The sequence below is a fragment of the Camelus ferus genome, chromosome 10 (genome assembly GCF_009834535.1).
Source record: "Camelus ferus isolate YT-003-E chromosome 10, BCGSAC_Cfer_1.0, whole genome shotgun sequence".
NCBI lineage: Eukaryota > Metazoa > Chordata > Mammalia > Artiodactyla > Camelidae > Camelus > Camelus ferus.
In genome coordinates this window covers 1,024,488-1,096,576 of record NC_045705.1, presented here as the reverse complement: position 1 = coordinate 1,096,576, position 72,089 = coordinate 1,024,488, and the positions used below count along the sequence as shown (strand labels likewise).

General features: G+C 34.8%; 1 long non-coding RNA gene across 1 annotated transcript; it reads left to right on the top strand.

Annotated features, from left to right (window-relative positions):
- The first annotated feature begins 54,820 nt into the window (after positions 1-54,820).
- On the top strand, positions 54,821-63,800 carry LOC116666285. Its single transcript, XR_004323047.1, has 3 exons — positions 54,821-54,831; positions 60,195-60,201; positions 63,525-63,800. It is a non-coding gene; the product is annotated as an uncharacterized LOC116666285 (long non-coding RNA).
- The last annotated feature ends 8,289 nt before the right edge of the window (positions 63,801-72,089 follow it).

Genomic DNA, 72,089 nt, shown 5'->3' with positions numbered 1-72,089 from the left:
TAACTTCTATTTATTCCACAAGTCCCAACTTAAAATCACAACTCCAAGGAGATTTTCCTGAACTCTCAAACCTGTATAGTTAGTTGCTTCACAGGGCTTACATCTTATCCTAATGCTTATTACACACGAATTCTCTATTTCTCTGAAGGCTGCTGAGGCTGTACCTGTCTTGTTCAATTTTACACCCACTGCATTTAGCACAGTGCTTGGCACACAGTAGAAGCAACAGCATAACAATTTATAAACCTGAAAACAGAATTTATAAAACTGAAAACAGAATTTATATACATTTTGATATTCCAAAAGCTATAAAACAGACATCATATAAAATTCATACATATTCTACATTGAAAATATACTTGAAATATTATTTTGACATTTCCAGATTCTGTTCACACTTAGTAAAAGTAATGAATAGTTTTGAAGTGTATATTTATTCAAAAGACCTGCTTGGTTAAGTAAGGAAAGCAGTATTGTCCTTAGAAATCCTGGTAAGAGAGTCCTCCTGCTGTGGACCTCATGTTTTGTATAGCTTGTTCTGGTCACGATATAGTCTCTCAATCCATGGGTTAGGAGTTTATGAGACCAATAGGTAGATGCATATGGATTCTACATTTCCCTTCGATACAACATTCTTGGTAACTGGAAGCTTGAATTCCTGTTTGAATGGCCCTCATCTCCTTCCAAACTGGTTTGGGTTATGTCCTGGTTTTGTCCTCCTAAAAATAGGCTATCTAGCCTCTGTATGCAACCCTAAGCTTACAGGGGGAGAGGATTTAAGGAAACTGATGGAACTGATACATCTGTGCATACATGTGGATTTAAGACCTGTTGTAATGAAGGATAAAGTCAGGAGTGGGAAAAGAAGTGGGGGATGCATAGCTGAACCAGGCGGTAGCAGCCAGCGGGTTGAGTAGCCAGGGTAGCTAGCTCCCCCTGTATCAGCAGGTTGCAGATCATAAGAAAGTCATGTTTGTCAGAACAGAAGGTTAAGACATTTTATTTAATGGATTTTTAAAGATATCTTATCAATTTGAAAAATTAATTTATACATTTTTTAATGTTTTAACATATGGTATGTGGGCTCCATTTATACTGTTGTCACAGGCTCTGGAAATGTCAGGGGTGGTGCTAACAGACAGTGACCAGACTTGTGTGCATGCGTATGTAATTTAGTGTAATTTTTGTCTGATATCTGATGAGATCTCCAACAAAGTTCTCCAGAACTAAGTTAATTTCATATCTTGTACCTCATTTACAGAAATGTGACTGTTTACTCTCTTCCAAACTTACGCTATGCCTTAAAATACATTTAACACTTCTTTGAGGCTGATGCTGTTCTTTGGGTTTTAAGATGTCAGATGTATTTGTACATTTAGCATTAGTGTCATCCATTTTATGATCTTTATAAATCTCTTTAATAATCTCAAAACTCACTTTTTTAATTAACAGAAGATAAAATATCCCTCTCAGGGAAGAAGAATTACCCCTTTGAAATAATTTTTCTTGAGCTCAGCAGATCAGAACTACTGCTCTGTATTACATATCTTAAATGATATCTTCAGCTATGGAAGCCTGCATGCTTCAGAAAAAAATATAGTTGATTTACATTTCAGTTAAATTGGCCAGCACTAAAGCATGACCTTGCCTTATTCATGTCTGAGTTACACACACTGAAGAGCATCGCCTCAGAAGAGTTACTGCATATGTAATGATTCGTGTTTCTAAATCATATAATAAAATCCTTCCCCAGGCACAAACCTGCCGAGACTTCACTTAACTTCTCTGTTTAATCAATTCTGCAAACACTTTACCTCATAATTTAGAGACAGAAAAAATGTAAAAATAAGAACAAAGTTTCATTTAAACATATATGCTCAGGTTCAACATATATCTTTAGTCTTTAGTCTTCATGAAGGCCACCTTTTTTAGTCTTCATGAAGGCCACCTTTTTTAAATTAACATAAATAGTAAAATCATTAATGAAAAGAGATACCCTGAAGTGGTGAAGTCCATTTGCAGAGCCCAAATGTAGATGAAACAAGGTAATTTTGGTGCTTCCTTTGCCTTTACATTTTTCATACATTTCCACCCTGTTCATGTCCTAAGAAGTACACATCTTCTGTGCTATTGTCACCTCAATATACAAATTTGTTTCACTACTTTACTCCCTTAAGAAATATAGGCATTTGAATAATTTTTTAAACATTTTGAGTTATAGTCATTTTACAATGTTGTGTCAAATTCCAATGTAGAGCACAATTTTTCAGTTATACGTGAACATACATTTATTCATTGTCACATCTATTTTTGCTGTGAGCTACCACAAGATCTTGTATATATTTCCCTGTGCTATACAGAATAATCTTCTTTATCCATCCTGCATATGCCTGTCAGTATCTACAAATTTTGAACTCCCAGTCTATCCCTTCCCACCCCCAACCCCCTTGGCAACCAAAAGATCAATAGGCACATGAAAAAATGCTCAGTATCACTAATTATCAGAGAAATGCAAATCAAAACTACAATGAGGTATCACCTCACACCAGTCAGAATGGCCATCATTCAAAAGTCCACAAATGACAAATGCTGGAGAGGCTGTGGAGAAAAGGGAACCCTCCTACACTGCTGGTGGGAATGCAGTTTGGTGCAGCCACTGGGGAAAACAGTATGGAGATTCCTCAAAAGACTAGGGTAACTGGTCTATATCAGTATGACCCAGGAATCATATGACCCAGGAAGTCCCACTCCTGGGCATATATCCAGAAGGAACCCTACTTCAGAAAGACATCTGCACCCCAGTATTCAGAGCAGCACTATTTACAATAGCCAAAACATGGAAACAGCCTAAATGTCCATGAACAGATGATTGGATAAAGAAGATGTGGTATATTTATACAATGGAATACTATTCAGCCATAAAATGACAACATAATGCCATTTGCAGCAACATGGATGTCCCTGGAGAATGTCATTCTAAGTGAAGTAAGCCAGAAAGAGAAAGAAAAATACCGTATGAGATCACTCATATGAGGAATCTAAAAAAAAAGAAAAACAAAAAAACAAAAAACATACTACAAAACAGAAACAGACTCATAGACATAGAATACAAACTTGAATAATTTTTAATAGCTTTGAAATAAAAGTATTATTTTCCTTCACGTTTTCCAAGGCCTGTATTTATACTTGTTCACATAATATCATTAGTTTGGCATCACGATTTTCTAAGTAGTACTTCTGTTAATTGAAACAACAGGAGACAGCCTTCTATGGATTTTTTAAATTGAAAAACAGTCAATTAAAATGTGTCAATCTCTGGTGTACAGTACAATGTCCCAGTCACACATATACTTACATATATTCATTTTCATATTTTTTAGCAAAGATTATTACAAGATATTGAACATAGTTACCTGTGCTATACAAAAGAAATTTGTTTTGAAAATCTATTTTTATATATAGTGGCTAACATTTGTAAGTCTCAAAGTTGCAAATTTATCCCCTCCCACCCTCTTTCCCCAGTAACCATAAAACCATAAGATTGTTTGCTAAGTCTGTGAGTCTGTTTCTGTTTTGTAGATGAGTTCAAACTGAACATTGGGGTGCATGTATCTTTAGCATTAGAATTCCCTTGGTATATATACCCAGAAGTGGGATTGCTGGATCAGATGTTAAGTCTATTTTTAATTTTTGGAGAAATATCCATACTGTTTTCCAGTAATGGCTGCACAAAACTGCATTCCCACCAGCAGTGTAGGAGGTTTCCCTTTTCTCCACAGCCTTTCCAGCATTTGTCATTTGTGGACTTTTGAATGATGGCCATTCTGACTGGTGTGAGGTGATACCTCATTGTAGTTTTGATCTGCATTTCTCTGATAAGTAGTGATACTTTTTTTTTCATATGTCTATTGGCCGTTCATACTGGAGAAATGTTGTTTAGGTCTTCTGCCATTTTTGGATTGGGTTGTTATTTTTTTTCTTAAGTTGTATGAGCTATTTATATATTCTGGAAATTAAGCCTTTGTCATCATTTGCAAATATTTTCTCCCATTCCGTAGGTTGTTATTTTGTTTTGCTTATGGTTTTCTTTGCTGTGCAAAATCTTATGACTTTAATTAGGTCTCATTTGTCTATTTTTGCTCTTATTTCCATTGTCTGGGTAGACTGCCCTAGGAGAACATTGCTAAGATTTATGTCTGAGAATGTTTTGCCTATGTTTTCTTCTAGGAGATTTATTGTGTCTTGTCTGATATTTAGTATTTAAGCTATTTTGAATTTATTTTTGTGTATGGTGTAAGGGAGTATTCTAACTTCACTGATTTCCATGTTGCTATCCAGTATTCCCAACACCACTTGCTGAAGAGACTGTCCTTTCTCCATTGTATATTCCTGTCTCCTTTGTCAAAGATTAATTGACCATAGTCTGTGGATTTATTTCTGGGCTCTCTATTCTGTTCCATTGATCCATATGTATGTTTGATGCCAATACCACACTGTTTTGATTACTGTAGCTCTATAATATTGTCTGAAGTCTTGAAGGGTTATTCCTCCAGCTTTGTTCTTTTTCTTTAATATTGCTTTGGCAATTCTGGGTTTTTGTGATTCCATATAAATCTTAGGATTGTTTGTTCCAGTTCTGTAAAAAATGTCCTGGGTAATTCGATAGGGATCACATTAAATCTGTATATTGCCTTGGGCAGTATGGCCATTTTAACAATACTGATTCTTCCAATTCAAGAACATGGAATATCTTTCCATTTCTTTAAGTCTTCTTTAATTTCCTTAATCAATGTTTTGTTGCTTTCCATATATGTCTTTCAACTCGTTGGTCAGATTTATTCCTAAGTATTTTATTGTTTTGCGTGCAATTTTAAAAGAGATTTTTTCTTTACTTTCGTTTCCTATTGTTTCATTGTTAGTGTAAAGAAATGCTACTGATTTTTCTACATTAATCTTGTATCCTGCTACCTTGCCAAATTCTTTTATTAGCTCTAGTAGTTTTTGTGTGGAGCTTTTAGGGTTTTCTATATATAGTATAATGTCATCTGCATATAGTGACAGTTTCACCTCTTCTCTTCCAATTTGGATCACTTTTATTTCTTTTTCTTGCCCAATTGCTGTGGGTAGGACTTCCAAGACTATGTTGAATAGAAGTGGTGAGAGTGGACAACTTTGTCTTGTCCCAGATTTTAGTGGGAAGATTTTCAGTTTTTCACCATTGAGCACTATGCTGGCTGTAGGTTTGTTATAAATAGCTTTTATTATATTGAGATATATTCCCTCTATATCCACTTTGGTAAGGGTTTTTATCATAAATGGGTGTTGAATTTTATCAAATGCTTTTTCTGCATTTATTGAGCTGATCATGTGGTTTTTGTCCTTTCTTTTGTGGATGTGGTGTAGCACATTGATTGATTTGCATATGTTAAACCATTCTTGTTTCTCTGGGATGAACCCCACTCGATCATGGTGTATGATCTTTTTTATGTGCTGCTGGATTCTGTTTGCTAATATTTTGTTGAGGATTTTTGCATCTATGTTCATTAGTGATATTGGCCTGTAATTTTCTTTTTTGGTAGTGTCTTTTTCTGGTTTTGGTATCAGGGTGATGGTGACTTCATAGAATGAGTTTGAGAGTACTCCCTCCTTTTCAATCTTTTGAAAGAATTTGATAAGGACAGGTATCAGGTATGAGTTCTTTGTATGTTTGGTAGAATTTCTGACTGAAGCCATCTGGTCCTGGACTTTTCTTTGTAGGGAGGGGGTTTTATTGCTAATTCTATATCCTTTCCTGTGATTGGTCTATTCAAGTGGTCAATTTCTTCTTGATTCAGTCCTGGTGGACTGTATGTTTCCAGAAGCTTTTCCATTTCTTCCAGGTTGTCCAATTTGTTTCCATATAGTTGTTCAAAGTACTCTTTTATGATATGTTATCTTTCTGTGATATTGGTTGTAATTTCTCCATTTTCCTTTCTTATTTAATTTGTGTTCTCTCTCTTTTCTTCTTGGTGAGTCTAGCCAGAGGTTTGTCAATTTTGTTTACTCTTTCAAAACACCAGCTCTTGATTTGATTGATTTTTTTTATTGTTTTTTAATCTCTATTTTATGTATTTCCTCCCTAATCTTCATTATTTCCCTCCTTCTCCTGACTTTTGGTTTTGTTTGTATTTCTTTATCTAATTCTTTTAGATAGTATGTTAGATTGTTTATTTGAGGTTGTTCTTCTTTGTGGAAGGCCTGTATCACTAAGAATTTCCCTCTTAGAGATGCTTTTGCTGCATCCCTTGGATTTTGTATGGTTGTGTTTTAATTGTCCTTTGTCTCAAAGTAGTTTTTAATTTCTTCTCTGATTTCTTCATTGACCCATTGAATTTTTAGTAGCATGTTGTTTAATCTCCATGTTGTCATTTTTTTCTCCTTTGCTTTTCTGTGGTTGATTTCTAGTTTCATGGCACTGTGGTTAGAAAATATGCTTGAAATAATTTCTATCTTCTTAAATTTGTTGAGACTTCTTTTGTGCCTGAGTACAGGATCTAAGCTAGAAAATGTTCTATGTGCACTTGAAAAAAAATGTATATTCTATTTTAGGGGATGTAATGGTCTGACCATATCAACCATGTTCAATTTTTCTACAGTTATTTAGTTTCTCCATTGCCTTTTTAATTTTCTGTCTGGAAGATCTGTCCAATGATGTTAACAGTGGTGTTAAACTCCCCTACTATGATTGTGTTCCCATCAATTTCTTTCTTTATATCTATTAGTATTTGCTTTATGTATTTAGGTGCTTCTGTATTGGGTGCATACATGTTAATGACTGTAATATCCATATCTTTTATTGCTCCATTTATCATTATATAGTGTTCTTCTTTATCTTTCTTTATGGCCTTTGTTTTAAAGTCTATTTTATCTGAAATCACTATTGCCACTACTGATTTTTTGTCATTTCCATTTGCAGGAAATACCTTTTTCCACCCTCTCACTTTCAATCTATGTATGCAGCCTATTGTAGGTTCTTGCTTTATTATCCCATCTGCTGTTCTATGTCTTTTGATTGGAGCATTTAGTCCATTGACATTTACAGTAATTATTGATAGGTGTGTGTTTATTGCCACTTTTGTACTTAGTTTTCCAGTTCATTTGGGATTTCCTCTTTGTTCCTTTCTTTTTCTTTTTGTGGTTCAATAATTTTCTTTTGTATTATCTTGGTTTCTCTTTGGTTTTTGTGCCTCTGTTGTAAGTTTCTGACTTGTGGTTACTCTGTTTTTTAAGTATATTAACCCACTGCTACATCTGTTTATTTTAAACTGATAGTCATATAAGCTTAAACCCTTCCTGAAAAGAATAAAAAAAACCAAAAAACTATATTCTCTTGCTCCCCTCTCCCAACTTTAATGATTTGAATGTTCTTTTTTACATCCTCTGGTTCATTCTGTTATAATTCATTGTAGTTATTGCTTTTCCAATTATGGTTTTCTCCTTTCTGTAGCATCCTACTTCTTTTCCATTTAGAGTAGATCTTTCAATATTTCTTTTAGCACAGGTTTAGTATTGCTGAATTCTTCTAGTTTTTGCTTGTCTGTGAAATTCTTTATCTCTCCTATTCTAAAGGATAGCCTTGCTGGATAAAGTATTCTAGATTGCATCTTTTTTTCATTCAGGACTTTGAATATATCTTGCCCTTTGATCTGGGAAGGTTTTCTAAGGTTAAAAATAGTAAAAGTGATTAAAAAGCAACATTATAAATAAAGTAATTACATAAAACTTATAATTTTACATATCAGAAAAAAGAATGGAACCCAACTTTCAAGTTAATAAAGTACATTTTGGAAAATAATGTTATTTACTTATCAGAAAGAAAAGATAACAAATTTTCCATGGCCTGGGAATTATTCAATAAATTATTTTTATTTAAAGACATTAAATGCCACTTGAATATTGCATACGAAATCTTTGTGATGGTATTAAAATGCTGGCATATTAATATTAAACGGCAAAGGCAAAATAAAAATTTAAAGGGATACTTATATGAAGCGCTATTAGAACAAAACAAACTAATGAAAAACATTAATTCTAAAAATGACTGTAGGAAACCTGTTACTCATTAATTCTCAGGAAGATAAAAATCAGTGATAATCTTATTTCTATTTTTCTATGTTTTGAAATTTTGAGTATTACTTAGTTTTGTAATTAAACTATATTAAGGGAAAAGTGGGAAAATAGGGATTCTACATAATGTGATGTAAAGAAGGTGTTCATCTCCTCACTTCTCAAAATTCTATTAAAATCATTGTGAAGGTTTTGTAAACATGCACAGATTCTTTATTGCTCCTCCCACTGAAAAGTGAGGATCTATGTCACTCCTCCCGAATGTGGGGGGAATTTAATGATTGGCTTATAAGAAATAGAATGCACCAGGAGTGATGCTGAGGGTTTCCAAGGTAGGTCATAATAGGCAATACAGATGCCTCCCCATGGCCCACCTCATCTCTGGGTGACCCAGGCTTTCATTCACTGAGTCTCTCAGTTGAGGTCCCAGATATTTTAGAGAAGAGAGAAGCCATTCTTGCTGTCCTGTATGAATTCTGGACCAAAGGACAGACACAAAAATTATTGTTAAAATATACTAAGTTTTGAAGTATTTTTTTCATGCAGCAATAGCAAAATGGAATAGAAAATCATACTTGTAAGTCAGGTACCACTATCACCAAAATCTCAAACACATAGCAGTGGCTTTTGAAATGGGCATGGGTAGAATCTAAGGGGCCTGAGAACCTCCATAAAACTCCCCTGTGATCTGTTGTCTCCTCATTAACAAATGTTAATGAATATCTGAAAACACAATGTTTCCAGTATGAATAAAAATTTAGTAAATATATATTTAGTGAAATATCATTAGGTCTAAAAAAGAAGAAAGTTCTGCTGCTTTTGATAATGTGGATGGAACTGATGAACATTATACAAAGGAAAATAAGCCAAATACAGAAAGACAAATACTGCATGATGTCACCTGTATGTAGAGTCTTAAAAAGAAAAAGAAAAAAAAAAAAAAAAAGACAAACTCATAGTAATAGAGAAGAATAGGGGTTACCAGTGGCTGGAGTGTGAGGAAAAAGGAATGATAGTGATCAAAAGGTACAGACCTTAAGTGATAAGAAGATAATGTAGATCTAATGTACGTCATGGTGACTAAAGTTAATAATGTACTGTGTACTTGAAATTCACTGAAAGAGTAGATTTCAGGTGTTCTCAATCCCACCCTAATGTCCCCATCAATAGTAATGATGTAAGGTGATGGACATGTTATTTAGCTTGATTACGGCAACCATTTTACAATGTGTATGTAAATCAAAAATCATGTATACCTTAAATATCTAAAATTGTATTTATTAATCAGATCTCAATAAAGCTGAAAAAAGGCCAAAAAAGGAACTAAGAAGTATACACATCGTACTAAAGAAATAAAACTGTCTTTAGTTGCAGATAACATAATTGTCTATGTAGACTATCCCAAAAATTTGACAAAAAATTTCTAGTGACTAGTAAGTGACTATAGTAAGTTTCCAGGACACAAGGTGAATTTATAGAAGTCAGTTGCTTTCCTATATACCAGTGATAAACAATTGGTATTTGAAATTTTTAAAAAAGTTATATAGAGAGTCATATACTTAGGTGTAAATAAAGAATGTGTGCAGAATATACATATATATTTTTATATTTTATCTATTTATAAATACCCATATATTTATATAGATATATAAAACTACAGAACTCTGAGGAAATGAATAAAAGACTGAAATAAATGAAGAGATATTTCATGTCATGTGTTAGGTGACTCAATATTTTTTAAAATGTCAGTTCTTTTTAACTTCATCTATAGTTTCAATTCAATTCCTATGATGATGCTACAAATACTAATTATAAATACATATAGGAAGGCAAAGTCCCAAGATAGTCAATATAATACTGAAGAAAATCAAAATTGGATGATTCGTCTATGTGTTTTCAAGAATTATGATAAAGCCCATAAACCTAAAAATAGACCTAAATGTAAAGGGCAAAACTATAAAACTTGAAGAAAACACAGGGGGCAACCTATGTGATCTTTGTTGATGACAAGTTTTTACAAACAAAACTGAAAGCATAATCCATGAAAGAAAATTGATAAGTTGGATTTATTAAAATTAAAAACTTTTGCAAAAGACACTTAAAAATGTGAAAAGATCAGCCACAGTCTGGGAGAAAATATCTGCAAAGCACAGAGCTGATAAAGAACTTGTATCCAAAATATGCAAAGAACACTTAGCATTCAAGAATAAGAAAAAACGGGCAAAAATCTGAACAGACACCTCCAAAAAGAAGACCTGTAGATGTCAAATATGCACATGACAGATGTTGAACACTATTTGTTATCAGGAAATTGCAAGTTAAAACAAAAAAGAGATACCACCAAACACATTTGAGTGGGTAAATTTTTTTAAAAAATTGACAGCACCAGTTGCTGGAGAGGATGAAGAGCAATGGCAATCCTCATTCACTGATGATGGGAATGCAAAATGCTATATTCACTTTGAAGACAGTTTGGCAGTTTCCTACAAAGCCAAATATAGTCATACCATAGAACCCAGCAACTGTGTTCTTTATCATTTGCCCAACTAATTTGAAAATTTCCGTCCACACAAAAATCTGTATATGAATGTTCATAGTAGCTTTATTTTTAATTGACAAATACTAGAAGCAACTAATTTGTCCTCAATAGATGAATGATAAGCACACTCTGGAACATCTGTTCAATAGAATATATTTAACTACAGAAAAATTTGAAGGAAATTTAAATGCAAACTGCTAAGTGAAAAAAGCTGGTTTAAAGGCTATATAATGTATAGTTATATGACACTGAAAAATTCAAAACTATAGAGATGGTAAAAGACCTGTGGTCATCAGGGGCCTGGAGGGATGTTGGTGAAGTTTAAATAGATAAAACACTGATTTATTTTTTAAAATAGTAATCTAATTATTCTGTATGATACTATAATGGTAGATACATGACAGAAAGCATTTGTTAAAACTCATAAAACTTTATTACACAAAGAATGAGCCTAAACATACAAATTCATAAAAATTGTATGGGCATTGTAGGATACTAAGATAGAATGCAGATTCTGCAAGAGAATCTGGCTTTATTTTTTTATTTTATTTTTTAACATTTTATTTTATTTTATTTTTTCAATTAAAGTATAGTCATTTTATGATGGTGTATCAATGTCTGATAGACAGCATCATGTTTCAGTCATACATATACACACACATATTCATTTTCATGTTCTTTTTCATTATAAGTTACTACAAGATATTGAATATAGCTCCCTGTGCTATACAGTAGAAACTTGTTTATCTATTTTATACATAGTAGTTAGTATCTGCAAATCTTGATCTCCCAATTTATCCCTTCCCACCCCTTTCTCCCCCTGGTAACCATAAGTTTGTGAAACAACTTCACTGAAGGACGTAGGATGAGAAGCTGCTGACCTAAGTAGCTTTGGAAATGACTGGAGCCTGTTAGACTAAAGACAGAGAAACAGTACACAGCACTGTGCTCTAGGGGATAAAGCTAGTTCTCATTGGGGGTACCAGTTAAAAATTCTGATAGTGTTGTACATGTATACTGGAATTAAATAAATGAATGACAAATGGTAGGAGCCAGATTTCTCACTGTTGGAGTTGGAGGTTACAGAAAAGCAAGCGGAGGAGACTACAACATACAGGTGATAGCAGATCAGAGTGGAAGACACCAGTACGAACTCATGTTTAGTTTAAGGCAGATACAAATGTTTACATATAGAAATATGTATAGGTATGGGATATATATATATATATTAGAACACACACATGTGAGATCTTGGTTTGTCAGCTAGGAGGTCCTAGAATCAGTAACAACCTGATCGCAATGAGCAAGCCCATCTTGTACCCTGATCTTGGTTTCCAATGTCATTCTTCCATAATAGGAACCAGGGCTTCTTGGAACAAATGGCTCATTCTAGGACTGAAATAGAAAATATAAAAGAAGATTTTAGAGCATGCAAGAAAGTGGGGAGATGCTAAAATAACAGCAACAAGGATAAGGCTATTTCAAAGGTACACAGGAGCCACACAAAGAGCCCAATAGTCTAAGCTGGACCATGTTGAGCAACAGAACAAATAATGTGTCATTGGATTATAATCTAAAGCAGAAAATACATCCATGAGTTTGTTCAGATAGAAATAAATGACTACATAAGTAAATTAAATTAATGAATGAGACTAGTAAAATCTTCCATGCAGAAAAATTCCAAATTACTTCTGTAGATACTCTGCCCCTAATGAGGTGGAACATAATTCCCCCCTCCTTAAGTGCAGACTGTGCATAGAGACTTTCTTCCAAGAAGTACAGTATGGAGAAGCAGAGCAGGGTTGGGGGGGAAATAACTTTAGAGGAGAAAACCTGATGAACTGGTTCACCCTCAGCTAAAAGATCAAGGTCAGCATTAATAGTTGTAAGTGCTGTTGACAGTCTGTACCCTCAATGTGATGTGATGAAAATAGTATTTTACTTTGTGATCCTGCTCCCCTAAAATCCATAACCTCAATCTAATCATGAGAAAAATAAACTACTCACGTCCAAAAGACATTTACAAAGTTCTTGTTCAGTGCTCCTCAAGTGACTCCCAGCTCATTAAACACAAGGGAAGTCTGACAGGCTGCCACAGTAAAGAGACGTCCAAGATGATATGACAACAAAATGTGATGTGTTATCTCGGAACAGAAAAACGACATTAGGTGAAAATGAAGGAACTCAGAATAAACTATGGCCTTTAGTTAACAATCATGAATCAAACAGGTTTGCTAACTGTACCAAATATAACATGCTAATGTAAAATGTTATTAATAGGGGAGTTGGGTGTGGGGAATACAAAACTCTGTACTATGTTAGCAATTTTTCTGTAAATCTAGCTCTAAAATAAAGTTTATTCAAAAACTGTAGATTTTCTTATTACGGACAATTCACAATACTACAAATTAATATAAAACTCAATTACTGTTTGACCTTTGAAAACTTGTATAAAGCTGCTGATGTCCTATATACACAGTACATTTCCTAATAAGCAACATGTGAGAGAAAATAGAGTAATTTTAAAAAACAGTTTGAATGAGAGTCCTTTAAATGTTCTCTAATTTTAATGTAATAAATATTTTTCTCAAGATATTTTGAAGTCTTCTTCCGAGGACAAATAACATACACCTTATGCACAAGAGTTTTCAAGATTTTCTATGTAACCAAGGACAGTGACATTGGTTTAATAGAAACATGTGAAAGAAAGATAGAAATTTATGAAAAATGTGAATTTTCTTCTATTTAAATTTCTAGTTTCTTCTACGCATAAACATACTAAAAACTAAGAGATTTTGACCTTTTATCCAACTTTGTATGCATTTGTCATCTAAACATTTTCATTATCTTCAAATAAACAATGTTTATAATTTACTAACATACATTAGTTCTTATTTGCCTAAGAATAACAAGATCCAGATAAGTCAAAAATAGAAAAGTTTTTTTTTGGATACAAAATTCTATAACCTTTACAAGTAAAGCTCTATGTAACTTTTGGTATGAAATGAACAAACAACAACTGAACTTCTGAGTAGTAGAAGTAATAGCATTCCCTCTAAATAATTGTAAAAACGATTGTAATTTGAGAAAATTCCAGAATAAAATAAATGACTTTTCCGTTTCTGAGAAACAAAGCCATCAGGTAATAGGCAAAATAATTTTTCCAGGAAGTAATTAATAACACCTTTAAAGGTAATTTCACTAACACATAAGTGAATAATCCGTTTGCAAAAGATATTCCAGGCAGAGTGAGTGGCAGTAGCAAAATCACAGGCGTACAAAAATTTACGCTTCAAAACAGCTTGATCACTCTCTCAGAGCACCTGTATGAAAATAGTGGGGAGCAGGGCTGATGAAAAATGGTAAGACCTTGATCTGTGGTGATGCACTGTTACTGTTTATTAGATGATGAGTACTAGTCAAGTTCTTGACCAAGAGAGTTTTGGAAAATAATAATGTGGCAAAGAACTGTGGGAACAATTGAAGTTAGAACAAAAAATGATGGGATACCATCAAGAAATGTGCTAAGTGAAACCAGCCAAATACAAAACTCAAAAAACAACTGTGTGATCTCTCTTAGATGTCAGAACGAAAAAGTTGAATACATTCAGGTGTTTTCCTCACAGACACACAAAATGTTAGCTCTATGAGGAAATCATATCGTAATTAGCTTGAGTATAGTAATGATTTCATTATGTATACATCATATAATCATGTTCACCTCATCATATATGCAATATTTATTTTAAAAAGGAAATATATTCCAGCTATGAAATTTTCTCAGTTAAAACTTTACATTACCTTTCCAGTACTCTTTAAAATTAAAAAACAATTTTTTGTTGAATTATACTCGATTTACAATGTGTTGATTTCTGGTGTACAGCATAGTGATTCAGTTATATATATATATATATATATATATTCCTTTCATATTCTTTTTCATTATAGGCTATTACAAGATACTTAATATAGTTCCCCATGCCATTCAATAAGGCCCAGTTATTTATGTATTTTATGTAAAATACTTAGTATCTGCAAATCCCAAACTTCCAATTTATCCCTCCACCCCCACCACCCTGGTACTGTAAGTTTGTTCTCTATGTCTGTGAATCTGTTTCTGTTTTGTAAATAACTACATTTGTGTCATTTTTTTCAAACACCACACATAAATGATACATGGTAGTTTTCTTTCTCTTTCTGGCTTACTCCACTTAGAATGACATTCTCCAGGTCCATCTATGTTGCTGCAAATGGCATTATTTTATTATTTTTTATAACTGAATAGCTTTTCATTGTGTGTGTGTGTGTATATATATATATATATATATATATATATATATAGACATCTACCTTCCTTGACCCATTTCTGCCTTCTCATATGTAGTGTGTATATGTGTGCAATGTATGTGTGTGTGTGTGTGTGTAGATATATATAACTACTTTATCCTATCATCTATTGATGGACATTTAGGTTGCTTCCATGTCTTGGCTACTGTAAATAGTGCTGCTATGAACATTGGGGTGAATGTATCTTAAATTTATTTATCTATTCATCTGTCCATCCATCCATTTATCTATCCATTCAATTATTCAACAGATATTTACATAAACAGAAGAGAGATGGTAAAGTAGACAGTACAATAAAAAGTATGTGGTCGGAGAAATAAAGAAAGAGGCAGGAAATTGGATGTAATAAAATCCTGGAGCAGAAATAGTCTGAATGAGCCTTTAATGAAAATGATTGCAAAGAATTAGAGGAAACTGAGATCAAGAGAGAAAACTTCATCTGGAGATTTTAGTCACGTAAAGGCTGTCTTCAAGTAACCACTAGTGTGAGAATGCTAAGTATAAAGCCAGGGAAAAAAAGGTAAAGGGTCAGTAGGTGGTAAGAGAATGGGAATAGTGAGTATAAAGTACTACTTTTAAAGAAATGAACGTGTAACTGGTATAACACAACTACGATCACTTTTATTGCTCTTATCCGGGTCATTCAATGTTCTCCATTCGACTTCACAATTAATATTTTCTTGGTTTATTTGTTTTAAATCTTCAGCTTTATTGAGATATACTTAACCTGTAGCAATATATATGTTTAAGGTGTACAGCATGATATAGGTTGATATATATATAAATATTGTGAAGTGATCACCACCATAAGTTTAGTTAACATATCTATTATCTCACATAGCTAACATTTGTGTATGGGTGTTTGTGTGTGTGTGAGAACACTTAAGATCTACTCTTTTAATAACTTTTAAATATACAAATCAGTATTGTTAACTATACATACTGCGCATTGAATTCCCAGAATTTATTCATCTTAAAACAGGAAGTTTGTACCCTTTGACCAACCTCTCCTCATTTTCCCCACCTTCTAGTGCTTGACAAGCACCATTCTGCACTGTTTTTATGAGTTTGTTTTTTTTTAAGTTTCGCATATGACAAGATCATACAGTACTTGTCTTTCTCTGATTTATTTCGCTTGGTATGTTGTCCCCAAGGTCCATCCGTGTCATCCCAAATAGCAGGATTTCCTTCATTTTTATGCCTAAATGGTTTTCCATTGTAAATATATACCACATTTTATTTATGTGTTCATCCATCAGTGTACACTTAGTCCATTTCTATGACCCGCTATTGTGAATAACACTGCAGCAAACATGGGGGTGCAAACATGGTGTCTCTTGGAGACAGTGATTTTAATTCCTTCAGAAATATATCTAGAAGAGGGATTGCTAGACCATATGGTAGTTTTATCTGTTTATTTTTTGAGGAAATTCCATACTATTTTTCATGGTGACTGCACCAGTCACAATCAGCTCTTCGAATGAACGGCTCTAAAACAAGATTAACAAACAAGCCCTATATGATCAGAAGCATTGCCATGGCTTGGTTCTGATACTCCAAAAGTAATACGTTGAAGTACCTCCCAGCTCCTCAGGATGTGACCTTATTTGGAAATAGAGTTTTTGCAGATACAATTAGTTAAGATGAGGTCATACAGAAGTGGAATAGACCTCTAACACAAAAGGACTGGTGTCTTCATATAAAGGTGAAATTTGTAGGCGGATGCACACACAGGAGAACTCCATGTAAATATGAATCAGAAATAAGTTGTTACATATGCAGTTCAAGGAATGCCGAAGATTGCTAGGAGAAAAGCCTGGAACACATTCTCCCTTACATCCATCCCTCTGATGGAACCAACTCTACCAACGCCTTGGTCTCAAACTTCTAGCCTTCAGACCTGCGAGACAATAAGTTTCTGTTGTTTAAGCCACTCAGTTTTGTGAGATCTCATTATAGGAATTCTAACAAAATACCATAGCAATCAAGGACTAAGTCTATGGCAACTGGATCCAATTTTCAAATCTGACATCAAAAAGTGAATTTAAAGTAGAGCAATCTAGATACCAGAAAGCCAATGAAACACACTGAGAAAAGAAACACAGATATTAAAATTGAATATTCCACTTATTTAAGGGGAAACAAATGGAGCTGTATGCTACAGGTGTGCCTGTATGTCTGTTGGCTGTTTAAAGAGAGGAGTTTGGTTAGACAGTTTCTGAGGGATTTCTGACTTTTCCTTTATGACAATTTCCTTATTATTATTCATGAATCATGGAATCCCATGCTTGACAATATATATTAAAATACTCAAAGCAAAAATAATCTAGATCTAGAGTCAGTCACACTTGGGACTTTAGTCTGCTTGGGATATTTTACATTTACTGACATTTACCCTCCTTGACCCATTTTTGCCTTCTCGTTCTAAATTCCTACTTCTCGTATTTTCGGCTTTCTCTAATTTAGTCAGAACTGAAATTGCTGTCATCTCAACTTTCAAGGACTTGAGGTCCAGATCGCTGGCTGTTTCTGACCTGCAGCAGCCCTTAAACTTTAGCTGGGTCATCTCCAGCCTGAGCTGCTTCTCAGTTTGACTCCTGACCAGCTTTACTGAACTACCCTTCAAGTCTTAAGCATAAAAGTGAGATTGGATTTTTATGCTTACATCAAACAGTAGAAATTACGCTTGCTACTTTTAAATTGGGGTGAAGAATTTTTGAAATCATTTCTTCTTGTAGTGCACAACCTGGTCTCCAGGAGCACAGCTGGAGTAGCATGTAGATTTTGTTTATTTTCTGATAACTGAGTCTTCAAAGTTAAGTATGTTACATGGTCAGTAAGCAAATTTATTTTTCATATAAAGTGTATACTAAAGACATAAATTTTCATGATCACTTAAAAATCATACTTTGTAAGAAGCATGTAGGAGATGAGATGGTCCTTTTGTGTGGCACCTGCATCTAGCTCTCCATTATTTCTACATTTGCCAAGAAAATAGGGGAGTTATTTATTGATTATAAAACTCGAAGTGTAAACAGTGGAGTGTTTCATGGGAAATTTTTGAGTTCCATCGAAACTGTCTTAGTTGGATTGTATAACCCATCTATGGGGACCGCCCACGCTCTGCCCCTAGTAAGTGAATTGCTCTTTTCACCCTTGTTGGCGACACAGTGATTCCTTTGCCATGTTTTGTATCATGCGATCTAACCCCTTGACAACATACAATCTTGAAGCCAGGTTTGGGAGTCTGCCCTGACATAGGCAGCAGCCGCTATAAGATATCTTTAAGAAGTTCTCTACTTTATAAGCTAATATGGAACCAAAACAAAGGAAAGTACTAAATCTCATATCTGTAATATTTATTATTTGCTCACTATGCAACAGATTTCCAAATATATAATCTTCTAGAAATTACAAAGAATGTATAGGCTAAAAAACACTGGTCTTCATGATTTATAGAAATTTTTAGAAATTGTATTACCAACTAATAAATATTGTCAGTATTATGCATTCATGATGTCTTATGGTAGAAACATTTCTTTTCAAAATATTGTTTTCTTTTTTTTTTTAAAGAGATGATGTTGTGAATTTATACTTCTGTCCTCTTCAATCCAATCACACCATATGCCACTATTTCATCTTCATAAGCTGCTAGAATTTTTGATCTGTTTCCAGCAGAAAAATAGTATTTGGCACTGAGTTCTGTTTCTACTGAGCAGTGCTAATTTATCTGTGGTAAGGATGTTCAGTTTTCATATGCAATAAAACAGAGATTGAAACTGTGTGGAAAAGAATGTTAGGAGACATAATTCATAATTTTAAGAATGGAGTATTAATGTAAAAGAAAGACAGCCATTCACTGACCCATTCACAATGATTTATAAAGCAATGGATACATGTCAGTCTTAAGCCATCTGCTGGGGATGTAGCCATAAACACAATAGAAAAGATGCTTTTCTGATTCCACTCTAGTGGTAGGGTATTAGAAAAATAAATAAATACCTAACAGACTTTTTTTAAGAAGTACTATTCAAAAATACATACATATGGACACTCAGGTATGGAAATTAACTTGGTGGTTACTGAGTCCTCAGGATAATTAATTCAGGAGAATGCTTACTTGGCCTCAAAGTTTCAACTGTTCGTCGGTAAGGCTGAAACTTAGTGTTCAATAGTGATCTCTGAGACAGAGCGATGTCTGTGAGAATCAGGTACTGTCTGGCTTCCTTTCCAGGGGACCTCAGCTTTTGCTACCTCATTTAGCTTTCTGGTGATTGATGTAGTCATTCAGGCCTATACTCTGCCGTCTTACACACTGGGCTTTCTGTCCTTTGTTTGAGATCTGCTGTTTCACTCTGGTTCTGACCCGGGACTCTGCCACGGCCACAGCTGTATCTGTTTGCTGCTAATTCAGTGCTCCTCTCTTGTGCACCTGAATTCTGTCTCGCTATGTCTACCTTGGAGCTTCTAAGTAGTAATTACTATGGATGAGTTCTGGACACAACCACGGTGCCATCTTCACTTCAGCCTACTTCATCTATGTCTTACCCCTTTAATAATAAAGAAAGTAGCTGTCACTTGTTTAGAGCAACAATATCTGAAATCTATTAAATCATTTAATGCTAGTAGAAAACTTGGCTTGAGAACTAAATGCTGTTGAAATTGAATAATTTGCTTATTTAGCCCTATGTCTACTCCCATTTGGATCATTTAGGGTTTTTGTCTTGTTTTTGTTTTTTATTAGCTTTTTTCAATTAAATTCCATGCCAATTCTTTCCAAAAAGAAATGTTGTCAGTATATAATACGCTGGACTAAGGGAAAAACTATGTTTTCCAAGAAGAAGTTTTTTTTTTACACAAAAGTTGTCATGAAATACTGAGACTTTTGTAAGTACTATTTACGAGATTTTGTTCTTTGGGCCGAAAAGTCAGATGCTGATAAATGAGGCAGATTGTCCCCAGTGCTCAAGTCACTCTGGAAACTCAGCACAGACAGCTGGGTTCAGCCAGCCTTGATGAACACTGGAGGAATTCCCTGTGGTGAGAGAGTGGGAAATTGAGAACAGAGAAGTGAAAGGTTGGCTTCAGCCTTATGAGTCAAATCTCCTTCATACACTGATGTCACTGAAGAGAAGTGTGAATGAATGGTCTAACTGCTTTTAACCAGTTATACTCATATCAGCACCACAGTAAACAAAGTAACAAAAAGTGGATGCCTAAATCAGACAAGCAAGCGCAGATTAAACAGAATCTAGAATTTGAAAGGAGGAGATGAAAATGACAATAAAAACCTGAAACAAAGGGTAAGAGGAAAGTGCTCCAATCTTCATGGTAAAATTAGGGCAAGAGCTAACAAATCTAAATGGAACAAAAAAGCATAACTATATTAAAACCAAGTAAAAACTAGGACTATTCTAACCTTTTTTTTTTTTTCCTATATGAATGCAAATGGGAGATAAATTCAATCTTCCCAATTTTGGTAAACAAATCTGGGGAGAAAACACATTAACTGAAAAAGCCAGTATTTGTGAACACATGTGTCCATTAAAGGATATAAAATGAGTAACTGACACCCCTAAAGTGTTCTAAATGCCACTTCTATAGTGACTACTCCCTGACAAAGATGAAATACACGTAGAACTGTTTTCCTACTGTTGGCAAAGAAAAAAAAAAAAAAAAAGTAATCCATGCTCTTAGTAGCCAGCTTAGAAATGGGGGAGTGCTGAGTAGCAGAATCAGATTGAAAACCCTTGGCTGTTTCAGTGAAACTAATGAAACACAGTTCCGAGCTAAGCACACAGACATGCTTGAAGTCACTGCTTTGCAGGAAGAGCGACTCTTTGTGAAGCTGCTAGCAACAGCAAGTCCTCTTGCATCTTCTCCTGGTTAGTCACAAAGCAGTGATTGCACCTTCTTGTTTGAAAGACTAATTAGTGCCTTTGATTTCACAGGTTTCCTGAAGTTTTGCTCGCAGTAGCTTCCCCCTTTCCTTGACCCTGCTCTGATGGTAATACCATAGCAGTTGTTAATTTTAATTATATTGTTCTCTATCAGTGGAAAGCAAACTACATCTTCTTAAGTCTATTCCCAGCCTGACTCTCTTCCTTTCCTCCACACCGCAGGCCACCTCAGGGAAATTCTGCAAAATTAAATTTCATACATAGAACCATGTCGACGTAGCATAAATAAAATACTTCGTAGAAAAGAAGGTGATCAAATGTCTTACAGACAGTGTTTTTAAATGTTCTTTCCTGTTTTAATCAACAATTTTTATTAGGCATCCATTGATGTAGAGGACTTTGTGGGACAGAGATCTTTTTAAAGGTTGAAACTTTGTAATAGAGTAAAAGACATTTTACATCCTCAAAAAGTATTTTCTAACATGGCAATATAATAACGATATTAAAAGGAAACACAAAAACAATTTCTCCTTGTGGGTATTTGGTATCTTTTAATTCTTTTCCCAGCCAACAGATTAATTTCTCTTCTTCAAGAGAGGGAAAAAAAAGAAAATGATTAAATGTACAAATAACATGAACCACATTAATGAAATGTTTCAGAGAAACTGCAGCCAACAGTAACTAATTTTCTCTTATCTTGGAAATAATGTGACAGGAAAATGACATTGATAACTACTGAAAAAAGAGTCAGCTTAATATTATATTTCTCCTATTGTTGCAACAGCAAAGTCATGAGATTTCTTTCTTTATATCTTTGAAATTAAAAAAATAATACTCTCTATTCAATTAAATTTTAAAATATTCTTTGAATCTATGGTGATTATAAGCATTGGGATGTGGAATAATATTTTTAAAGATTTTTAATCACTCTCGTACATAATAATAATTACCTTTTTAAAAAAAGGATTCACATTTATAATTTTAAACAGGTACTTTTTTTCCCGGTATTTCTAGGGTCACAGAATTAATAATAACGGGAGCTACCTTTGTTTTGAATTCATGATACATATCAAATGTTTTACCATTAAAAAAAAAGTATAACCCTACACAATAGTTCTTCAATTCAGTCTTATCCTCAATTTTCCCACGGGAAAACTGGAACCCAGACCGGTTATGCAATAGCCAAAGGTCAACAGTTATTAAGTAACCAAAAATATTTTAACTTGAGCTAAAAATCTTATCACTGCAGCATATTTCTTTCAGAGTTGTATAATACGGCATATGTTTTGGAATTCAATTTGAACTTGACCTAAGTGCCACAGACCTTGCATTAGACGTAATTATTTCATGGAGCTGCCCCTTCCGTTGACCTAGGCTTTTCTTCTGTTTTTATTCTGTAGTCTCTTCCTAGGCTAACTCACGTCCAAAGCCTCAATCATTATTTATATTCTGCTTATTCCTAGGTGAGTGTTCCTGGATGACATCTCTTCAGAATTCAAGACATTAGATGTCTCCAGGTGATGGCAAACACCTCTTATCCAACTGGTCCCATGTCGACCTATTTTCTCCAAACCTGGTTCTGTTCTAGTTGTTCACTTAATAAATGACACCGTTATCCAACTACACTTTTATGTCAAAATTCAAAAAGACCTTTTTATTATCCTCTTTCTCTCACCTACTGTTTTTAATGCATCATCAATTTCAGTTAACTTTACCTTTGAAACATTTCTTATTTAAAAAAAATTTTATATTTACTTATTTATTTTTACTCCCTCTATCCTGTTAATATGTAACAGATTATGACTAAGTGAATGCTTTTGAAATTGAGATAGATTTCAAGCTTCCATGGTCTTTCTTTCCATGATCTTTTCAATCTTGCAGGCAGAAGTTCCTGATAAACCCAGCCTTCACTGGCTTATTTTCCTCTGAATTCATGTAACAGTTCAAACCAAGTCCCCAGTTCACTAATTATATTTGGTTACATGGTCTTCTGCTGTTCCATGATTTCCAGGAGTAGAATGCAAGCTATATGAATGTTATATTTACACCATCTGAATGACTCCGGTGCCTACTAAGTATGCCAGACAAATAATAAAAAATAGCAAAATGTTTCTTACATTGATCCACGCTTCTCAATCCCCTCAGCCACAAGGCTACTAAAAGTTGCCTTCATCCCTCATGAGGGATTCTGTGGGTGTTCTACAATCTTCTTCATCAAGCATGCCATCCCACTCCGGCAGTCATAGGAAAGACAAGTGACCTGCCCTTCCCTGAAGCCGGGATGGGCTGCAAACGGCACTGAGAGTCTCCTTTGGTAAAGGGAAGGATGTCATAGCAAAGACAAAATCCTACTTGCCTGACTTTATAAACACTCTCTGCCCTGGTGGTAGAGGCAGTCACTTGAGTGGACTCTGACGTTCTTCTCCAGGAAGGACACCTTTTGTCCATTTTCTTTCCTGTAGCCCATGGCTGTATTCATAATGGGCATTAGGGAGTATATCCTCCTTGGGGAAGTCATGGTCTGTGGCCACATGCTGTAAGCACAGATATGTTTAGGCCAGGGTCACGGTTCTTTGGGCAACACAGTTCTTGTACAAATGAACCTAATCACCTTGGTCGGGACCACGTACATGCGACCATGCTCAAGTTCTCGGCTAGGTGTAACTAGCCAGCATGAGCTATTTATTTGGGCCTCACCTCCTTGATTTTCTTTCTTTACTTCTGAAATTAGCACCATATAATTTGAACCATGTTACTCAGTCCTCCCGTTCTTCAACCTCTGCCCACAGCTAAGTCTTTGTTTAACTAAAAGATCTTTGTGGGCCTTTCCCAGTTTGGGATCTTAAAGCAGCTGAGTTTTCTAACCTGCAAGACCTAGATTTTTTATTTCTTCTGGTTAGAATTCACTTTTGCTCTCAAACTAGTCAGTTTTTCCCGAGCCTCATCCCTCTCTGTCTCTGTCTCTCTTTTTGATAACACTTTGCTATAAACATTGTGTTAAAAAAACATCACACATAACTGATACTTTGCTGAGCCCTTTTCCTCGGTGGCAGCCATCCAGATTGTCAAAGGAAATAAATTTACAATGTATTTATCTTTTACAACAATATGAATTGGCATCTTTTCAGCATCTGAAAATAGCTTCCTCGCCGACTGCCACCTGCTAACTAAGCCAAATGAGGCATGTTAACTTTTTATTGATTTTTTATTTACATATAGAGAAATGCATAGATCCTCCTTAATAGTTTAGTATATGCTGACAAATGCATAAACTTGTGTAATAAATACTGCAATCAGGATTTAGAACTTTTGCATCAACCCAGAAAGTTTCTTCATCTCCCTTTCCAGTCAGGTTCCCTGTTATTTTCCAGTTCAGCTATATCCAGACTCATATTTGTCCTGGTTTTAAAATTCTCTCTTTCTCCATCTCACCACTACCAAACACAATTATTAACTATTAAGGTAGTAGAATGTTTGAAAATAAATAATGCTGATATTTCTAACTAGATTTCTTTCTAGTACTTGGTTTTATTCCTGGATGCAAGAACAGAAATCCACTCAATCTAACTCAAATACGTTTAGAAAAATGTAATAAGAATAAAACGTAGAAAAAGTAAATGAAGCAAAGCCAGGTATCATGAAAACAGTGTTTAGAAAGACAGGAACTAAAGTCAAAATCTCCATCTTTAAAGGTTGCTAGACTATGGTAACCATTTCTGCAATCAAACATTAATCTAGGTATTGTGTAGATATTTAGTAGATCTTGCTTAATATCCACGATCAGCTGATATTGAGTAAATGAGAGGTTATACAATCAGTTGAAAGGCTTTTAAGAGCAAAAAGTTTTTCCTGAGTTAAAAGAAATTCTGCTGTCTGGTGGACGGGAGCATCAGCTCCTACCCCAGAGCTGCCATCCCAGCCTGCCAAATACCTCTCTCTCTTATTTATCATGGCAATCATACATATCCTGCTAGTTCTGCTTGGTAGAACTCTGACTGATACAGTTCTTATCTTTTACCACAGTTTAGCTGGAGTATTATTTTGTTAAGTGTTACTTTTTCTTTCATACATTTCTGTATGCAAGATGTTATAACTAGTGTGTTATTGACATAAGTGAGTAGATGGAGGTGTATATTAATCACGATCATTTCTAAAGTAATAAAATCAGATAGAATTGACAGTAAGCATGTGACAATTAAAGTAAGATTATATGCCAAAACATCAAGCTTTATTATTAGATTTGAACAAGAAACAAAGGAATTCTCCAAATTCCTTTAAAATGATGAGAACCAAGTCTAAAGGCTTAGGTTACAGAATTTCTTCTGTAAGTGTAGAGAAGAAACCCTTTTGCCCATAGTAGTTTTGAAGTTGGCTGTTTAAGAGTAGTAAAAAATATGGTAAAGGAAGAAACATACTTAAGTATACCTTCACATGTCTGAATCTCAAGTTCTCTACTTGGGAACTGATCAATGTTTTAGAAATATTTGGTGAAGAATGGGTAGCTCAGGAACACAAGGACATGTTTTATGCTTCTCTTGGGACACTAGCCAGGGACCTGTAAGTTTTGAGAGATATCCCTGAGAGCAGCCACTTTCAAAGATGGTACAGATTCATTCATAGGAAGCATCCAAACAGGTGGTCCTGAAACAGAGGTCCTGGGTATCCATAGCTGTTACACAGTAACCCAAAGAGTTCCTGTCTTCCCTGAGTCCTCAGGTATAAAGGTGGTGTGTCGATCAGGATGAGAAGCTGTTGAAGGTTTGGGCTTCAAAATCAGGAATGAATGATCAGGACCACTGCAGATGGTAGCAGTCATAATATTTACTCCCCAAAAGAGCCAGGATGAACCAGCTGCAGCTAGTCAGTCGCTGGTTCTGTTTTCACCCAAGACAAACTTCTCCACTACTGCAGCCTGTGTGGTGAAGTCCCCGAAGAGCCCTGTGGCTGTGGACATCTCCTTTCCTGTAAATCCTCAGGGTCATTTAAATCGTACCTCCTCCACCATATTGCCAGATACCATTTTCTACAGGAGCAGGATGAAGGAGGGGAAATCTGAGGGACTATTTCAATAACAACAGTGTATTTACTTTTATAACCCCTGATTTATCCATCACAGATTTTGACAGATGGGCGTCACTTAATTTGAATTGAAGTTTCAAGGGCGCAAGTAGGTCAGTGATTCAACACAATAGCTCTTCTTGGGTGTGGCTAACGATGTCAGGGTTAGGGATTGTTCATGCTCTGTACAGGTGGTAAGTATCCTGGAACTGCCAATTAAGGGCAGGTTAAATTGAGATGAACCCAAGAGGGAAGCAGATTTATTTTATTTTGTGCTGATATTGAATCATAAGACTGGATTCTCTACAAAATTCTCTAAATTTAATTTCAAAGTCTAGCTAAAGTGCCTAGAAGCTTCACTGGACCACAGAAATCTTGTCTTCATTATTCATTAAACAGTTGCATGATACCTAATGACACCCTCTGAACCAGCGTTGCTTTCCAGTTTGACTCATTATTAGTAATTGATTTTTCATGTAAGTGAGCATTTTCTCCCAAACTAAATTATGAGTTCTTTGAAGACAAAAGGTTGGCATCTCTTTGTATTTCTCTAAAGTCTTAAAGTAGACATTTAAAAATATTTATTGGTTAATAAATAGCTTAATTTATATCCTAGTTGCAGGGACATATTTAATTTAACTATGTAATTATTCTGAAACAGTGCCCTGGAAAATGCAGATTTTATTTTGAAATATATAAAAATGAACAACCAGGAATTGCCTCCTACAATTTAGCATTTATAAGGAAAACCAAAAAAATGAGAGAACACAAAGCAAATGCAGTTTTGATATATGAAAAACATATGAATATTGTAATTTCAGTATTTCTGAAGAATATGGTTTTGTGATTAATCCACATATTTAGAATTCCAATGAAGGGATGTCAACATAACACTCTACTACAGATTATTAAAAAAATCAATATTAATGGCATATTCTGTCTTTGAAATTTCAGCCAAATCCACCATCTTTTGACTGGAATATAGAAATAAGCAGAAGCTGAGTTGATTAGGAAATTTAGTTCCCTGCCAACACCACTCATGACTCTAGTCATGATCTAGTCATGATTCTAGTCATGATTCTAGTCATGTAGGGAGGATGGTGGAGACACACAGGGAAATGGAGAGATTGTGAGCTAGATAAAGAAATAAGAAAATAGAGCCTTTTGCCCTATCTGTCTCAGGTTCATAATGTCACTGTGCAAATCTGAAGACCATGGACTTGCTTTGAATTCACCTTGAGTTCTAAACTTGAAAGCATGCTTATAGTGTCTAAATGGCTGAGGAAACAGTCACCTGATGTGATTTTTAGTGGCGTTTCATGGGTTAGTTCGCTAATTATTAAGATGCATGGTGAAATGACTCACTGAATATGACATTCCTATAGAATGCTACTGCGGTGCCTATTTCCAGGTGAGCTGGCTGCGCCTTTTCTGCTATGTTAAATGATAAATTTAAGGGCAATACAAAAGAACTTTGCCAATGAATTCAAACTTCTCAAGGTGGGATCATTTCACTGACAAAGTGAAATAAATGAGGTATTGCAATTTACTCCTTTGCTTATTCTCTTTAATTTTAAATACAAGTCAGTACTTAAGACATGCATTATAATAAAAACCCTTCCTGTGATTAAAGATGCCAGAAAATATGTTTAATTTGAGAGAGAACAAATGCCTCCCTGTCCAGCAGATCTCCTTTATTACCTGTTAATTTGCCCAAAATTATATTAGAGCCATTTATCTAGATTAGGCTCTGGGGTCCAGAAAACTGCACTGAGGAGACAGCTGTGTTGTCTTTAACTGTGTGCTCTGTAATCTTACACAAGAATGTAAATTTTTTTGCTTAAAAATCAATCTGATTTTTAATGATGATTTGATTTACAATGATGTTAGTTTTATATGTATAAAATAGCAATTCAAAATTTTTATAGATTATACTCCATTTCAAGTTATTATAAAATACCAGTTATATTCCCTGTGCTTTACAATATGTATATCTTGGTGCCCTATTTATTTTATACTTGGTAGTTTGTACCTTTTAATATTCTACCCCTACCTTCTCCCTCCTCATTTACCTCTCCCCATTGGCAACCACTCTTTTGTTCTCTATATCTGTCAATTTCTGTTTTTGTTATATTCACTCATTTGTTTTATTTTTCAGATTCCATAGATAAGTGGTAGCATAGAGTATTTGTTTTCCTCTGTCTGACATATTCCACTAAGCATAATACCCTCCAGGTCCATCCATGTTGTTGCAAATAGCGAAATGTTATTCTTTGATATGACTGAGTAATATTTCATTTATATGTACACCACATTTTCTTCACACATTCATCTATTGATGGACAGTTATGTTGCTTCCCTGTCTTGACTATTGTAAATAATGCTGCTAAGAACACAGAGTGCATGTACCTTTTTGAAATAGTGTTTTTGTTTTCTTCAGATATATACCCAGGAATAGAACTCCTGGGTCAAATAATAGATCTGTTTTTAATATTTTGAGAAACCTCTATAATGTAATTGGCTGTGCCAATTTACATTCCTACTAACAGAGCATAAGAATACCCTTTTCTGCACATTCTCACCAATTTTTATTATTTGTGGTCTTTTTGATGATAATGATTCTGATAGGTGTGAGGTGATACCTCACTGTGGTTTTGATTGGCATTTGATGATAAGCAATGTTGAGCATCTTTTAATGTACCTCTTGGCCATATGTATGTCTTCTTTGGAAAAATATGTATTCAAGTCTTCTGCCTATTCTTAACTTGAGGTGTTTGTTTGTTTGTTTTGATATTTGTATGAACTGTTTATATATTTTGGATGTTAACCCCTTATTGATCATATCATTTGCAAATGTATTATCCTATAGAGTAAGTTATCTTTTCATTTTGTGGATGGTTCCTTTTGCTGTGCAAAAGCTTCTAAGGTTAATGAAGTTCTATTTGTTTATTTTTGCTTTTGTTTCCTTTTCCATTGGAGACAGATTCAAAAGAATATTGCTATGGTTTGTGTCAAAGAGCATTCTGCCTATGTTTTCTTCTAGGCGTTTTATGGGTTCTGGTCTTAAATTTAGGTCTTTAAGTCATTTAAAGTTTATTTTTGTGTGTAGGGTGAGAAAGTTGTCCAGTTTGATTCTTTTGCCTGTAGCTGTCCAGTTTTCCCAGCACCATTTGTTGAAGGGACTGTCTTTCCTCTATCGTGTATTCTTGCCTTCTTTGCCATATGTTAATTGACCATATGTATGTGGGTTTATTTCTGGACTCTCCATGCTGTTTCATTGATCTATGTGTCAGTTATTGTGCCAGGACCACACTGTTTTGATGACTGTGTCTTTGCACTATAGTCTGAAGTCAGGAGCATGATGACTATAAAATAATTTGTTATTTTTCCCTCCAGATTGCTTTTGTCTATCAGGGGTCTTCTGTGGTTCCATATAGATTTTAGGATTATTTGTTCTAATTTTGTGGAAAATGTCATGGATCTTTTGATAGGGATTGCATTAAATCTGTAGATTGCTTTGGGTAGTATGGACACTTTAACAATATTAATTGTTACAGTCCATGATGTTGGGATATATTTTCATTTCTTTAAGTCATCTTCAATTTCCTTCATCAATGTTTTACAGTTTTAAGTACAGGTCTTTCACCTGCTTGGTTAAGTTTATGGATGGGAATTATACTCTTTTTGATGCTAGTTTGAACAGAATTGTTTTCTTGCTTTTTTCCCCTTATAGTTGATTATTAGTGTATTGAAAAGCAACAGATATCTGTGTTAATTTTGTATTTGCAACTTTCCTGAATTCATTTATTAGTTCTAATAGTTTTTCGCCATCTGCAAATAGTAACAGTATTAAATCTCCCCTTGAATTTGGATGCCTTTTATTTCTTTCACCTATCTGATTGCTGTGGCTAGGACTACCACTATTGTATTAAATAGAAGTAGCAAGAGTGGACATCTTTGTCTTGTTCCTCATTTTAGAGGTAAAACTTCCACCTTTTCACCATTGAATATGATGTTAGCTGTGGGTTTGTCATATAATGTTTATTATGTTAAGTTCTCGCTATACCAATTTCGATGATAATTTCTATGCTAAAAGGATACTGAACTTTGCCAAATCTTTTTTCTGCATTTATTTATATGATCACGTGATTTTTAGTGTTCCTTTTGATAATGTGGTATATTGCATTGATTGATTCACAGATTTGAATGATCCTTGCATCAGTGGAATGAATCCCACCTGATCATGGTATATTGCTGAATTAGATTTTCTAATATTTTGTTGAGGATTTTTGCATCTATGTTCATCAGTAATATTGGCCTGTAATTTTCTTGATTTTAGTGTCTTTTCCTGGCTTTGGTATTAGGGTAGTGTTATCCTTGTACCGAGAATATGGGAGAGGTCTGTCTTCAATTTTTGAAATTGTTTGAGAAGCATAGGTGTTAGCTCTTCTTTATATGTAGGCGGAATTCACCTGTGAAGCCATCCAGGACTGGACTTCTGTTTGCTGTGATTTTTTGCATTGCTAATACAGTTTCACTGCTAGTGATTGGTCTGCTCAGATTGTCTATTTCTTCCTACATTATTCTTGGAAGATTATCTGTTTCTATGAATTTATCCATTTCTTCTAGGTTGTCCCACTTGATGTCATATAACTTTGTGGTATTCTTTTATGACTTTTGGTATCTCTGTGATCTCTATTGTAATTTCTCCTGTTTAATTTCTTATCTTATAAAAATTTGGGTCCTCTTTCTTTTCTTCTTGATGAGCCTGGCTAAAGGTTTTCTTAATTTTATCTTTTCAAAAACCAGCTCTTGGTTTCATTGATACTTTCTAAATTTGGGGGTCTGTATTTTACTGATTTGCTCTCTGATCTTTATTATTTTCCTACTTCTGCTGACTTCGGGCTTTTTTTGTTCTTCTTTTTCTAATTCTGTTGGATGGTAGGTTAGGTTGTATATTTGGGATTTGTCTTGTTTCTTGAGGTAGGCCTGTATCACTTAAACATCCCTCTTAGAACTGCTTTTGCTACATCCCATAGATTTTTGAAAGTTTTGTTTTTATTTTTATTTGTCTTGGTGTATTTTCTGATTACCTCTTTGAATTCTTCATTGACCCATTGATTTTCAGTAGCATGTTGTTTAATTTCCATGTGTTTGTGTTTTTCTCATTTTTTTGTAATTGATTTCTAGTTTCACACCATTGTGGTCAGGAAAAAAATGCTTGACGTAATTCCTATCCTCCTAAATTTGTTAAGATTTGTTTTGTGGATTAGCATGTGATTTGTCTTGGAGACTATTCCAAGTACCCATGAGAAAGTGTATTCTACAGCTTTTTTTTTTTTTTTTGAGTTTTTGTTTGTTTTGTGGGTATTCTTTGGTGAGGGTAATTAGATTTCTTTATTTATTTGTAATGGAGGTCCTGGGAGGTCCTGGGGTTTGAACTCAGGACCTCATGCATGCTAAGCATGCACTCTACCACTTGAGCTATACCCTCCCCTTTATTCTGCAGCTTTTGGATGAAATGTTCTATGCATATCTATAGCTCAATGTGATATAATGTGTCACTTAAGGCCTGTGTTTCTTTGTTGATTTTCCATCTGGAATCTTCCCACTGAAGTAAGTGAGGTGGTAATGTCCCCTACTATTAGCATATTATCATCAGTTTCTCCTTTTATGTCTGTTAATAGTTACTTTATATAATTAGATGTTCCTATATTGGGTGAACATGTGCTAACAAATGTTATATCCTGTTCCTGTATTGATCTTTTTATTATTATGTAATTCCTTTCATTGTCTTTTAAAATAAACTTTGTTTTAAAGTCTGTTTTGTCTGATATGTGTATTACCACACCAGCTTTCTTGTCATTTCCATTTGCAAATAAAATATCTTTTTCCATCCCCTCACTGTCAGTCTCTGTACGTCTTTAACTCTAAAGTGAGTCTCTTGCAAAAGGCATATAGATGAGTCTTATCTTTAATCCAATCAGCCATCCTGTGTTTTTGATTGGAGTATTTAGTTCATCAGTGTAAGGCGATTACTGATAGGTACATACTTATTGCCATTTTTTTACTTTAGTTCATCAGTGTAAGGTGATTATTGATAGATACGTACTTAATGACACTTTGTTACTTGTTTTCTGATTGTTTTTGTAGTTCTTCTCTGTCAGTTTCTTCTTTTTTTAGTTTCTTGCATTGTGCTGTGAAGATTGTCTATAGGGTTATGCTTGGGTTCCTTCTGCTGTAGCTCTTGTGTATCTATTGTAGATTTTTGATTTATGATTACCATGTGAGTTATATATGTTGACCTATAACTATATCTACTTGTTTTAAACTGATCGTAAGTTAAGTTCAAGCACATACTAAAAAATCTACATCTTTTACTCCCTTCCCCTATGTTTTGTGCTTTTGTTATCATATTTTACATGTTCATGCCTTATTGTTCATTATAATTATAGTTGGTTTTACAATTTTTGTCTTTTAATCTTTGTATAGTTTATTTAAGTAGTTGGTCTACAGCCTTAAATATATATTTGCCTTTACTAGTGGCATTTTTCTTTTCCCATAAACTCTTACTTTTTTTGTAGCTTTTTTTCCATTAGAGATGACCTTTTAACAGTTCTTATAGGATTGATTTAATATTGACGAACTCTTAGTTTTCACTTATCTGAGAAGTTCTTTAACTTTCCTTCAGTTCTGAATGATAATCTTGCTGGATAGAGTATCCTAGTTTGCACATTTCCCCTTTCAGTACTTTAAATATATTATGCCACTCTCTCTCTTTTTTTTTTTTTGCCTGCAAAGTTTCTCCAGAACAATTAACTGATTGTTGTAAAAGGGTTCTTTTCTATGTGACTTTTTTGTTGTTGTTACTGCCTTAAAAATTCCCTCTTTATCTCTTACTTTTGCCACTTTAATTATGTTTTGTCTTAGTGTGTGTCTATTTTGGTTTATCTTGATCTTGTTTGGTGTTCTCTGTACTTTCTGTATCCAGGTATCTATTTCCTTCTTCATGTTCATGATGTTTTCAGCCATAATTTTATCAAATATATTTTTGACCCCTTTCTCTCTTATTCTTCTGAGAACACTATAGTGTGAATATTAGTATGTTTGATGTTGTCCTAGAGATCCCATAGCTTTTCTCATTTTTTAAAATTTGTTTTTCTTCTTGTTGTTCTGTGTGGGTGGTTACCATTATTTCATCTTCCAGATTGCTTATGAGTGCTTATGTATAACCTAGTCTGCTATCAATTCCCTGTAATGTGTTTTTAATTTCAGTTATTGTGTTCTTCATCTCTCACTGGTTCTTTCTATATTTTCTAGTTAATTGTTTAAATTCTCACTGTGTTTATCTATTCTTTTCCTTGGTTAAGTTAGCATTCATATTAGTAATGCTTTGAATGCTTTACCTGATAAATTATATGTCTTTCTTTCACTAGTTGTTTTTTCCATGGTTTTTTATTGGGCTTTCATTTGAAACAAATTCCTTTGTCTTCTCATTTGCAGAATTTTCTCCGTCTCTGTGAAATTAGATGAAGCAGTTACCCATCCTGGTTGTGAAAGGATGTCCTTTTGTGGGAGCACTCCTGTGTATTTTACATGTGTCCAGTAGGTTTCGTGAGACAGCTGAGTCTGAAGTAAGCATGAGTCATGTCTTCCCCGGGGGTGAGATGTGGTGGGAAGTGGGGCTGGAGATGGAGTTCCTAGATCCAGAACCAAGTATGAGCTTGGGCTTCTCCTATGCTCAGTGACCTAAATAGTCTTAACAAGTGTGGGGTGGGCTTCCAAGTTGCTGGAGCGTACGTCTTGAAGGTTGGATTTGAGCTTGTTCTGTTTTCTGTAATTGTGCACTATCCCCTCTATCAGCATTGGCACTTTGACACCAGAGTGGATCCATGCCGGAGCAAAAAGGGCTGGAGTGGGCCCTCAGCTTGAGCTGGGGTGTATGCTGACACGTCCTGGCACACCAGTTAGAGTTTCAGATCAGTCCCAATCTGCGCCCTTAATGACATTAGCAGTGGCCATCCCCTTCCTTTTCAGATGATGTGCCAGGTTTGAGCTAGTTCTGTCTCTCTTAACTGCACATTCCCCTTGACAATGGCAGCTTTTATCTCAGGGAGGAGCTGCACCAGAGCAAGAGGGCCCACTCAGTGTAGGTGGGGCAGTTGCAAGAAGCCAGCCAGAGTCCTGGGCAGTCTCAATCTGCCTCCTCCGCCTTGTTTTGGGACCAAGCAAGCACAGATACAGCTGAGTGCAGCTGAAGTTTCCCACAGCCCGCTTTCCAGTCCCAGTGTTCTTTAAACCAGCTGGAGGACTCATCTTTCTGGTATTGGAACCCAGGGCCGGGGTTCCCATATGTGGCTCAAACTGCGCACTCCCCGAAAGAGTTTCCAAGCCCATGCAATCCATTGCCTCTTTTGTGTCCTCTCCTAGAGTCACGTATTCTAACCTGATTGCTTTTTTCTCCTTCTTATGCAATTCCATGCGGATCTTTCTTTTCAGCCTATGTTGTGCAGAAGTCTTTCTGCCATTCTCCACTTTGTTTTCAGTGAGAATGGCTCCACGTGTAGATATATTTTTCATATGTTCATGGGAGGAGGCAAGCCCAGTGTCCTCCTGCTCTGCCATCTTGATCTCTTTCCCAATAAGCTTATAATTTTGGATTTGGAAGAACATGAGCTCCCAATGAATCCCTACTATAGGATTCATGCCCCATTTCTGGCATTCTGAAGCACAGGAAAGAGTATCCTGAGGAGTACAACTATGTCGCCTTCATCCTCAACACCTTGATGTCGATATTCCCACCCACTATTACATAGACAGTAGGCAAAAGACAGTTATTATGTGAGATTTTATTTAACCTCACAACAACAATAAGAGGGAGGTATTTTTATCTTCTTGAGCATCCCAATTTGGGAGAAATTATATAACATGTCCACAGTCACATAGTTCATGAGTGGTTAGTGCCAGGATTACATAAGTTCCGTATACAATTTCTAAACCGCCATAATGCTTCTAAATGAGAAAGGATAAAATGTCTTACTTCCCTCACTTTGGTAATGTGCAACTTAATTACCACAAATGTTAAGTGACCTGTGGAATGACCCAAGCTGCACAATGGCTTACAGATGCACCTGCTTCAGGTAAAACCTCTTCTTACAGTTACCTAAGGTACAGCCTTTCACATCATGAATTAATTGATCTTTATTTCTAGAATAAATTTTATGGGATATTTACCCAGATGGTCTCAAACTCTCTCCTTCCCCTTCCCCATTTAATCCGTTAATAATCTACCTTCAAAATAGTATATTTCATGTTCAACTCTTTTCATTACATCCACTGGTACTATTTTCATTAACTCAAGCTACCATTCTTTTTTGCCTACAACATTGTTTTAGGTTCCTAATACATCTCCATTCTTCCTCCGTCACTCCACTACCTCCTCAGGTCTCTCCAACTAGCAGCAGGGAAGATATTTTAAAAACGTAAACTAGGTCACGCCATTACCCTGCTCAAAATCCTCAATGGCTCCCCTATCATAGTTTACACTGACTTTGCATGATCTAGCCTTGATTACTTCTCATGTATCCCATATCCTACAGTTATCCTCTTGCTTACTTTTCTCTAGCCAGAGCAGCCTCTTCTGACCACCATACTCGTTACCCTACCCACCACACCCCATCCCCATTATTTATCCCCATTATTTATCTTCAGAGCTCATCTGTACCTAAAAATAAGATACGTATGTGTGTGTATATATATATACACCTTTCAAAGAGATATCTGCACCTTTATGTTCATTGCAGTGTTATTCACACTACTTGAGATATGAAAACAACCTAAGTGTCCATCAACAGGTAAATGGATAAAGAAAATATGATATATATATATATATATATACATATATATATATACATATATGAATATTATTCAGTCATAAAGAAAGAAGGAAATCATTCCATTTGCATCAAAATAGATGAAACTTGAAGGCATTATACTAAATGAAGGAAGTCAGACAGAGGAAAACAAATACTCTGTGATCTCACTTATGAATGGAACCTAAAAAATCCAATCACATAGGAAAAGAAGAGTAGATTGTTGGTTGCTATGGACTAGGGGTGGGGAAAATGGGGAGATGTTGGTCAGAGGTTATAAACTTCCTGTTATAACATGAATAAGTTCTATTCATTTAATGTACATTATTATGGCTATAGTTTATAATAATGTGTAGTATACTTGGAAGTTGCTAAGACAGTAGATCGTAAATATTCCTGCCACTAAAAAAGGTAATTATGTGAAGAAATGGATATGTTAACTAACCTTATTGTTGTGATCATTTTGCAATATACACATGTAGCAACTCATCACACCATGTACTTTAAACTTATACAGTGTTATGTCAATTGTATCTCAGTAAAGCTGGAAACAAAATAAGATCCATTTTCATTTTGCAAATACAGAAAACTTGGCCTCAGAAATATCCACAATTTTCCCGGAATTATACAGCTGGTCAATAATAGGACCAAAGGCAGAACTTGAATTTCCAATAGACTTTTTCCACTATCCTATACAGTGCTTAAGCAGCCTCAGATTTTAGAATAAAGATGAGCATGTTCCTGGGATAATCTCTTGTTAGGAGACAAGAAATGCTCTTTGAATGTGGAATTTGGGGAATTGATTATGAGCGTTAGCAGACAGAAGGGAAGCTTCGGCAGCTAGGACATGCTAGTACCCTTTTCTAACAACTCACTTTTTTACTGAAATATAGTTGATTTACAATATTGTGTTAGTGTCTGGTGTACAGCATAGCAATTCGTATTTTTATTTTTCATATTCTATTTTTATTGTAGGTTATTACAAGTTATTGAATGGAATTCCCTTGCTATGGAACTGACTTTTAAGGCACTCATTTCCTTCCTCCTCAGTAACTTGGTTCCACTCTATTCTTCAAAAAATCCTTTCAGAGGCAAGATTTTTATAAAGCACCAAACATGAAAGTTTAATATTAAATTGATTCTCTGGATTCTTATTGTAATCAGCCAAAGGCTGGCAATTCAAATTGATCACCTAGCACCTAAAATGCTTAGTCTTTCCAATACTATACAACCCAGTTGCAGAAATAGACTTTTATTTAGCCCTATAGTCTTGACTTGCTCTGAAAGTTCCTGTGTAGGGCCAGATGGCTTGTTAATTCCTAGTGTCTGAGACTCTAGGTACGAACTTCCCAGATGACAGCGGAACCTCTAACATTGCTCTCTGTCTTCCTTTAGAGACAAAATACTGCACTTTCAGTTTTAAGCCTTTGTCAGTGACTGTGACTCTAGTCCACTGAATTGCTTTGTATACATAGATCCCAAATGTCTTCCCAGCATCTGTTCAGCCCCATTCAGGGTGAGAGTGAGCCAGCACCTAACTTCTTCCTTCCTTCTCCCAGCCACATTTTCCCCAATCCATCTGGGTTGCCATATTGAGTTCTCTGTTATATGCCTATGACATGAAAATAAATACAGCGCATTAAATATGGAAAAACACCAATCCCAATTTAAAGAGATATGAGTTAGTGTCTGAGTGCTATGTCTGTGCCAAAGCATTAAATTCTTTATCAGTATTACCCCATTTAGTCCAGAGAAGTTTATAATACAGATAAAATATTAAACTCCCACTTTCAAATGAAGACTATGCATAGAAAGATTAAGTGCATGGACAGAAACAATGAAGATTTGTTTAAAAGAAGTTTATTATTTTAATACCAGGATCTGGGAAAGGACAACTGATCTGCAATGTTAGGAAGAAAGATTATAAAGACATTACAAATATGCCAATAATAATAACAGCATAGTTAAAATAGATTTATCAGATATTTTTATGAAACCACTGTTTATTTATGAAAAAATTAGTCTTGAGGACATTATGTAACAAACTGGAGTTTGGTATGGAAACCAAGAAGACCTAAACCCCTGTCATCCCTTATCCAATACTTAACAGTGGTGGGGGTTGAACCATCCTTTCTTTCAAGTTCTCCCCTCCAATATAAGCAGGGCCAACTCAGTCTTCCGTGATTTTAAACAGCGTTGAAACCACCTGTGCAAAACCACTCATAACATGCTTTTTGTGAAATGGTAACAGGGGAAATATTTGGGCCCAGTGAGGCACTGTCCACAGTCAGTTGGGGACTTTTCTGCAGCCTGAGGGGGGACTGAATCAGCACTTGTAAAAATAAGATTTTAAATAATCCTATATTGTATAGAAAAAGGCATCTATTTAAAATCCTGTGATTTAGAACACTGAAAAGTATCTTGTGAGATTTAACTGACTTTTTACATTACTACATGAGGGAAAATTACTCTGTGTTTATAGATTCAGTCCTGTAAAAATTCAGCCTGTGGTCTGACCATTTTAAGGGAAGAGTTATTTAATATAATGCTCTCTTAGTCCCTGCTTTTTAAAGTTGTGCTCAATGTGCAGACTCTTCTGAAGGAAAAGTGGTGAATTTTGTTTTGGATGGTCTCCCTCTTAAAACTGTCAGTGCTGGTCTTTGTGCTGTTCCTGTCTTCTCTTCTGATGGCATTTTTAAAAACATAGCCCTGAAGAATTTCATTTGTCATCTCTTCTTCCCTCCTAGGGGTTCTGAAACAGAGCTGTCTAGCACTAGTTCCTTAGAAATAAAGGTCTTTTGATTCTTATTGTCTTTGTAATCCTAGGACATATACTTTCTTTGTCATAAACAGTTGGTGACCCTTTACCATGGGGTGGTTAGATTTTTTTAAAAAATAAAATGTTAATTGTTAAAAAAATTAGCTCTCATCTGGGAGGGCTATCTTTGGGAATTAAAAAAAAAATTGCAAACAGTTGGGTGGTATATATGCGACACACTTTTAAAACTGTGGAACCAGGTTATCAGGAGTTAAGGGCTGAATTGCGTCTCACTTCAGCTACCAAATCCGTAAGTTGTAGTCCTGACCCAACACCATACAATGTGACTGTATTTGGAAATAAGGGCTTTAAAGGGGCAGTTAAGGTTAAATGGCATCACTGAGGTGGATAGTAACGTAATACCACTTGTGTCCTTATAAGAGGAAATTTGGACACAGACAGGCATAGAGAGAAGAACAATGTGAAGACATAGGGAGAAGACGGCCACCTGCAAGCCAAAGAGAGAGACGTGAGAAGAGACAAGTTCTGCTGACACTTTGATCTTAGACCACTAGTGTCCAGGACAGAGGAAATAAACTTTTATGGTACTTTGTTAGGGCGAGCCCTAGCACACAAATACAACAGGTGCCTTTGATGAGGACAGTCTCTGTGTCGTACTACATTGTGGGCTTCTAAAGAGCAAAGAACTAAAGCACTGGTGGACAGTAAAGGGTCATAGGACTCCCCCTTTTACTTTGCAAGTTTTGAAATGCAAGACATCACTTAGAAAAGAAAATAACACTAGCTTTTCCCTAGCTCTTCAGCCAAGTTGCTCTTGTTTGCTAAAGAAATACATTTATTTTTCTTACTACTCAGCGGATGCTAATAGTGCTCATCTAGAAAAAGGAATCTGACCCATCTTTGTGAAGAAAAGCACGCTGCTTTTTAGAATACCAGTGAGAGAAAAGCAGCTTGAACACAAAAGGAAAACTAACCTTGAGTTCTAGCTCAGGGAACACAAGCTTTCCACATAAAAACTAGGGAATTGAATTATGTAAACTTTCCCTTCCCATTTAGTAAATATAGGAAGCTATGCCTGACTCTTATATTTTAATTTCAGGAAAGAAACTTTGAGAGAAGAAAAGGAAGATTTTTTTTGATATTAAATCATTCCATGCATTTCTTTTTAGGATTCATTTAAATATTTGCTTTCAAAGTTTTAAAGGGCTTGGAAGAGCTCATGCACAATTTTCCAGCATGGTTTCCACATATAACCTTGGTATTGCTTTAATAAAAATCTTTTTTCTAACCAATATAAATGTCAGAATTTTGAAATTATTTTATACATTGATAATTTGATTTTCAGCAGCAAAATAGCACACAATGAAGGAATATTGACAATAAAATACAGTCTTGTGTTTAATTCTTTCTTTCCTTAAAATAAGGAGGAGTATTTGAAACAGTAACAATAACAGCAAATATTTATTAAGGGCTTATTAAGTATTTTTAATCATTTTACTTCCATTATTGTGTAGTCTTTATAGAAACCTAGAAAAATTAGGTATTTAGTAAACACTTGTGGCATAAATAAATTTAAAAAATTGTATGGATTACAAAAATATGCTTTGAGGAGTTAAATAACTTTTTTCAAGTTCACAAAGTTAGTAAATGGCAGAGGAAGATTTGAACCCAGGTCTCTATGCTCCCAATTATAAACTCTTAAATACTATATTATGCTATAAAACACAGTCCTTAACAAAGTTAAGAAATAAAACATATACAAAAGAGATTTTAAAAAGAACAGAATTATTTTTTATAAAAAATCCATATAAACTAAACACTTATCATGTAATTAACTATGGCTTTCTGTCCCCAAGTCTCAGAACTTTATTGGAAATATAATTTTGGATTTTCATTGGATGGTGGCTATATCACTTCAAATTAAAAGGTGATAATGGGAGCATTATAAATTACAACTGCAGAATTCCACCAAATATACAAAGGAGAACTCATACAAATCCTTCTCAAACTCTTTCAAAAGACTGAGGAGGAGAGAATACTCTCAAACTCATTCTATGAAGCCACCATCACCCTGATACCAAAACCAGAAAAAGACACTACCAAAAAAGAAAATTACAGGCCAATATCATTGATGAATGTAGATGCATAAATCCTCAACAACATATTAGCAAATAGAATCCAACAACACATAAAAAAGAGCATATACCATGATAAAGTTGCATTCATACCAGGGACACACTGATGGTTTAACATGCAAATCAATCAATGTGATACACCACATCAACAAAAGAAAGGACAAAAATCACATGATCATCTCAATAGATGCAGAAAAAGAATTAGATAAAGTTTAACACACATTTATAATAAAAATTCTTACAAACCTTGGTATAGAGGGAACAAATCTCAACATAATAAAAGCTATTTATGACAAACCTACAGCTAGCATAGTGCTCATGGTGAAAAACTGAAAACCTTCCCACTAAAATCTGGGACAAGACAAGGTTATCCACTTCTATTCAACATAGTCTTGAAAGTACTAGCCACAGCAATCAGGTAAGAAAAAGAAAAATTAGGGATTTAAATTGGAAAAGAAGAGGTAAAGTTGCCATTATATGCAGGCAACATGATACTGTATATAGTAAAGTTGAAAAGCTCCACACAAAAACTACTAGAGCTGGTGAAAGAATCCTGCAAAATAGCAGGGTACAAGAGTAACATACAGGAATCAGCTGAATTTCTTTACACTAACAGCAAAATATCAACAACAAAATAAGTAAAGAAACAATCCCTTTTTAAAATTGCATCCCCCAAAATGCAATACTTAGGAATATATCTGAGCAAGGAGGTCAAAGACTTAAACATGGAGAACTACAAAGACTTGACTAAGCAAATTAAAGATGATTTAAATAAATGGAAAGATATCGTATGCTCTTTGACCAAATATTGATAAAATGGCCATACTACCCATAGGAATCTACAGATTTAATGTAACTCCTTTCAAATTACCCAGGACCTTTTTCACTGAACGAGAAAAAATATCCTAAAACTTATATAGTATCACAAAAGATCCAGAATTGCCAAAGATGTACGGAAGAAAACGAACGAAGCTAGAGGAATAACCTTCCTATCCTTCAGGCAATACTACAGAGATACAGTAATCAAAACAGTGTGGTACTGGCATAAAAACAGACATATGTATCAATGGAACAGAATAGAGAGCCTGGAAATAAACCCACAGACTAATGGTCAATTATTCTTCAAAAAAGGAGAAAAGAATACACAACAGAGGAAAGACAGTCTCTTAGGCAAGTGGCATTGGGAAGACTGGACAGCCACATGTAAATCAACGAAGTTAGAACACTCCCTCACACCATACACAAAAGCAAATTCAAAATGGCTTCAAGATTTAAACATAAGGGAGGACACCATAAATCTCCTAGAAGAAAACAGGCAAAATATTTTCTGACATAAGTATTAGCGATGTTCTCCTAGGACAGTCTACCCAGGCAATATTAATAAGAACAAAAATAAATACATGAAACTTAATTAAACTTACAAGCTTTTGCACAGCAAAGGAAACCATAAGCAAGACAAAACAACAATCTTCAGAATCATAGAAAATATTTGGACATGATGAGACAGACAAAGGTTTAGTTTCCAGAATGTATAAACTGCTCATACAACTTAATAAGAAAAAACCAAACAACCCAATCCAAAAAAGAACAGAAAATCTAAACAAGCTTTTCTCCAGTGAAGATGTACAAATGGCCAATAGGTACATGAAAAAGTGCTCAACATTGCTAATTATCAGAGAAATGTAAATCCAACTACAATGAGGTATCACCTCACACCAGTCAGAATGGCCATCATTCAAAAGTCAACAAATGGTAAATGCTGGAGAGGCTGTGGAGAAAAGAGAACCGTCCCACACTGTTGGTGGGAATGTAGTTTGGTGTAGCCATTACGGAAAACAGTATTGAGATTCCTCAAAAGACTAAAAGTAGACTCACCATATGATCCAGGAATCTCACTCCTGAGCATATATCCAGAGGGAACTTAATTCAAAAAGACACATGCACCCCAATATGCATAGCAGCACTATAAACGACAGCCAAGACATGGAATCAACCTAAAATGTCCATCAACAGATTACTCAGTAAAGAAGCTGTGGTACACTTATACTTTGGAATACTCCTCAGCCATTAAAAAAAGAATAAAATAATGCCATTTGCAGCAACATGGATGAACCTGGAAATCATCATTCTAAGTGAAGGAAGCCAGAAAGAGAAAGAAAACTCGCTTCTCTAGAATTTACTCAATTTCAATCCACATGATTTCAGTAGAAATGTCTCCACTGCTGCTTACAAAGCAGTCATGTCACAGGCGTGATCGATCAGAAAACAGCATTTGTTGGTATCAAAGGCCAAAATGGATGGACGTGTGGCTGAAGCCATCCCAGTTGTCCCAAAGACATAATTCCACACCTTTATTTTGAACTATTGAGAATGAGAGGCACCCTTGCTATGGATTTGAAGTCAGTAGGATGTAAACTAGATATTCTAGAGATCTTTATCCTGCCACTGTGGACACTCAACATGAGACCAAAGCTGACAATGAGGGAAGCAAAATCTGATGGTGGAGACTGAGTCCTGATAACGTTGTCTGAATCTGTCAGTAAAGCTTTATATAATTTTTTCAACATGAGCTAATCAATTCCTATTTACCTTAAGCCATTTTGGGTTGGATTGGTGACACTTCCAACTTAAAGAGCACAGATTAATACAGACTCTCTATTAATTGTTCCCCAAGCACTTTGATTTTATAGTGTTAGAATTGTGTTATATTTATGTCTTGTAGTAGGCAAGTGTGAGCTCAGTGAGGACAGGGTCATGCTTGTTTTGTTCCTCCTCTCTCCCACAGCTGTTAGCATAGTATGTGTCCATTAAGTATTTTAATAAATTAATACAGTAATTGAAGTTTATATTGTGCTTATTTGTTTTCATATCCAAAAATATCTTGTTCATTTGTCTTAGATTTTTCCATTATAGATATTTAAACAATATTCAATGAATTACTTTGCCTCTTAAGTCATATATGTTACTTGTATATTTTCCCATTTATACACACATTAAATTTCTTCTTAATATTATGCCTAGGTATTTTTTAGTTTTTGGCTTCCTTTATGAATCAAATTATCCCCTACAATTCTCCAATTCATCATTAGTATTTCAAGGAAATTGGTATATCTTGATTTTGAAGTTATTCATTTCACATCTACACATTCTGGTGAACCCTCAACTGTAACGAAATTGGTTATCTTTGGCTTTATATGGAGAAACATGTCTGCAAATAAGGGTATTTTTGTCTTTGCCCATAGATTTTACTGCATTAACAATAAACTTTGGTATTCAAAGAACAGAATCTTTATCTTCTATATTGGTTTGCCACTTTGTTTTTCTTTTCTGTTCTTTTTTTTTCCTTTTCTTTTCACTTCTTGTCCCTACATTTTCTTCCTTTCCTTTTTTAACTTTTTATTTTGGAATTATTAGACTTAAATGAAACTAGCAAAAATTCCCACACAGCCTTCACCCAAATTCCCCTAATTTGCTGATATCTTAGATAGCCATAGTACTGTTATCAAAATCAGAACATGAGCATTAACGCAGCACTATCACTAATTACAGACTGTAATCAAATGTTACCAGCTAATGTACTGAATTTTAGTTCTCTCAGTTGAGGTGCTAACAGACTTTGGGGCTGAGGGTTACATGCGTAACATTTGGACATATTGCCAAACCACTTTCCCAAAAGGCTGAACCGTTTTGCACTTGCCCTTTGGGAAGATTCTATCACCATAAATTCACAGAGATCATAGTCATCTCTTACTTCGCTGTTTGTATATTGCTCATTGATTACAGTTGAGCATAAACCCTGCTTTACCCTCCAAACTTTTTATTGTCTAATTATGTAGGGATTCCTTTCTAATCATTTGCACACATTTGATGTATAAAGTATTGATGTATCTCTTTCTACATATAAACATAGTCACATATACTCTTGTTGAAATGTATTTTTAAGTCTACTGCCTGTATTTTTACTTTGTTAATTGTAAATAGTTTCAAAGACTGTAAACTATGAAAATGTGATTTTAGAGTTAAGGTATCTTATTTTTAAAAATATTTTACAGAGATTTAATGCAGCAGAGGTATCAGACTTTTTAAAGTTTCTGAGTGATTCTAATATTGCAATCAAGTTTGAAACCACTGCCCTTGGGCCTCAGAAGCCACTGCACCTAGCCAGGAGAATTACAAAGAGAAGACAAAGAAGGCACACCTGATTTTTAAATGCTGAGACCCAGAAATGCCACATGTCTGTTCATATTTCATTAGTAAGAATTGGTCATATGCATCTTTCCCTTCCCCAAAATATTAAGATGACTGAGAAATACATTCTGGCTGGGCAGGCACTTCTCAACAATAACTTTATATTATAGAGCTATCATAAGTAAATACCCATGCCCACTCATTTATAATTGCAATTGTGATACGAGAAACAAAGGAAGGTACTGGTGCCATGAGTGTGTAACAGAGATACCTGGCATGGATAGTGAAGTCAGGGAGGTTTACCTTGATAAAGTGATCATTGAGTTGAGACCTGAAGCATTAGTAGAACTAGGGAAAGACAGGTGGGAAGAACTATCCAAACAATGAGAAAAGCATGTGCAAAGGCCCTGAGGCTCACTAGAGTGTGGTTATTATAAGAATTGATCAAGGTAATTTATACAAAAAAGGATTATAACAGTAAAACACGATGTAAATGCTGTCATTTTTGTTTGTTTGTTTGTTTGTTTCTTTGTTTGTTTTGCTGGTTGATTTTCTCTTTCTTTTTTTTCAATTGAAGCACAGTCAGTGACAATATGTCAATCTCTGGTATACAGCACAATGTCCTAGTCATGCATATACATACATATATTTGTTTTCATATTTTTTTCCATTAAACATTATTACAAGTTATTGAACATAGTTTCCTGTGCTATACAAAAGAAAGTTTTTAAGAATCTATTTTTACATATAGTGGCTTACATTTGTAAATGTCAAACTCCCAAATTTATCTGATTCTTCAAAAAACTAAAAATAGACTTACCATATGATCCAGCAATCCCACTCCTGGGCATATATCTGTAGGGAACTGTAATGTGAAAAGATACATGCACCCCAATGTTCATAGCAGCACTATTTACAATAGCCAAGACTTGGAGACCACCTAAATGTTCATTGACAGATGACTGGATAAAGAAATGTCATATATTTATACAATGGAATACTACTCTGCCATAAAAAGGAATAAAATAATGTCATTTGTAGCAACATGGATGGACCTAGAGGTTGTCATTCTAAGTAAGCCAGAAAGAGAAAGAAAAATACCATGTAATATCATTCATATGTGGCATCCAAACAAAAACAAAAACAAAAGGACACTGTGAGTTAAGGTATTTTAATAACTCCAATAGCTCCCACTGAGTGAGCTTATTATTTGTCAGTAGTTCTATTTCTGAGTTTGTATCAAGATTTATGACTTCTAGAGTGACTTTTGGGTCTTACTATGTTAAAAGAGTATATATCTTTTGCCGACCCTAGGCTCTATTAAGTTAGACTTGGGAGACTCAGCCAAGCCAATTGCACTTCCATCATGAACAGTTCTTTTCTGATTCTTTGAAACAAATTATTGAGTAGCAATTTACTAACATGTAAGGGTAAGTTTCTTTTTGGAGAGATGGAACAATTTTGCAAAGCATGCCAAGCAGTTTCACATGTTATTATCTTAGAAAAATAGAAGTCAAGGCTTATACCTGGAGAGTGGAGGATCCCCTGTTACATCTATCTATGTGGTGTCTCTGTGCAAGTTTGCTGATTTCATCTAAGCTTCATCTGATTGTGGATTCTTATTAGTCTTTGTGTTGATTGTTTCCAATCTGTGGCCTTGGAAACATGAATTGGGAAAGAGAGTCAACCACAACTCCCCAGGATGCAAATAGAGATGTGGCTTTGCTGGCTTGTTACCACCACCATTTTGAACCATCAGGACCTGTTCTGTAGTTGTTGCTAAGTATTTTTTGAGGGATAATTCCTGAAACTGTCACTGATCCTCACTCACAAATTCAGTATATTTGTATTGTGCTAGATAAAGCTCTCATTCAAACAATTTTAAAAATGGCTTTTTAATCGTTTACTTATATAGCAATGTTATATGAACTAAATATATATATATATACACACATATATATATATATATATACACTAAATAAATAAGTATATCAGAAATATAAGCCACCAATAATTTCAACAAAATCAACATTTTAAATTCAAATTATTTTAAGTGACATTTATTACTGAGACGATTGTAAGTTCTCATACAGTTGTGAGAAATAAATACAAAGATCCCATGTACACTTTTTCCAATTTCCCACAATGATATCATTTCCAAAACAATGCAATGTTTTGGCATTGATATAATCCACTGATCTGATTCACATTTCCCCAATTTGTATTAGTTTTTATATATATACATGTGTGTGCATTTTGTTCTATGTAATTTTTATCACATGTATAGTTTCATGTGTCCACTACACAGTCAAGATACTGACAGTTCCATCACCACACGGACCCCTTTTTATAATAACACCCACCTCACTCTGTCTTCTATCCTCATTTTCATCCCCAACACCTGGAAAGCATTATATTCTCCATTTATAAAATTCTGTCATTCCAAAAGTGTCACATAAATGGAGTCTTGTAGCAAGTAACCTTTTGAGACTGGGCATTTTCATTTACCACGATTGTCTGGAGATGCATCCAAATCATTGCATGTGTCAATGATTCATTTGTTTTTATAGCTAAGTAGTTTTCTGTGATCTGGGTGTACCACACTCTGTTTAACCATTCATCTATTAAAGGACATCTGGTTCCTTTCAGTTTTTGACTATTGCAAATAAAACTTCTATGAACAATTATGCACAGGTTTTTGTGTGAACATAAGGTTTCATTGCTCTGATAGAAACACGTCAAGAGTGCAAATGTTAGGTTATGTGATGGCTGCATGTTTAGTTTTACTACAGTGAAGAGATTTCCAGTGTGGCTGTATCATTTTAACCTCCCATTAGCCACATATAACTGATCCACATTAACTTTTTAATTAATCCCAACTTTATATTTGTGTTTTAGAAAGTATCCCCTCTGGATTGTTCTCACTGCCTTCAATGATATTATCATTTTGTGTTTCTTTTATAATCTAATTATAAAAATAGATACAGTGCTTCTTCTGAAGGTAGTTGAGTGAGAAATGATTAGTAGGAAGGACCAAAAAACTATACAGAGGGGCAAGTATTGGAGTTTTCCTAGGCTTAGGTGCTATTAGGTGTCCCCTACACTAGATGAGGGCTCTCTCATGCACGTAAATCTCACCACATGGACAATTCAAATCCTGCCTCAGAACAAAACTGAAAATTACTGCATGCATATCATGGTCGTTTTCAAAAAATCAAAAGAGCTAGTGTTAATTAATGTAAATGCCATGGGTCTACTAAAAAGGGTTACATGAAAAGAAAAAGGAGCAGTGATCAGTAGTTAGAATCACCCAGACTAGATTCTGGAGTTCTGGGTTCTAAGTCTGCATCTGCCATTGATTGCTGTGTGAGATGGGATTGTTCATTCAGTCTGGTTTGTCCCTCAGACAACTCTAAACTGCCAGTATAAGATCACAATTTTTTCCCTGAATAATTTCCTCATTTACATTCATATTATACAAAATATATCTATTAACTAATTGCAGTAATTGGTAGTCTTTCTTTGGGGTTGTAGAAGAAATTCCTTGTGAGAATTTATTATAACATGTTGCACAGCCTCCAAGTAGGGGTGGTTTGCACATTCTTATTTAAGATCTAGGAAGACAAAGGTTTTCACATCTCATCTCCAGGACAAATTTTGGAGGAGAGAGGAAAAGGTGCAGATTATCACCAGCTAACTAGTGGTTAAATTCACTAGTAACCTATGAAAATCTAATCTTACCTGTGTTCAAAAAAGTGACCAATTAGTAAACAGCAAGGACATATATGTTGTCATTTTGACTTAACTGTTCTGATGATTGAAAATTAATGGAATAGATTAGCAGGAATTAACAGAGTATTGTGCAGGTTATTAAAAAAAGAAACAGTGATGTTTAATTTTTTCACGTGTTAAACATACCTTAGTTTTGCAAAATGCATGGTAAAAAGTTTAACTTGGGCACATTCGTTAAATTGCATTTGTTTGCGTCATCAAACATTCAAAAGAGAGGGAGTAGATGGTGATTCACTGTGTGAAAATTAACACGGGTTAATTTACCAAATAGAGTTATTTCATCAGTTCAGACAATTGTTTTGAATGTGCCACTGAAAATTTTATTTCCAGTGTGGAAGAAATATAAGCACAAAAACCTTTCTTGGAGTTCTAACTTTAGCTGCTGGCTAACATTTCAAGGTTGTCCTGTCAGTTGTCAACAACTGATTACTGACCCCTGATGCATATAAAAGAGAAGCTGTGAAATCAACTAATTTATTTTTTTTTTTAACCATGAAATCAAGAGCCTTAATCACATTAGTGATGTGACCATTCTATTTCAATTCCAGGGCTGTCTAGTGAAACTAACAAACTGTCTTGGTGGCTCCAAAGCAGAGCCAGGGGTCTCACAGGCCAGGTGTGAATTACGAGCATATTTCTTTTTATTGCCCATAAATCTTTTTCAGTTTTATATTCACAGTAGCTTAAAACACCTACATTCATACCACTGACTGTGCAGCAGAGCTCTGGATGCTTGGGGTTCACAGTGGAGTTAAGTACATCCCCTCTATTTTAAAAAATGCATTTTCAGTACAGTCCAACCTTAATTACTGCAAATCAGACCTTATCTGGTGACAAGGTTGATAAATGTCAACATCTTTTTTTTTTCCAGTGCACGTCATAATAACTTTCAACACTACATCATGAAATAGTGTTTTGCGGAGAGATAGACCTAGAGTTAAATACTATAACATCAGTGTGAAAGGTAATATTGGTTTTGACATGAAACCAATGCATGACTGGAACTGAATGACGGAAGTCAGTGCCGAGGAATGGGTGTGGAGAAGTTGTCTGGCCATTATGTATATGGAGGTTATGGGTTAAGACCTTGATTACAAATTAAATGTCTCAGGAAGGTGTACAGAAAAAGAAGTTGGTTTTAACATAGAGATTGGGGAAGTGTCTATAACAGAAACAAAGGAAAGGGAACAATTAAGTTGAAGGCCAGCAGGACTTATTTCCTATAACTGAAAGAAAGGCAGTAGACATAGGTGCAAATGGAGATGAAGAGGCAGAGGAAGTGAGGGCCTTTCATGAGGCAGCCATTTAAATATGAGTCAGAAACAAGATGAGAGGCCAGGAGGAGGCAAGTATTGAATTAAGTGAAGGCTCGTGGGAAGAAAAAAAAAACTGTCTGGAAACCAGTTCTAAAGATCCAAAGGAGACCTGAGGAAGGTGCTGCACAGGACGGTGACTAGCTCATGCTTAACCCTGCTGGGTGAAGACGAGGCAGGTGGAACGAAAGTAAGTTGTAACGGCACTTACGCAGCACCAGTGTGACTGCACTGTACAATTTACTGTGTCCTTTATTTTTCTCTAGGGTGCCACTGACTAGCTGAGGAATCTTTGCCTTCATAATGTTTGAATGTCTTTTCCATCCTTCTGTTCCCATACATGTGTTCTGTTTTTTGGTTGGAATAGTCATTCAAACACAAATCAATTTTGTTTATTAAATCCATTTTCCTCTGGCACTAGCAATTTTTAAGAGTTTCTGGGTTTTTTTTTTTTTTTTTGCTAAGTTCATTGTCTTTAATAAATTTTTGAAAGTGGGTCTGTCACAAGGATGTCTGGTATAATTCCTAATCATTCTGATGTAAAGTTATCCTGTGATAATTCCAGGAAGAAGAGGAACAGGCTAGTATAATGCGGAGCTAAGGTAAAACTGTAGCTCCAAGAGAGCTCCAGTCCTAAGGTTTCCCTAAAATACGATGATATTTGTAACAGTGTCTGGCCATTTAATTAATACATAAATAGTAATAATAATGAAAGTGACAGTAGCCCCTGTTTGGTGATGAACATTTGTTATATGCCAAGGATTCTAATTTTTGCTTTGTTTATTTCACCCTTGTAAGTCCTCTCCCCAACCCTATAATTTCGGCATTATTTTCCCAACTCACAGATGAGCACTCTGGAACTCAGAGAGACTGATGAACCTGCCCAAGGTCACTCTCTGTAATGAGAAGAGTTGCAACTCTAATCAGATATGCTGTAGTGTCAAAGCCCAGGTTCACAATATGACAAAAAGGATTTATTTCACTGGATTAAGGATAGTCTTTTCTTTAGTTCTTTTTTTTTTAATAAAAATACTCTAAGACATGGGTAACATTTAAAATTCCATTAACTCTGTAGTTTAAGTGAATGCCTCATTTATTTTTAAAGCAGAAGGCATGGGCCCAATACAGTGGGGAAGCACAAGACATTTGCAGAGGGACAATGTGCTTAAATGCTTGGTGAGGGAGAAGACAGGAGTCAGGGGCGTGAAAGGAAAGTTCCTCCACATTACATTTCTGTTTAACCTTGCTCCTGAATGAAAGTTTTTAAGATTAATTCATTTCAACAAGATACCAAGTTTCATAAGTGGATAAAAGATCCCCCATCATGAAATTTCCCATATAACATAGTAATACCACTGGTGATCATTTATTTGTTTAATATATTCTTAATAACAACAACAATAATAATAACAATAGTCTTATTTTGAGCTGCACATTTATTATATGTGAGGAATCCTAATGTGTGCTTTTCTTATTGTGTCTATTCAAATCCTTCCTGCAACCCAATGATAAAAACGGACCAGTATTTTCAGGCAGTGTGAGCTCCAGGACTCTAATGCATCAGTGCCACAAGTGATGACATCAGTTCTGCTTCCAAATAAAGTTTGGGACTTCAAGAGAAAAAAATAATAGGAAGTAGTGAATGGCAATAAAGGCCTTGCATAAAAACGGAATTGGAATTGAGACTGTGGGTTGAGCCTAGATAAGTACTAAAGTCCTGTTCAGATGTGAAAAGTTAATTGCCTTTGATGTTTCTAAAATAAGCTCTTATCATTTTAAGTCAAGATAACCACATATAAATATTTCAGATTAAAAGCTGAAGGCACTTATTTATATTCCCACCAGCAGTGTACAAGGGGTCTTTTTTCTCCCTACCCTCATCATCACTTATTATCTTTAGTCTTTTTCATGACTCTCACCCTAAAGGGCGTGAGGTGATATCTCATTGTGGTTCTGATTTATGTTTTCCTAACAATTACTGATACTAAGCATTTTTTTATATACTTTTTGGTCAATTGTATGTCTCTAGAAAAATAACCATTCAGGTTTCTTGCTTTTTTTTTCAATTGGGCTATTTGTGGATTTGTGTGTGTGTGTATGTGTGTTGAATTGTATGAGTTCTTTATATATTTTAGATATTAACCCCTTATTAGATATATGGTTTACAAATATTTTCTTTCATTTTGGGTCAGTGGGAATGTAAGTTGGTACAACCACTGTGGAAAGCAGTACGGAGTTCTCTTAAAATATTAAAATACAACTCTCACATGATTTAACCATCTTACTTCTGGGTATGTATCCAAAGGAAATGAAATTAGGATCTTAAAGAGATATCCGCACATCCATGTTCATTGTAACATTATTCACTACAGCCAAGATATGGGAACAAACTAAGTCTCCAGTGAAAGATGAGTTGATAAAGAAAATACGTGTATGAAATATTATTCAGCCAGGAAAAAGAGAAATTATGCCAATTGGGACAACATAGATGAACCTGGAAGGCACTATGCTAAGTGGAATAAGCCAGACAGAGAAAGACAAATACTGTGTGCTCTCACTTATATGTGGAATTTAAAAACTCTGAACTAGTAGAACCATGGTTTCCAGAGGTTGGGGGTAAGGGTAGGGGGAGAAATGAGGAGAGATAGGTCAAAGGTATAAACTTTCAGTTATAAGATGAATAGATTCTGGGATCTAAGGTAAACATGGTGATTATAGTTAACAACAATATATTATATTTATATATTATATTATATATATTATATTCTTGAAATTTTCTATGAGAGTAGATCTTAATTACTTCACACACATAAATGGTAACTACATAAGGTGAAAGCTGGGATAAAAGGTAAAAGTACTAGAACTTGGGATTAAAACACCTAAGCAAGAGGTAGTTGCTTCAAAGGGAAATCAGAGAACCAGAAAAGAGTCAGAAATTTGTGTATCTGTGAGTGAGGGGGCTAGCCAAGTGGTTAATTTAATGCTATGAATGAGGTCCTGCAGTAATCTGTGAAGCACTTGAAGAAACAAACATATGTCATGATTCCTTCCCAAGGGGGTCAAGAGTCTAATGGTGGCAGAAGTCACATACAGAGATAATTTAAATATAAAACGGCAATCTTTAAGGTACTTTTGGAGCACAGGGACTATTTTCAATCTGGACTGAGAGGAAAGATTTCCTGGAGGAAGCATGATGCCTGAACAGAGTTTTGAAATAGAAGGAAGAGTTCGCTTGTAAAGAAAACTAAGGTCTTCCGTCTCTGGCGGTATGGCAGACCAGCCACTGCCTTCCAAATGAAAGAACTAAAATGCTTAATATAATATTCAAAACACCTTTTAAAATGTATATCTGATCTGACATTGAAAAGAAGGATTATTTCTATATGGAGTCCATAAAGTAGAAACAAAAATATGACTGTCAGTAGTGCACATCAAAATTATTTTTTCCATTGAACAGTTTCTGACACACCGTGGAGACCTTGAGCTTCAGGGAATAGTAGGCAAATCTTACTGTTTGCCAAAGATGGAGCATCTTAGAAAAGACCTTTAAAGAAAGTTGGGACCCCAGGGGGCCAAACTCAGTGTAAAAGTGAATACTAATTAAATTCCCTGCTTAGAGGGAATAGTAAACAAATCTGACTGGAGGTTGATACTGAGTTTGTGGGAGGAAAGAATCTCTCCTGATAATTTTTTAGAAGCCAGTCAACCTCTGATCTATGTCTGAATTCATAATACTTGTTTGGTCTAAAAATATCGAGCAGATAACTAAATTTAATATGGTGCATAGATGATAGGCTCTCAAATCAACACACAGCATCAACAAAAACCCAAAGCTGTCCCACAGGCACAATTCCAACAAAAACATGCTGCTCACAACAAAATGTTACATAGAAGATATTGAAATAATGCCCCTGGAATGAGACCCATAAAAAACATCAGAGAATATATTGAGTTACACATATATTTCAATAGGAATTATCAGGCAAAGAATATAATACACTTATATTAAATGCATTTCAGGAAATGAAAAGTATAATAAAAATAAAAAGCAAGGAACAAAAAAAAAGCTACAAAGAACAATAAAGTACAGTTGAATGTAACAAAATAAAGCTTGTAGAATTATTATATGTGTGCACAATATGTTATACACCTAGTTAAATTTTTAAACTCAATAGATGGATTGAATAGCAGAGTTTAATAGAGAACTGAAGACAGAAAATACATTTTAAAAATAACCCAGAATGAAGAGAGATGATGCTGTAACAGAGTGTTTAAAAGTCAGGGAGGACAGAGTGAGAAGTTGCACCAATTGTCTATTCAGAGCCCTCGAACAGGATAAGGCTAAGAATGAGGAAAAGCAACACTTGAAGTAAAACAATAAAAAATTTAAGAAGCACTGTAAATCTCAATAGGTTAGCGAAGAGAAATCCAGCCTGGGCCTGTAATACTGAAACAGTACAAGAACAAGAAGTAGCCAGAGAGAGAACTGAAATCACCTCCAGCAGCTCCGTAATTGACTTTGATGGCTGCTTCTTAACAGCGTCAACGGAAACTAGAAGACGGTGGGGTATCTTCCACATTCTGAGAGAAGCGATCAGGAATTCAATCTTGAGAGAAGCTATCTTCCAAGAATGAGGGTGAAACACCAATGCTATAACGATGAAACCTGAGTGACCACCAGCCAACACTCACAGGATAGCATTCTATGGCGCAAATCGAGAAATAAATAAGATAATCCCAGAGGGAAGATCTGTGATTGATGCCAGAATATTCTGATGCCAAAGATACTGGCAGACGTGTGGGTAAGTTGAAACAAACTTTGTGTGAAGAAATAATAATGCCTATCATGATAAGAAGAAAATGAGTGAAAATTAAATACTAAGCCACAAAGTGTGTAAGTAGGGAGCAGGATGAGCATGGTTGAAAACTTGGGAAACCCATGGTCACCTTATTAAAAAGTTAAATGTGCATCCACTCTATAACTCAGTAATTCCACTGCAAGTTATTTATCTAAAGGAAATGGAAAACTTTGCACCCAAATGCCCCAAATAGGCTTGAACAAAAATTTTCAGAGCAGTTTTATTCACAATAACCAAAATCTGGAAATAGTGCAGTAGGCCATGAATAGGACAATGTATTTTAATAAAACAAAACCAAAAATAAACCATGAAATTATAGTACATACAATGGAATACTACCCATGAATTTGAAGTAACAAACACACAAGATGGATAAATGAAAAAAAAAAAAAACCAATACAACAGAGAGTATACCATACTATTAAATGTACATGACATTATATAACAGATAAAATTAATAGGCATTATCTATAATAGAAATTAGATACTTGGTTGTTTCAAGGGGTGGAGGTGGTTTGTCTGAAAAGGTACACAAGGGATCTTTCAAGGGTGATGGAAATGTTCTAAATATTGATTTAATATAGATTATACAAGTGAATTTCAGGACGGCCAAGTTGTACTGGGAAGACTTAAGCTCTTCAATATATATAAATTATACATCAATAAAAGGAAACATAGACTACATAGCTTCTCAACAAGTAGAGGGAAAACAGAATGAGAAAATAAAACCACAGACTGCATAATTGCAAAAGAAGGCAAGAAAGACAGGAAAAAATAAATGAAACTGACAAAGAGTGACGAAAAGAGAGCACACAATGAGAAGACAGGAAAAATCCAAATATATCATTACTAACAATTAATGGGTGTTGACTAAAGTCTCAAAACACACACACACACACAAACAGATCATCATCCTACATATATTTAGAAAACACAGAGTTCTGTAGTGTTTACTGCTATATATTGAAGACATAGGGAAAGAGAAAGATTGAAAGTCAAATGGTGGAAAAAGATACATAAGAAAAAAAGCAACTTGAAGATAGCATGAATACATTGATATCTGACAAAATAGACAATAAGGCAAAAATCAATACCAGAAATAAAGCAGTATTCTATAAAATGATACAGAATATAAATTGAACAGGTGTTCATAAAAATTCTAAACTCTTTGCATAGGAAGAATTTTAAAGATTTCAATTACTTCTATAATTTTTGCATACTCATGCAGTGGTTTGATCAGGGCTGGGTAATGTATCCAACCTTGTTTTGGCTAGAAATGTAATCGAAGAGATTAAGAGCTACTTACAGAGTTGGAGGGGATGGCACAGTGGAGTATATATTTCCTTTCTCAGGTAAGAGAGGGAAAGATTTACCTGAGGTTATCCAATTGGTACTGGTGACCTTAAATTATGTAAGTTTTATAGGTGAGAGAAAGATAGTAAATTCATTTTTGCACCTTTAAATTTATTGTGACAATTTCACATAAATGTGTTCAAAATTATGTTTATGTGGGTCTGGAGTTAAGCATGGAGGATAAAATTAGAGCTCCGATATTGTTAGCCTTCAGTATAGAAGCGGTATTTGGAACTACGAGGGGAGGTGAATTAAGAGAAAGTCATGACAATTAACACCAGCACAATAATTTCATGAAATAAAGGCAGTATTATGCTTTAATGTTACAGGTTATAAGAAGTATTTCCAGGAAGAGAAAGGAGGTGCATTTAAATTTTATTAATTTCTCTTCCTGATACTTTGTTTTTAGTATATAAAACTACAACAGATTTCTGTATATCAACTTTGTACCCTGCAATTTACTGAATTCATTTATTAGTTCTAACTGGTCTTTTGGTGGCATCTTTAGAGTTTTCTACATATAGTATCATGTTATCTGCAGACAGTGACAGTTTTATTTCTCCCTTTCCAATTTTTTTTTCTTTTTCTTGTCTGATTACTGTAGATAGAAATTCAAAATCTATGTGGAACAAAATGGTGAGAATGGGTATCTTTGTCTTTTTCTTGATCTTAGAGGTCATACTTTCAGCTTCTACTGTTGAGTATGATGTTGGCTGTAGGTTTGTTATATATGGTCTTTATTATGTTGAGGTGTGTTCCCTTTATACCCATGTTTTTGAGAGTTTTTATTATATACAGATGGTGAATTTTGTCAAAAGCTTTTCCTGCATGTAGTGAGATGATCATCTGATTTTTATTCTTCAATTTGTTAACATGGTGTATCATGCTGATTGTTTTATTGACACTGAGCCATCTTTGCACAACTGAGATAAAAGCCATTTAATCATGTTGTAGAATCCTTTTAATATATTGGCTCAGAAAAGATGCTTAATATGTTTTCAGTCTTCTTAAATTCATTGAGACTTGTTTTGTGACCTAGCATATAATCTATCTTGGATTGTGTTCCATGGTCACTCAAGAAGAATGTACACTCTGCTGCTTTTGAATGAAATGCTTTTAATATGTCTATTAATGCCAGCAATAAGGTGTGTCATTTAAGGCCAGTATTTCCTTATTAATTTTCTAACTGGATGATCTATCCATTGAAGTAAGTGGGGTTTTAAAGTCTCTTACTATTATTGTATTGCTGTCAATTTCTCCCTTTATGTTTGTTAATATTTGCTTTATGTATTTAGTTGCTCCTATGTTGGGTGCATACATTTTTGTAATTCTTATATCTTCTTGTTGGATTGATCCTTTTATCATTATATAATATCCTCCTTTGTTTCTTGCTACAGTCTTTGCTTTAAAGTTTATCTTTTCTGATACAAGTATTGCTCCCCCAGCTATCTTTTAATTTCCATATTAATGGAATACCTTTTTCCATCTTCTCACTTTCAGTCTGCATGTGTCATTGGTTCTGAAGTGAGTCTATTGTAGGCATTGTATATATGGGTCTTGTTTTTGTATCCATTCATCCACTCTATTTCTTTTGATTGGAATATTTAGTCCATTGACATTTAAAGGAATTATAAAATAAGTATAGGTGTGTACTTAATAGAATTTTGTTGATTGTTTTCTATTTGTGGTTCTTTTCTATTTCTTTTTCTCTTGTTTTGTTGTCTTCCCTTGTAATTTAATGTCTATCTTTAACATTATGTTTGGATTACTTTCTCTTTTTTGTGGGTGTACCTGTCATATGTTTTTATTTGTGGTTATCATGAGGGTTATATATAACAACCATATCTATATCTGTATCATATATATGATTATTTTGAGTTGATATAATCTTAAGTTTGAGTGCATTCTAACAACTATGCATTTTTGCTCCCTCTCCCAAGATTTAATATTTTTACATAATATTTTACATATTTTTGTTTTGTGTATCCTTTAATACACAAAACATATATAGTGGGTAGATTAGAATGGATATGATTTTACTACTTTTTTCTCTACTACCTTCACTTTATGTTTGTCTTTACCTATTATTTTTCCTGTTATAATAGTCATATTTCTATTTGTGGTCTTTATTGCTTAGAGAAGTCCCTTTAACTTTTCCTGTAAAGCAGGCTTAGCAATGCTGAGATGTTTTAGACTTTGCTTTCTGTAAAATTTTTATCTCTCCTTCAAATATGAATGATACCTTGCTGGATAGAACACTTTTGGTTGTAGGGTTTTTCATTTCATCACTTTTAACATATTATACCATTTCCTTCTGGGCTGCAAAGTTTCTGCTGAAAAGTCAGTAGAGTCTTATGGGAGTTCCCTTGTACATAATTCATTGCTTTTAACTTGCTGCTTTTAAGAGTCTCTGTATTTTTTGCTATTTAGTTATGAATGTCTGAATGAATCTCTTTGGTTTCATTTTTAGGGGAACCCGTTGCACTTTCCAGAACTGGATGTCTGTTCTCTTCCCTAGGCTAAGGAAGTTTTCAGCTATCATTTCTTGAAATAAAGCTTCTGCCTCTTCTCTCTCTCTTCCTTTTCCTTTAATGTGAATGTTAACATACTTGATGTTTCTCCAAAGGTCACTTAAACTACTCTTATTTTTAAAAATTCTTTTTTTATTTTTTGTGTTCAGCTTGGGTGATTTTTACTACTCTGTCTTCCAGTTTGCTTATCCATTCTTCTGAATCCTCTAATCTGCTGTTAGTTCCTTCTAGTTTACTTTTTATTTCAGTTTTTTAATTCATCAACTCTGTTTGATTCTTCTTTGAATTTTCTAACTCTGTTGAAATTCTCATTTTGTCCATCCTTTCTTCTCTTGAGTTTGGTGAGCATCTGATCATTATCTTGACCTTTTTATCAAGTAGATTGCTTATCTCCACTTACTTTAGTTCTTCTGAGGTTTTACTTACTCTTTCTTTTGGAACATGTCCATCTGTCTCCTCATTTTGCCTAATTCTCTGTGTTTATTTCTATGTATTAGGTAAGTCAGTTAAGCTTCTTGCTCTTAGAGAGAAGTGGTTTATGTAGAAGATGTCCCACATGGCTGAGCAGCTTTCTGCCTTCTGCTCACCAGAGCTGTGATCCATGTGTCCCTAATGTGAGCTGCAGGGGCCTTTCTCTTGTGGCAGGGCTGGTCACTGTGGGTGCTTTGGAAGGTGGAGCTAGACCCTGGCCTGGTTGGCGGCCAGGCCCTGACTTATGTAGTGGCTGTCAGCTAGCTCCTGCATGAGGCCACATCCCAGCAAGGCTGTCTGCATAACTTGGAGTATTCTGGGGCTTCTACCAGTCCACATGTGGGTGGAGCTCGGTCCTGGGGCAGTGGGCTGCATGGCCCGGGGGTTTGGGGGCTAATCCCAGCCCTCTGGTGGGCAGGGAAGTCGCTGGTACTAACAGGCTAGAAGGAAGACTCCAAAATTGCCTTACGAGCACCAGTGTCCTTGTGGCAGAGCAAGTTTCCGAAAATGGCTGCTGTTGGTGTCTATGTTTCCAGTGGGAGTCCTAGTTGCCTTCTGCCTCTCCGGGAGGCTCTCCAAGGTTATCAGGTGGGTCTGATCCAGACTCCTTTCAAATTATTGCCTCTGTGCTGGGACTTGGAGCATGTGAGATTTTGCACATGCCTTTTAAAAGCAGAATGTCTATTTCCTATAGTCCTCTGTGTCTTTTATATGAAAGGCCCATTGGCCTTCAAAATCAGATGCTCTGTTGGCTCCTCTTTCCTGCTCAGACCCCTGGAGTGGGAAGCCAGATGAGGGGTTCAGCCTCCTCACTTCTTATGAAGAAGCTCTACTTTGTGATTATCCTCCCATTTGTGGGTCACCTGCCAGGGGTGTGGGTCTACCTCTCCCACCCTCTTTTATTGTGGTTCCTTCTTTATATCTTTGGTTGCAGGAAATCTTTTCTGCTAGTCTTCAGGTTGTTCTCATAAATAGCTTTGTAAACACTTGTAATTTTGATGTGCTTGCACGAGGAGGTGAACTCAGGGTCTTCCAGTTTGCCATCTTGGCCACCATCTGAAAGAATTTTTGAGTATTTCTCACCACCTTATTAGTAATCCACTTACATCTTTAAATTCTGAAATTGTTTGCAGTAATTGTTTCTTCTTCCCCCCTAATAAGAATAACATGCATTTGAATTGTAGATTTACATTATATCAGGCACTATGAGAAATGCTTTCCATGCATTTTTCTCAAATAATCCTCACAACAATGTGAGGTAGACTTTTTTATTAAGAAAGTGAGGCTTAGAGAGGTTAAAACATTGCTCAAACCAAGCTAATAAATGAAAGAAAAAGAATTCTGGAAAAAAATTTACATTGGTCTGTTGTTGGTAACCTGTTCAGGCTATAAACTGATATCAGTTTATTCTTACATCCATTTGCTCATTCACAGGGCTCCTATAAAAAGTGTAGTCCAATTTCTGACACACTAAGCTAGAAATTTTATCAAAATTTCCTTCAGGAATCATCCCAATTCTTGGTCTCTTAACCTTGAAAATTCTCCTCTACTTTTTTATTCTGTTCCATCTAAAACATGTCTCAGTGAATAAGAGGGCTTTTTCCCTTGGAGTTAACAATCAACTTTCTCAAGAGATTAATCACACCACCATCAAAATGACATCTGCTGAGCTAATCTTTAGCTTGCCTTGCTGACCTACCTAAGATAGGCCCAATTTTGAAACAGATACACAAATTATCCCAGAGTGTATATATATATCAAAGTATCCATCAAATATAAAAATTTGAGTATATAAATACAAAAACAAGTGCTTCATGGATTGAAATTTATTCTTGACCTACATTTCTGGCTGTAGATATATTTTGAGTTTATTGAATATGTATTTGGCCATGGGTTTGAATTCAGTTAAAGGCTGATTTCTAGTGTTCCTATAATGTGAGCCTTTCCTTTTTACCTACAGCACTTGGTCAAGCATTAAAATCTACAAGTGAAGCATCTGTCTACTTCATTGAAGAGCAGCATCCATTTTAAGAAGGGAACAGTTTTCTTTCACTTGGATTTTGTTTGAAAAAATAAGACAATATAATATCATTTTTTCTATAAATTGAGAAAAAAAGCATGTACATAGATATGTTCAACTTCAGAAAAGTAGGTATTTGGCAAAAGGCATTTAATAATTGGTGTATTACCACCCCCCACACAACCATACTTCATATGCACACTACATTTACCTTTTAATTCCTGCTTATTTCATATAGATCACACATTTTGTAAACTTGCATTGGTCATACCAGATGACTCACTTTTTCTACTGCCTTATACATTTTCTGTGAGAAGTATCTAACTATGATGTTGTTTATCTGGTAAATTGAAATCCAACATTGGCAAAGCCAAGGATCTATTCTGACAAGTCAGTTTCTCTGAGGGATGTGGAGTCGGACTCTTGCTTTCTGTATCTGGAAGGAAACATTCAAATACTGACAAGCGATACTTTAAACCCGCCTTGGTATTACAGGGGCTTGAGTCTAACTTCCCTTCAAATGCATACAAGTTTGCAGACAATTCAGCCTAAGTGTTCAAAAGGAAAGGAAGACTGGCTCAACTTTAAAACATTTCTCCTTCAGATGACTGATTGGAGAATATGAAAGAAAAAAGCCATTTGGTCTCAAGTATGCATTTTATGGTACTTCAAGGATGCAGCAGTCCACAGTTCTTGGGCAGAAATTCTTAAGTCTCAAGAGAGGTAAAATGTTGACTTGTGAAGAGCTAGATATTATATATGCTAAAACTAAAATTTTTATTATTCATCTAGAAAGAAAAGTTGTCAAATCCGATAATACCTGATCTTACAGGTTTTGAAATTTTTAGCTGCTGCATCAGTATTAAACAGATCATGTGGGAAACTCAACCATATATTGACAATAGGAAAAATGTGTTTGGCACATTGTGGTGATACTTTACAGCATGACTGAATTGATCAAAATCCAAGTAATTCAATCTTTCCACCTTCAAAATCTCTGCTTGCTTAAAACTGATTGAATCACATCATTAATCCAAATAAGGGACTATAATGATCAGATTAATTATTCCTTTATATTCCTATCAAGATCTGGCTGTTTTGGTCACTCTGAGTACTATAATCTGAAGTGTCATTGCTGAATACTAAACACATACAGCTGCCTTTGCTATGATTTCTGATAGAACTTTGCATATTTGAGAATAACAAAACAGATTACCTTCAAACTTGAACCCAGTACACAGATTTTATTATTGTTTCTGTATGTCAGATAGTCAAGAGTCAATGTCTTGACAATAGTGTGCTTTATCTCATATGTACAAAAAATTCCTTTTTTCAGATTATACAGGGAATGTTTCTTTTTCCTTCTTCTTTTTATTATTATAATTACTATTGTTATTATTCCTTGGGACTGGCTCTCCTCACCTATTTAGAAAGTAAATGAACAGCTTATTGTAAGACCATATGGTGTCAATATGAATTAATTGAAATTAACAAATAGAGACCACTTCATTTTTAAAGAAAAGTGTTGTTTCTCAAGTATTAGTGTGGTTATTTCTTCTGTCTTCCAAGAGTTCACAAAATGAATTGCTGCTGAAATTTCTATGACATCTGCCCTTTTCTGAAGAAGAGAGCAGCTTATATCAGTCTGGGCTGCTGATTTGATTGCATCTCATCTTCCCCCATGGAGAGGAAGAAGCCTTTTGCTGATGACATTGTGCTGTGTTACATATAGCAAAACTCTTTTAGAGAGTTGTCTATGCTTCATTTCTTCTCCTTCTATTCATTTTTGTACCCACTTGAATCAGGCTTTCATTCCCATTCTTTACAGAAACTGCTATTCTCAAGGTAACAAATAACTTGCACACTGTTAAATACAATAGTCAATTCTCAGTCTTCAGTGCATTTGGTTAACAGCGTGTTAATCAATCTTTAATTCTTGAAGCATTTATTTCACTTGACATTCAGGATACCAATCTCTGTTCTTCTCCCACATTATTGACAATTTCATTGCAGACTCTTTTCCTGATTCATCCAGACTTCCAAAGATGGGAGTGCCCAAGGCATCAGACTTCTCTGCTTTCCTGTGGTCCCTTTACTGGTGATCTCATACAAATGTATGGCTTTCACTGGTGTCTTTAGGCTCACATCAATATACCAACAACATCTGTGGTAGACTGAGCTATTGTTCCCCTCTTCCCTAGATGAGAATGTCTCCACTCTACAAACGTCCTGATAAAGTCTGCAGATTGTTTTGTAGGGAGATTGCTTGGGCTGTCTGGGTAGGGGGTTCACCTCAGGTGTTGAAAAAGAGACAGTGAGGGAAAGGAAACACCAAACTAGAACCAGAAAAAAGAGTCAGAAGACTCTCACGCAGGTGAAACTAGATCTGTACAACTTGTTACCTGCAAATTAATAACAACGATGCTCTGTGTGGTTGCATTTGTCCTCTTTTTCTTGGAGAGGTGCAGAAGACTTCCCTAACCACACAGACATACCATGGAATCAGATTGGTCCCAAAACTCTACTGTCAGATTTCTCTCAGTGACCTGGACCTGTCTCATATCTTCATTGTCTGTTTTGATTTTTCGTTCCAAAAGAGTGACCCTGTCATTACCTGCCAGGAAGAAGAGTGGCCTATCTGCCACTTGTTTCCTGCCACGGCTAAGACACTCTGCTAAATGCTGCTTTCAGTATGTCTAAATGTGTATTTTCAGCTTTAGCTGCAACCCTTACCCTTCTGTCCCTAAATTTTTCCATCATGTGTTAAAATACTAAGTGTGTGCCCCAGTCTACACCATGTCACACATTTTTTTAAAAGATTTTTTCTTGGAAACCTTGTTCTTGTTAGTCTTATGTAACATGCTGAGAATTTTTTCAGAGGAACAAATTAAATAAAATCCTGGCTTAGTGTAGTTTAAGGCAGGTTCAAGGCTGGAGTAAGTCACACTATATATATTTTAGATACACTTTTTTCCTTTTTCTCTCTCTGTTTAACAATGTTATACAGAATGTGGCTGCTTGATTACTTTGTCTGAGAACACAGCTCTGGTCAGTTCACTCTTCTACTCAGGCACCTCATGTGCCTTTATGTTGCTACTGAAAAAAGGAGAAATACTATGTCCTGTGAGCCAAAGGCTTGCTGGGGACTTTAGATAACTTATTTAATCCTCATACACCTGCTGCTCTATTTTACCAATGGGATGGATTGAATCTTCGCTTTAAGTAGATGGTCCACAAGCTCAGCTTTTGGTGCCTTTGCAGAATCAGTGCTACATCCTTCTGCTCCTTCAGGGACTCTCCACTGTAGCCAAAGCAATCCACCACTGACCCTGTATTTTCCCTATAAATCAGCTTTGGTTTATGTGGGTCCTCTCCGCTCCCATCCACCCCAACTCCCAAGCAATGGCCTTCTCCTTTTGTTGCACATTCAGATCCTACAATCCTAGCACACACCCAATTTTTCCAAGAAGGTTTCTCTCATTCGTCTACCACTCTCTATGGCCCTCCTCCAGACATGCTATGACATCTTTTTCCTCTGAATACTCAAAATAATTCAGGTGAAACATTTAAACACACTTTCTACCTAGGCTATCCTTTACCATGTGCATTTTACTTGCTTCTGTGAGACCCTAAGATCCTGTGAAAGTGGGATCTTTCATTATTTTCTATATCATATTATTAAATGATTAACAGATCAAAGGATCTAATATCCAGTTTCTAAAGAATGTGAATGTTTAAAGGTCTAAATTTTACTCTAAATTCTATTTCCAATTGAGTTTGTATCTTTCATTTTTTCTTTGCTCTGAGCATTCGTTATATATTACTGACCTTGAATTTATTTAGCTTATGAAGTGGTGAGATGGAACTTCAGTGTTAAAAAAGAGCAAAGAAAGAGGTGAAGAAGAAGAGCAACAGAAAAGGGATAAAGATAAAACAGTGTATTTTGAGTATATAGTGACATTTCAGAAACACTTGTCTCATTAATGTATCTGCTTTGCTTACAAAAAAAAAATAGTAGTGCCATTTTAAAAGCAAGCCAAGTTTAAAAAATGTCTAATCAGACCCTTTGCTAATTTATAAATTGAATTATCATTTTTTGCTTTGAGTTATATGACTTTTTTATATATACTTGGATCTTAATCTTTATCAGATATATATTTCACAAATATTTTCTCCCATTTAGTAGGTTGCCTTTTCATTTTGATGACTGTTTCTTTTGCTGTGCAGAAGCTTTTTAGTTTGATCCTGCCCTGCTTGTTTATTTTTTATTTCACTACTTATGTTTTAAGTGTCCTATCCAAAAATGTCATTGCCAAGATCCATGTCAAATAGCTTTTTACCTATATTTTCTTCTAGGAGTTTTATGATGACTACTATTAACGTTGCTATCTGGTCTATTTGAATGTTGCTTAAGAATAGATCCTAAAGTTTCTCATCACAAGAAAAAAAATTTGTAACTATTTGAGGTGATGGATGTTACCTAAACTTATTTTGGTAATCATGTCAGATTATATGTATGTCATTATTCTGTACACCTTAAACTTATACAGTTCTGTATGTCAATTATATCTCAATAAATTAAAGTATGAATATTAATGTTTTTCTAACATCAATTTAACATATTTTCTCTTGTGACTCCATTGATGTGATGTTCCATAATAATGTATTTCACAGAATTAAAATGTAATTATTTCTAAGATAAGCCTTATTTATTTAGCAATTGTAAAGTATTCTTTTAATTTGGTTTCATTCTGCTTATAAACCTTTAGTCTATAATCATAAGTGAAAAAATGTATTTTATGAGTAATTTTTTAGACTTTTGGCATGACTATACCATATTCAGAACATGAATGACCCTTGAACAGCACAGGTTTGAATTGTATGCATCCACTTATATGCAGATTTTTTTCAATAAGTACCACAGTACTACATGATCCTTGGATGGCTGACCTGGGGATGCCACCCTGGGTAAGGCAAGCAGGCTTTAGAGTTGTACCTGGATTTTCTGCTGTGTGAGGTTCAAAGCCCCTAATCCCTACATTGTTTAAGGGCCACCTGTGTTTAGCTTTCTGTCCGTCCCTTTAGGTTAAAGAAGCTTTTCCCTTATTTTGTGTTTTAGGAAAGTTAAAAATGTATGTTTGAAAAGATTATCTCTAAAAGATTCGGGTTCAAACCTTTTGTTGAGAAAAATTATTTTATAGATTTTATTTGATTACATTATAATACTTCAGTAAGACTTTTCTGGCTACCAAATTATTAAGTCACATTAAAGATAATTTAGAAAATTGAGCAAAATGAAACAAAATCACCTAAATTCTATTTATCTTGTATCTACATCATCTCTTTATCCATCTGTTTACTTGTACAACTATTTGTATAAATTGGCACTGTACTTTATATGACATCTTATTTATTTTTTACGTTATATTCTTTCAGCAATATTGTCATTGACATTTTAATTTAAAAGGAATTTATAGCAATCATTTTAACTTAGTTCTATATTTGAGATATTTTAATACTCTTTATATCTTTCTTTCATATCACTACAACCCTAATGATATATTTCGAATTTTGATTTAAAAATGTCCTTAAATTACCTTTCATTAATGGTTTGTTGATTGCATTACTTCTCAGCTTTTGCATGAATAAAAATATATCTGAATCTGAGGACAGTGCACTTTCTTTCCCCTCTTTATGTGCTGTTTCTATAATGTATTGAATAGCTTCAATGTGCATAGGTAGATACTTTTCATTTATATTGCCTGATAATGATAAACATAATTAAACTCCATATTCAAGTTGTTTCTTTTTGGCTTGGTTACATTCCCTAGGTACGTATTAGACACTGAATAATTAAAAAATTAACAGATCAGTATATCTAGAGTATTTCTTTCTGTTTTCTTATACAGAAATTTCAATTATTTGAGGCCATACCATAATAAATTATTTCTGGAGCAATCAAAAAACTTAGTGTAATATTCCATAGAACTGATACTTACACATATGAGGTAAAATTCTTCTAATAATTTCTTCTTTTTCTTTATTTCTAGAAGTTTGTTCTTTCTCTTAACCATTAAGCAATATTTCCTTTATTTTGAGCTTTGGAATTTCTTCATCACTACTATTTCTACAATAAAGAGCAGATTTGAGCTGATTTTCAACCACTCTATTGATCTTTTATGTGCTGTTAGAATCCCCCATTCATATCTAAAGTTGCAGAGCAGAATAATGTGCCCAATTCTTAGTCCTGACTCAAATTTCTAATTGGCTTTTATCTGATTGCTTCTTCCAAAGTTGAAAGCCTCAACTTTTGTCACACCTCTCCCACTCCTTACAAGTTTCTGATTATGAACAATCAATAGAACACAACAAGGGAAACTGTGGTTTTCCTGTGTTAAATAAATTATGTGCAATGCATGAAACCCGCATGTCTTGCATATACCTAGCACAAGTGAACCTATTTGCTGTCATGTTTTTCCATTGCAATTGTAGCCTTTCAATGGATTTAGAAAAACAGTTACTGAGGATGGTAGGTTGAGAAGGGGGAAAATTTGGCAGTCGTGTTTGATTCTTTGCTGGATTTTCTGATTGATGTGGACTTTTATTCTTCAACCAAAGGCTATGGAGTGGGGAAAGGCTAATACACCCTCTGTATACTTCTTTGTTACTCGTATTCTTCCACATCATTGAAGTGAGAGTTTACTTTAGGATTTCCTTTCTCAATCTGTTTTTACATTAATGGAAATTACTTCCAAAACATTATAAATGTTGTTGTCTTTATTCACTTTGATGGCTTTTATACCCCTTAATCTGTTATGCTAATGAAAATGTTTTCATTTGTGTATTTTTTCATTAATTTATAAAAAAACTGTGGCAGTATTAGTATAGTACATCGTTTGTATAATTATTTATAGTAAGCAATTGGAAGGCTTGTAAATGAATATGCTTTTCCCATAGGAGGCAAGTGGTAAGGTTTTCCTGCTAAAATTAAATACTCTCTGGGAAACTTGTTAAAACATCAAAGACAAAAATCTTGGAACTTCCCTCAATAATTCATTACTTAGAGATCAGTAAATGTTAGAGATTGGAACATATCTACCTTGTGAATTAAGAACTCCTCTTGCCTTTTAGATTGTGATACCTCACCCCAGTCCAGTAACTACAGTTACCTTGCTTAGCTCACTATGTTTAAAGAACACCTGTGTCTTTTGCAATTGAGAATGGAAGAGTCTAATTAATTGCCAGAAGAAATGTAACTACTTTTGCATGAGATATCTGTGTGTCAGGTGTCGCTAGAGCAGAGTGCAAGTGTGTGCAAAGCACACGAATTCTCAGGGAAGAGAAGCTACACTGAGTTCATAGCAGTACTGTTAGTAGTAAATAAGCTAATGAATTTAAGTGCTCCTTACATACGAGGCATAGTTCTGGCTCCTTTCGCCTCCATGGCAGTAAAATAAATAATTTTATTTTTCTCACTGGACAAAGGAATACTCAGGTTCTTGCCCAGACCAGGCAGACAGCAGGTGGACTATTTGACCAGAGACACTATGATTCAGACATATAGCACAAAAACACTACATAAAACTTCCTAATAATTCACATGTACAAGGAGATTTAATCACAAAAACGATTCCTTGAAGGTGATGGAATATGAAAAGCTCTCATCACTGCTGTGGAGGAAGAGTTATCCTTTCTCTAAATCAAAGATGCTACACTAGGGAAAATAGCTATCTTAATCAAAGATGTGCAAGGGCAAAAATAAAAATATTTGTAATAGAAGTAAAATGCCTTTGGTATAGGTATGAGACTAATGATAGGTTATCATATGAGCAAAAGTGAGAGGAAGTGTTTAAATGATTTTTTAAATCAACTTTATTGAGGCAGAATTTATATACTATTATATTTACTAATTTAAAGTATTCAATTCATTGAGTATTAAACATATATTATATATATCCCTATATCACATATAGAATAATTACACCTCAAAAATTTAACTCATGCCCCTTTGTATTTAATCATTTCTCCTAACTTCTCTCTTCTGGTACAATTGGTATGCTATGTCTCTATGGTTCTTCCTTTCCTAGAACTTTATATAAATGGAATTATGCAGTGTGTGTGCAGCTCTTTGTGTCTGGCTGCTTTCGTAACCAGCATAACACTTTGGGTGTCTGTTTGTGTTGCTGTGTGTCAGGTGTTTGCTTCTTCCCATTTCTCAGTAGTATTCCTTCATGGAAACATGTATCACAATTTATTTATCTGTTTACAATTTGATGGAAATTTCGATTGTGTTTAAAATTTGACTATCATGAATAAAGCTGCTTAGAACTTTTGAGTACACATTTTTGCATGGGTGTAGGTTTTTGTGTCTTTGGATAACTGTCTAGGAGTGGGATTTCTTGGTGACATGAAAAATGTATATTTAACTTCATACAAACTGCCAAATGGTTTTCAGAAAGGTTGTACCATTTTTGAAATTTACTTATTTTATTTTTTTGGGGGGAGGGAAATAATTAGATTTATTTAGTTAGTTATTTTTTAGAGGAGGTACTGGGTATCAAACCCAGGACCTCCTGCATGCTAAGCATGTGCTCTACAATTTGAGCTATACCTTCCCCCAAGGATGTACCATTTTCAATTCCAACTAGTAATATATGAGGGAAAGAATTTCTCCAGCATTTGCTATTATCCAAGTTATTTTTAGCCATTTTGGATGTGTAGAGACTTCTCATTGTGGATAATTTCCCTAATTATTAATTATGTCAATCATTTTTTGTATTCTTACTTATCATTTTGTAGTTTTTTAAATTAATAGACTCATTAAGATATAATTACATGCCATAAAAGTCACCCATTGGAAATATACCATTAAAAGAGTTTCAGTGTATTACAAATTTTCCATTACCATTACCGTAATCTAATTTTAGAGTATTTTTCTCACCCCCAAAAGAGTAGGCAACTACTCCACCTTCCTCCATAGGTTCACCTATCCTGGAAATTTCATATAAATGAAATCACAGAATATGTGGTATTTTCTGACTAGCTTTTTCCATTTATCATGTTTCTGAGATCCAGTCATGTTTTAGCATGGATCAGCACTTCACTCATGAAGTTCTTGTTTAAATATATTGTGTGTTTTTAAAAAATTGGGCGATTTGTTTTATTATTATTGAGTTGTAAGTGTTCTTTATATATTCTAGATATATATCCTTTATCAAATACATATTTTTACAAATATTTTCTCCTAGTGTATAGCTTTTTATTTTATTAATGGTATTTTTGAGAAGAAACATTTTAAATTTTGGTCAGATACAATTTTCCATCATTTTATTTATGATTTGGGATTTCCATGTTCTATACAAGAAAGAACTTTGCTAAACTCAAGGTCATAAATATTTTCATTTTTGTTGTCTACTAGAAGTTGTATACTCCTATTTAGTATATTGAGGTCTACTGTCTCTTATGAATTAATTTTTATATGTGGCATAAGGTATGGGTCAAGGTTTATTTCCTTTTGCACATTCAACTGTACCTGAACCATTTGTTGAAAGAATGATCCTTTCCCCATTAATTATTTTGACTCTTTTGTTGAAAATCAATTGACCTAATACATTAATACATTTGTTTCTATTTCTGAACTCTGTATTATTTTGCATTCATCTGTATATCTATCTTTATATCCATACCACACTCTCTTTACCTTTAAATAAGGTGTGTAAGTGCTTCAGATTTATTCCACTTTTATAAAGTTATTTTGGCTATTCTGGTTCCTTTCATTTGCATATAAATATAAACAAGAGCTTTTCAATGTCTGCAAAAATAAGCCTATCAGAACTTTGATAGGGATTAAGTTGAATCCATAGTTCAACTTTGGGAGTTCCCATCTTAATGATAATGAGCCTTCAGATTAATGAACACAGTATACTCTCTATTTTGTCTTGATTTATTTGCAACGTTTAGTGGTTTTCATTGTCTAGATCATATACCTATTGTTAAATTCCTTTCTAAATGTTTCATATTTTCATTTGCACTCATAAATGGTGTTTTTTAAATTCCAATGTCCATTTCGTCATTGTTCAGATATAGAAACACAGTTGAATTTTGTATATTGACCTCATATACTGTGACATTGCTACATGCATTCATTAGTTCTGGTTGATTTCTTGTATACGTCAGGATTTCCTTCATAAAAAAAATCATGGTATCTATGATTAAAGAGAATTTACTTCCTCCTCTCCAATTTTTAAGTCTTTATTTCCTTTACTTGCATTTTAATTTATTTATTGCTTTGACTAGGTCTTCTGTTTTGAAGTAGAATAAAAGTGGTAAGAGCAGATACCTTATAATGTTTTCAATCTTAGAGGAACAGCATTCAGCTTTTAACAATTAATTATGGTATTAGCTGTACATTTTTCATATATGCCTTTGACTAGGTTGAGGGAGTTCTCATATTTCTAGTTTGCTGATAGTTTTTTTATTTAATCATGAATGAGTATGAATTTTGTCAATTTATATTTTACGTCTATTGAAATAAATATATGTATTTTTTTCCTTTTCAGTGTGTTAACATGGTGAAATACATTGCTCAGTTTTCAAATGTTAATTTAAGCCAACCATGCATCCTGGGATGAACCACACTTGGTAAAGATTCCAATTCTTTGTATATATTCCTGGATTCAACTTTTCAAAAATTTTGTTGAAGACATTTACTTTTAAATTAATGGTAGACTTTGGTGTCTAGCTTCCTTTTCTTGCAGTGCCTTTGGATTTTGTATCAGGATATTTCTGACCTCATAAAATAAGATGGAAAAACTATTTTCTGAAGA